The 70,452-nt window shown below is 48.3% G+C and overlaps 1 protein-coding gene and 1 long non-coding RNA gene across 2 annotated transcripts; both read right to left on the reverse strand.

Annotated features, from left to right (window-relative positions):
- Positions 1-354: 354 nt before the first annotated feature.
- On the reverse strand, positions 355-1,586 carry LOC128812882 (uncharacterized). Its single transcript, XR_008438864.1, has 2 exons — positions 1,520-1,586; positions 355-733 (listed from the first exon to the last, which is right to left on the reverse strand). It is a non-coding gene; the product is annotated as an uncharacterized LOC128812882 (long non-coding RNA).
- A 52-nt stretch (positions 1,587-1,638) lies between these two features.
- On the reverse strand, positions 1,639-43,704 carry LOC128812984 (hydrocephalus-inducing protein homolog). The gene is made up of 51 exons (XM_053987712.1): positions 43,648-43,704; positions 39,891-39,910; positions 37,865-38,117; positions 37,093-37,236; positions 35,501-35,755; positions 34,807-35,123; positions 33,099-33,261; positions 32,509-32,607; positions 31,596-31,805; positions 30,318-30,446; positions 29,245-29,422; positions 28,673-28,770; positions 27,798-27,931; positions 26,700-26,836; positions 25,941-26,062; positions 25,671-25,853; positions 25,159-25,305; positions 23,832-24,071; positions 23,371-23,575; positions 22,727-22,894; positions 22,259-22,423; positions 21,061-21,191; positions 20,494-20,622; positions 20,017-20,221; positions 19,415-19,556; positions 19,069-19,141; positions 17,404-17,751; positions 16,768-16,926; positions 16,165-16,352; positions 15,807-15,989; positions 15,448-15,567; positions 14,025-14,184; positions 13,748-13,920; positions 13,393-13,591; positions 12,622-12,721; positions 11,955-12,054; positions 11,352-11,520; positions 10,834-11,072; positions 10,439-10,508; positions 9,608-9,812; positions 9,013-9,245; positions 8,287-8,438; positions 7,177-7,369; positions 6,464-6,572; positions 5,627-5,881; positions 5,139-5,281; positions 4,576-4,797; positions 3,222-3,382; positions 2,609-2,709; positions 1,885-2,065; positions 1,639-1,651 (listed from the first exon to the last, which is right to left on the reverse strand). The coding sequence occupies exons 1-51, from the start codon at positions 43,702-43,704 to the stop codon at positions 1,639-1,641; spliced, it is 8,280 nt and encodes a 2,759-aa protein (XP_053843687.1).
- Positions 43,705-70,452: the final 26,748 nt, after the last annotated feature.

Raw genomic sequence — 70,452 nt, forward strand, 5'->3', positions numbered from 1 at the left:
CAGTGTATTCCTTGGTGTAGCTTAATTAAAATTTCTCTAGCAATTGCTTTATTCATTATCTGCCTCCCTTCCCTGCCCAGCTGTGACCAGAACTACAGCAAAGGGGAAGTGCCTACAGCCGAGGAAAGGCTGTGGTTTGGTATCTGGTTCTGTTTGTTGCTGCTGCCAGTGGTGGTGTTTATTTGCCTTGTTACACATGCTAGTAAAAAACTGCTACTCCGTTCCCCATATCATTGCCTGAAAGCCCCTTAATTTCAGTTATAATAATTTGGAGGGAAGAGGGTCTACATTCTCCATTCCAGAGAGGTCCCACAGATACCTGTCTTTGCAACCAAGACAATCTGACAATTAACAATTTATTGCCAATTGTTTAATTAACAATTAACGAACAATTGATTAACAACTAACAATTAGTTAATTAACTTAGGTAACTAAAAGGTAAGTGAGAGGTCTTCACTGGAGCTTGGAAGGGTAGCTGCAGAGGTCTCCGGTGAAGGGTGGGAGACCATCAGCAGCAGAAGAGACGATGTTGCCGGCTCCTGCCGGATGCTCCAGCTGACACAGATGCTGTCACTCAGGTGGTAGTTTCCCGTGCACCTGCTTCTCGGGTGTCTGGCCTTGCTCTGTCTGCCGTAACACAGACTCTTCAAGTTTACCAAGACTCTTCTCCTCCCGGGCTGTGCCTTTCAAAATCACCCGCACCCTCTTCTGAGTTGGCTTCAGGTTAGGAATCCTAGGAAGAAGGGGACTGGTATTAGCCTGACGAACATTCCCAGCCAGCCGCTTTTCTGTCTCCTTGCAGAGCACACAGTGTTGCATCCTCTCTCTGTGCAAGCAGTGAGCAGCAGATTGAACAACTGCACTCGCTGCATGGAGGCTGCAGAGGTGCAAGGACAGGAACATGACCAGTTAAGTGCCTGGGGACCAACTACAGCACACGAGGTTCCATGTAGAGAAGCAGGCCTTGCTTGTCCCAAAGGAAGCAGAGCTAGGGACTGGCTGGTCCCCAGATCTCTCGTTCCAGATTTTGCAACCCTCCAGGAGCTTAATGTTTCATACAGTGTCTTTTCCCAGTGTCTCCCTACCAAGGCCAGACGATGATCTTTTCGTGCTCATGTGGGTGTTTCTGCTGCCTTCTCTGGGGCTGCCTGGCTCCAGGCCCACCTCCCCATCCCAGTCAGAGGGACTGATGGGAGGGTGTTAGGGGACGAACCAGGCTGTGCTTGGTGATGCCCAGCAATAGGACGAGAGGCAATGGGCAGAACCTGATCAGGAAATTCCACCTGAACCTGAGGAAGAACTTCTTGCCTGTGCAGGTGCCAGCTTGCCCAGAGAGGGTGTGGAGTGTCCCTCACTGGAATCATTCCAGAGCCCTCTGGACACAACCCTGTGCTCTGGGATGACTCCACCTGAGCAGGGAAGTGGGACCAGTTGACCTACTGTGGTCCCTTCCACCCTGTCCCACCCTGTGATTCAGTGATACCCATCAGTAGCATGAGTTGGCAAAGATGTTTCCCACCTGCACAGCACAGTGGCCTTAAAATTCCCCACACACTTTGGGGAGAACTGCGCATGAAAGGTCTGCTCTGGCCAGGAGCAAGGACGCCACAGGAGGGGTTGATGGAGAACAGTGGCACGTCATGGGTGAAATCTGGGAAGATTTCCAGGGAGGAACTGACAGGCTGCAGAGAGACATGCTTTTGCTTTGAGCGGTGTTTCTTCTTGGAAGGATCTGGCTGCTTGGGCTGCTGCTGCTGCTCAGAGGGCTGCTGCTGCTTGGAATCCTGCTGCTGCTGCTCGGAATCCCGCTGCTGCTGCTCCAATTCCTGCAGCAGCTGCAGCCTCAGTTCCTGCATCTCCTTATTCTGCCGCTGCCACTGCCACATCCAGTCCCAGCGCCACTGCCGGTCTCGCCGCTGCTGCCGCAATCTGGCTAACCGCAGCCTCCTGTCAGGCCGCCGCTGCCGCACTTTAGGAACTATCTTAGGAGGATGTTCCAGCTCCCACCAGTAACTACGCAGCAGCTTTCTGCGATGCTTTACAGTTTCATCGGAGAGGAACCGACCTGCAGGGAGGAAGAGGACACCTTTCAAAGACTTATGCTCCAGCAACTCTGCCTCCTGCTGCACGTAGATGGGAGAGCTGGGATGCACTTGGAGCAGCTCTGGCCAAGAACTTTATTCCAGCAGGAAATAGGGCGTCTGGAGCAGAGTCTCTGCCTGCAGCACACACTCCTGTGCCAAAGCTTTTAGACAGTGAGAGTTGCTTTTAGACAGTAACTTTGCATTTGCCCTGGAGTGAGGAACTGCACACAGACAGTGGCTGCAGGGCAGGTCACTAGTTAACACAACTGTTTTTCCCAGTCTCAGACTTCTCAAAGAGATGACCTGATGTCCCCCTTCCCAGTCCTGACCCAGCACGTGGCTCTCCCCAGATCCTGGGTCAGTCCTTTGCAGAGCAGAAGTGGCAGAGCAAGAACAGAAAAGGCTGAAAGGCAGAGAGGGACAAGGAGAAAACTCTGCAGCTGCAGCTGGGAAGATGCTGATGAAAGTGGACGTGTGGACAAGGATGAAAAAGCAATTCATGTTTTGGGGTGAAATGCCCTTACGCATCAGAGTGAATGAGAATGGCTTGTTCACTGGTTCTCTATCTGCGGCATAATCCCAGGAGTACTCCAGGGCTTCCTTCCCTGCGTTGTGAATTTTGAAACTGAAAAGCAAAAAGGAGGAATAAAAAAAAAAGGTCCAATAAATATAAAGCAAATAGTACAGTAACACTGTCTGAGGGACTCCTGGTACCACTTTCTGCTGAGGAGCATCTTCTTCCCCAGGCAACCCTGCCACGCTCAGACTGCTGTCCTGGGTGGCCCAAAACAGTATTTCCAAGTCTGGATGTTTAAGAGGAAAGGGCCAACATGGTGCCCAGGACACCGAAGCTAAGGGGCTTGCTCTGGACTTTAGGCCTTGGTTTGACTGCAAACTTATTCTTGAGCAGATGAGGACAGGTGACACGCAGTGAAAGCAAACCCATGGCTGTTCTCAGCAGAAAGGTATGGCAGCATTGAACCTCTCCTGAGCACCATCTCCTGCTTGGCTTTGCGTGCACATAAATGGGCCTGTGCTGCTTTGGGCTGGGGCAGAGTTCTGGGAAGCAGGCACTGGGCCAGCCCTGGGCAAAGGCAGCTCCTGCTCGCAGGGCCCTGCCTGGCCTCCAGCACTCACGTGGTTGTCCTTGTCTGGGAGGGCTGGGTATCCTTGAACTGAACCACCATCGTCTTCAGCTTCAACTGCTTGTGGGCAGCAACGGCACTGAGGTACACCTCGGCCTCCTGGCTGCTCTCCTCCACCACAGTGTGAGCCGGTTCTGGGTCTATCTCGACCACCTGCAAACAGAGAAGGGAGGAATCACTGAGCAGAGCCCAGAAGGTCTGGCTGAGAAGGGGATCTTCTGGCCTCCAAGATCAGCCTCATAGAGGGACTAGAAAGGACCATTCACTTTTACTTCCCTGGAAAGATGACAAAATTGGGACTGCTCTGCTACAGTACTTGTTTCTACCCAGTGATCAAAGCAGTCACTACCACAGCTGCTAATATCCCCATGGAGACTACAGCTGGTTTCCAGTCCCTGTACTTCAACCTTGTAGAGGGACTGACTCTTTTCCTGGTCCCCTATAAATCCAGCAGGTCTCAAAATTTGGTTTAAGTTCCCCTGCTGGAGCTCTGTAGATGGAGAACCCCAAGACTGAAGAGTTCTAGAAAGCACCTTTTTCTTCTTGTCTTAGGAGAAAGTGCTCTCCAGATGTCTTGTGTGGAGCAACAGCCACACTGCTGGGAGCTGGGGATGGGCATTTTGGGATGTGAAAGATCTCACTTGGAAAGTCTCCAACTGCAGACATTCTGATAGAAAAGAGGATGGTTTAGAGGCCTTAAAATGGTCCAGAAACTCAGAAAGAGCCTTCACCCAAGATGAGTGTGCGTGGCAATAGTGACAATAAAAGCAAGAGTCTCTGGAGATGATCCTTCTCCGGACTCCTCCATACTGTCATACCGTGCCTGGGCTACTCCATGATGAGACAGATATCCCACACAATACAGAGACCACAACCAAATTCTCTGGTATCCGGGCAGACAAAACTTGGAGTTCACCAGCATGTGCAGGAGAAGTGGATTTCTCTCCACTTTAAAAGAAGAGACAGAGTGCAGCAGACTTAACTCCTTGTTGGTGAGAAGGCACCAAATGAGATGAAGAAATTTCTGCCACCATAAAATAGGATAAAATCATAAAACATTGTCCCCCATTCAACATGGGCTGCAACACTTGTGCTTGTGGCACAGACTGATGGTTTGTGTGTGGCTGAAGGTCTCTTGTCAAAAGGCTTCCCCTTCTCGTGTGAGTGTGTCTGGTCACTGTGCATCCACCTCTCCCCTGGAATGCACTGCTGGTGAACCTCACAGCTGTCCAATGTCCAGAGGAAGCAGGAGCTGCTCAGCCAGCAGTGATGGTGTTATGGTGGTTATTTTTTTTTTTTTTTTTTGTAAAAGCTGGGTTGGCTTTTTTTGCCATTTTGCTTCTTACCTTCTCTATTTTAGGGAATTTGTCTCCCGGGTCTTTCCTGGTGGTACTCTTCCATGAGACAGTGCACTTTCGGTCATCCCAGTCAGGAACCTCCCTTTGTGGCAGCTCAAAGTTGATCTTGGTCACCTTACATTTCACAAGGTGCCTCCTGAAGGTGGCTGGGACATCTGATTTCAAAGTCACTGTGATGTCCTTGGCACGGCGAGGACAGAGGTGTCCCACCTAGGGAGAATCAGGGAGTCAAGAGCAAACTGGAAGCACTGCCAAAGGCAGGACTGACAGCACAAGGGACTGATGTGGTGAGCAGCTGTGCCAGGAATCTGCACCTCAGAGTGGATTTATGTGAAGTTTGATAGACAAAAGTATGACCAGAAGGTGCCACCTCCCATAACATGAAGCCTTTTCTGCAAGGCTGGCAGCCTTGGCCCAGCCAAGCCAGTGACTGCCTCTCCTACATGGCACTGGAATGGGCTATCAGTGGTACGTGAGGACTCCCTGCCAGCTCCTGGGAACAGCAGGGCAGGGCTTGAGCAATGGGAAAAGGCAGAGCAGTCCACGCTCACCTTGGGGGAGAACTGGAATGGGGCGTCTGCCTCCCACTCAAAGCGCATGACCTTCCTACGGGTGTGGTTGGTGATGGTGAAGGTCCTGCTGCAGCGCTTCCCGACAAGACAGTCCCCAAACTGGAGGTGATTCATTCTGACAGCTGTTAAGGAGGAGAGCAAGGGATCTCAGCATGCAGGGAGCTCCACCTGCCCCCTTCACGTGAACAGACCCCTGCATGTTCAATACTTCCTCCCAGAGGGAGGAAGGCTTGGAGCAAGGAAGTTCCCCAGGCAGTTCCCCATCCCACCACCTTCAGGAAAACATCCTGACACATCCCTAAGCCTGCGACGTGCAGCACAGCACACACTGCTCTGCATGCATGGCTGCCATGCCCACAGGACACCAAGTCCCGTGGGTGACAGCCCAGGCCTGGCTAGAGGGAGGACACACATGAGCAGACATTTTCCTCTTCCTTGCTCCACCTTGGCAGCTTCTCCTCTCTTACCATCAATGATGTCTTTCTTCAGACTGCTCTCAGCATTCCCCTCCATTGTGTCTTCCTCTAGGCCATCGAGGGTGAATTCATCCTTGTGGCCTTCACCCACCAGCTCTACTAGGGTTTTGTTAGAGCACATGTCCCCCATGAAGAGACAAATCTCCCCTTCCAGACGTCGAGCCCGCGTGGGTTTGAAAATGACATCAAACTCTGTCGATTGCCCGCAATGCAGAAGGAAGAAAGGCTTCTTCGGGGGCTTGCTCTCTGCACAGCAATGGAAATCAGAGTTAAGTGATACAGCTGTACAGAGGAAATAGTTCCATAGGATATATGAGGAATAAGAGGTTGAAACCAGCTGCCTTCTAAGCACAGGTTCTATCCCCAGTGGTTCCAGACCCTCTTCCTATGTTCACAAGACTGCCACCTCCAGACACATCACCACTTAAGCAGCTTAACCGCAGGCTGATGCCCAGCCCTCATTCCATCTGCTTCCAGCCAGCTCCAGCCATATGCAAAGCTGAGCCAAAGAGTGCTTTTGGCTTCTGCTGGCTGTGTGCTCAAGGGCTGTGTCTGTTCAGGCTGGTACCTTCCCACTTGCAGCAAATACTTCAGAGGGTCCACTGAGACAGTCCCCCACAACTCAACCCACCATGTCTAGAAGAACAGAAGACTTCCTACAACTGGCTAGGAGGAAACCCTGCAAGAAAAGCCCCAAGAAAAGCTTGGGGGACAGAGAGCCCGAGGAACGACACTGTGCCTAACATCTGGCTGCTGCTCAGAGAAGCCAAGAGCAGGGCACACGTTTTCCCTCCGTGCATGATCACACTTCATGGTTAATGAACTTACCGTTTCCAACGGAGTCCTCTTCCACATCTTCAGTGTGGAATATCCTGAGTGTGGAGGCCCTGCCTTTCAAGAAGAACACTCCATGCTTATCCTCCAGGTGTAACATAATCTGAGAAAAGGGAACCCAGAGCACAACGATACTGGTGAGTACAGGATGGCACAGGGACTGACACCGCAGTGCTGCTGGTCCCGCATGGGAACCCAGCACCTCTCCCACTACAAACAGCACTTAGCACAAAAGTTAAGTCAAACCAGCCTAGAAAAAAGGGTGTTCAGAGGCATCTGGATAGAACTGACACAGAACCAAACAGGACAGAAAGTAATGAGCAGAAGGTAATGAAACCACATCTAAGTCTACTTAAAATGTAGTGAACTGGGAAATCACACGTGTCCATGAGAACAAAAGGTGACCTGAGATACATATATATATATATGTATGTATGTGTATATATATATATATATATATATATATATATATATATATATATATCTATCTCAAATACTTCCACCATCTTTCTTGTGTTCAACTTAAAGAAGAAAGACTGGATGGAAAATTTCCAAGAACTCCCTTCTTGGAGAACAGATGTCAGTCACTTGCTTAAAAAGAATTTCTGACACCTCTTCCCAGGTCTGCCATGTTTTCTGGGACCCGTCCCCTGTGCCACAAGCACTTGTTCCCAAACCAGGCCATCCCTTGAGCAGGTCCTCCTCACCTTGACAGGTATGCTGCCGTTGTTACGGATGACCAGGGGCAGCGTCTCTGAATCCCCCAGCCGGAGCCTCTTGAAGCGCAGCACGGCGTTTCCCCTCTCGCTGCGAGCACTCGGGCACACGACTGTCAGCTGCGGCTCGTGCCCCCTCCCGCTGATGGTGAAGGTCAGGGTTTGGGGTTTGATTTTCACAGAGCTGCAGGAGAGGCACAGAAACAATTTCAGCTGGCACTAACCCATTTCTCACTGGGCACGCAAAGCAGCAAGGGCCAGAGTGTTTTCCCTGCCTGGTGCCCCTGTACCCCACAACACAGCCCCCCCACCAGCCTCTTCCCAATCCACTCAGGGCCATTTGCAAGAGGAATCTGCTCCAAAGAGCCAGAGCCTTCCACAATAACAGTTAAAAATAATTTCACTTAATTAAATCATGCACTACAGCAGGTAAATGAGGCACCAGATGAGATATGGCAAATCCCCTGGCTGCAGCGAGATGAGACTTATGCAACAAGCAAAAGCACAGCATGAAAGCAAGAAGGCAAAAATACATCATCGTCACCATCAGTAAAGATCATTTCCAAGAACAGTAAAAAAGCAATTGCTTATTAGCAGTTAGACTTTTCTTGTTCCAATTCAGCCACTAAAGGGTTGAAGAAGGGCAAGTCAAAGCCCCAGTACACAGGTCCCAGGGCAGAGGAACTAGGCTCCTCTTTCATACCAGCTCCAATCACTCCACAACAGCTTAATGAATGCCAGGTAATCACAGAGGATCATCTCATTTTACAGAAACAAAGAGGAAATTGTCACTGCTGACTTGCTGGTACAGAAACTGCTTCATCTAAGCTTTTGTCCTTGGAAACCCCCAGCTCAGCTGCAGCACATCTCAGTAACTTCTGGTTGCCCACCTAATATTTGCCTGTCTTTGTAATTCCTCATACAGGCTAAACCATCAGCCTATTTTTTCTTTCCTAAGAGTTACTGCCTCCCAGATCATCTCATGCCAAGTACTCTGCCTAAGGCTACTGAAAGCATTAATGCTAACAAGAGGTCTGTTCCTTCCCAGGGGAGAGGCAGCTATCAGTGAGGCCTCCCCCAATATTTCATAGGGTCAGTTACCCTTTTGGGATGACAAGGGAAGCCGTGAATGTGCAGTTGTAGTTCTGCTCATCTGGCGGGGTGAAGGTCACCGTAGCAATGGCATAAGATGAGCCAGGAACGGACATCTTGACTGGATCCAAATTGAAAATGTTTTTGATAGTGATTTGTTCCTTGGGGGAACCCAGAGAGCAATGTTAGGAGAAAACACCTTTCAACATGACACAGTTTTGTACATAAATGCATTACTGAGAACAGCCCAGGACAGTGTGTCTTCCTGCTTCCCTGGGCAGGCTCTCTCCCTCCCAGGGAATGCTGCACTGTGTGTTTTGAGCGCTGGCAGCTGCCCCAGCCTATATGGGAGATGGGCACTGCATGGAAGACCCTGCAAATAACCTAGAACTGGCCTTCAAGGAGGAGGAAAAGCCAGGGAGCCTGAGGAAATGCTCTGCTTTAGCCCTGGCATGTCAGTTCATAACATCCCCTCTCTGCGTGTGCTTCCAAGAGAGGTTCAGAAGGATTCCATTCTCCCACTGAAGACCCAGAGGTGTGAGCCAAAGCCTTGCCCGAGACATGCAGAATTCCACACAACTGTTTCCCTGGCTCTGCTGCTCTCCCCTGCAGTTTGACCTGCACTGAGCTAGCCTAGTCTGGGCCACAGGAAGCAATCTGGAAGCATCTGGAGACCAAAACAGGCTCTCACACGGCCCTTAGAGGGTAACCACCACCTTGGCCTCCTGTCCTTACCTTTCCAGGCAGGGGTGTGATGGAGAGGACCACGTCACATGGCAGACTGCTCGCACTATAGATACTGAAATGAGCTACAGCCTCTTGCCCAACCAGAACATTGTTGAAGATGAATCTGTTCTCATCTCTGACAAACAGGCCCCTGCCTTTCACCGACTGCATCTTGTGTCTGAGGTCGGTGCTGCTGCAGATCGGGTACTCCTTGAAGATTAACGTGACATCCTCAATGAGTCCTGTGGACACACCGGAGGGATGAGCATGGAGAAGCCTCCCTGATGGGTTTATCTGGACCCTGCTGGCCTCTCAGAAGGCTTGATAAGCCCTTTCTGCCCGGGTGACTGCTAAACCCAGCCTTGGGTGGGGGAGCTGGCTGTGAGGATGGAGCTCAGCCTTAGAGAGCATTGCTTTCTTTTTATCCTTCCATGCATCCCTCTCAGCCTGGGAGGGATGAGTCCAGTGGTGGACTTGAAGAGGGCTGGAACCTCTGAGGATTTTAAGGTGGGACACCAAGGCTAGCGTGCCTCTCTATCCAAGCAGCAAGTGTAGGTGCTGATCAGCAGCAGGTGTGACCAAGGGAACTGTGGGCAGTAGGTACCTGGGACGCAGGACTTGGCAATCAAGGTAAAGGGAATGCCGAGGGGATTGTCCTTGGGGTCTCTGCCCAGGATGTCAATGTAGAGCTGCTCCTCACATGTCCCCTCCTGCTCTGCGAGGCATTCCACTGTGATCTTCTGCTGGCCCCGGGGACGGATGGAGCCGGAGCAGGGGGACACCGTGAACATGCCAAGATTGAGGTGACCCTGCAGAAAAAGTTCCAGGAGAAGCTGATGGCTAATAGCTGTGCCTCGAGCACCCCAGCAAAGAGAATGTCCTGCCTTGGCCTCCAGCTGGGCCCAAGCACCCAGTCCCAGGGCAGGGAAGGATGAATCCATGGCCCAAAGGCAGCCCCAGGCTGAGAGCAACAAGCCAAGAGGAGCTGCAAATCTGTCCCAAGTGGCAGAGAGAAAGGAGTTTGAGTGTAAAGAATGAAGGTGGCAGCTCTGATCCTTCAATCTCCATAGGTAACACAGGAGAGCAGAAATAGCGGTGAGAAATGACGGGAGAGAGGGAGGGGACTGGGAAGAAGAAAAAGCAATGTTGTCTGAGCTCTGTGGACTGGGAGTTCAGTGGGGGATGTTTTTGCTTCTGTGGTGTTCACAGACCTATGCTGGCTCGCAGCTACCAAACACAGGACCTGCTCCCCTCTGTTGACCCCACAACTCCAGGTCAAGAGCCAGAGAACAGGACTGCCAGGGGGACTGAGCAGACACTGGACTCCATCCTGCAGACCACATCCCACCCTATGGTGATGAGCCCCCAGCCTGGGCACAGCAGCATCTTCTCATATCCCCTGCAGCAGCACTGCTGGGGAGCAGGAGTCACTCACCTGTGTCAAGGAGCTTGATTTCTTTGCTGAGTGCTTTGTAGGCAATGGAGCAGATTCCCCTTGCTTTGAACTGAGAGGAGAAAGCAGAGGTATGTGTCATGCTGAGCGCCCCTGCCTTTCTCTGAGGCCAAAGCTGGCCTTCCTCCTCACAGAGGAAAGCCTTTGTGCTCCTGATGGCTCCCAGAGAGCAGCCTGCAGCTCCCATTGCTGGACCGAGCAGCTCTATCACCAGCTTCATACTACACATGCGGATACCGAGGCCTTTTTCTGCCCCCTCTCCCCAAGCCAGGGATGCAAATGGACGATAGCCCAGGTCTCGTGGCTGCCTGCCACATACCAGCCATGGGGGGGTTGTGCCTCCTCAGACAGAAAGGGTGGTGCAGGGCTTCTCGTACCTTTTGCTTTCCAATGCAGATGCCTCCTTGGGTGCTCGGTGGATGCGGAATTTGAAGCCGAGCATGCCTTTGTTCTCCAGCACGACAGTCTGGGTCTCCTTGGTGCCCTTGATCACGGCACCGAAGTCGATGGGTGAGGCAGGCTCAATGCTGTACTTGCTGTACTCAGCTTTTGCTGACACCATCACTGGGATGTTGGTGACAACCTGGCCTCCTTCACCTGAGCTGGCATCTATCACCTGTGTCCACAGGAAGGGTGGTAAAGAAAGCAAAGAGGCCAGCCTCTACCCCAGTCCCCAGCCTCCACCCCAGGCCTCCAGTGTAGCCCTCCCGGTTTAAGCACCTCCTCCAGAATCAGATTCTCAGCTCCACTTAGGAAGCCTCCCAAATGGTTTTGAAAGACTTTGTTTGTGTAAGCAGGAGAGAGGATTCTCCAGTTAAAGGTGTCCGTTAGACACCTGTCCTGTTTACGCTCCCAAAACACCGTGTGATAACACAGCCTGGCCCAGGCAGCTCACCTGGCAGTACAGGATGGGCTTGTTCTTGAGGAGGATTTCACTTGTGGGGTGGAAGAGTATCTCAATATTCACACCAGGCTGGGAGGCAGTCAGCATGCCTGACTGAGGCTCAACAGTGAAGTAGGATGCCATGTTTTGCATCCCGGGACCTGCACCCTTCAGCGTGAAACTGGGGAGAAAGAGAAGGAATGGAGATCTCTGCAGTTAAAAATATAGGTGCCACCAGCACAGCCAGGACTTTGCATAGGACCAGAAAAAAAAGGGAGAATCCAGCTCTGCTCAGGGAATCCTGGATCTTGACAGAGAGTGCAGACAATCACAATGTTACTGCAAGAAACCTTGACATGGAATTTTTTCATTCACTTCTTTACAGAGTCTCAGAAAGATAAAGGAGGTGACCATCCAAGAAAGTCAGTGCAGCTGAGCTGTGAAGAACTGCTGGTTTGGGGCTGGATTCTCTGGTAGAATAATTGAGATTAGAGAGCTCAGGTTTTGTATTTACCATGAGGTTGCCAGCATGGAAACATATTCTAGCCATTGACAGAGGGAGAATGCAGGCCTGGGAACCCAAGGAAATGCTCACTACCAGGCAGCTGGACTCACCTGTACTCAATGTTGTATACCCCTTTGTTCTTTAGACTCAGGACTTTCTTCACATTATCCAGGACATTAATGGTTCCAAATTCCAAGCTTCCATCTGAACCTGCAGAAAAGCCACAGAGCGAGGTCAAACACGGTATTTATGAGCTGCTGCAGAATACAACAGGCCACAAGCTACATGGAGGTCTTGGCACAAAACCCTTTCCAGCAAGTTTCCATTCTTGGAAGTGTTTTCCAGCTACTTGTCTGCCCTTTCTCTTCTCACTCAAAATATCTGCAGGCTTAGTAGCTAAGGAGCTCGGCTCCCATTTCCTCGCTTCCAAGCACAAATCCAATTACTTTATATGCTGTGCTGAGCCTGTGGGCGTTGCCAACTGCCTGTTCACATCACTGTTATTTCAAAGCCCCCAAATCCAATCTGCACATGAAGCTGCACACTTCAAAGTTCAGAGGGGAGAGACTTAAGGCTGTCAGTTCCCTGACAATGCTTTATTTCATGCAGGTTGCAGGGTACGTGCTTTGTGGCATGTATCCATGCCATCCTTGTATCCCATCCCATCCCATCCCATCCCATCCCATCCCATCCCATCCCATCCCAGTGCTTTGGTCGCCCACCTCCCAAGGTAATGCAGTGCACCTGGACTGCTTTGTTTGGGAGGCATCCACTGACCTTTGGGCATGTCAATGCTCAGAGAAACCTCATAGACCTTTGCAGAGATTTTGATGTTTTCAGCCTGAACAATCCCCAGGACATTTTCTGTATCTGAAACCTGAGGCAGCAAGAAACAAACACTGTTCAGATTATTCTTTTGGTAGGCAGCCTGAAAGTCCTTGTCTCTGCTGGCTGCTTCCCCTGTGGCCTCCCTGGCTTCACAAGCGTTGGCGGACTCCCAAGCTTTGCTAACCCGTTCCTCTCATGGGCTGCCCCAGTGGGATTCTCCTGCAGTAAAAAACCCTATCAGCCCAACTCTGCACTCCTACAGCAGGGAATGCTGCTGCTAAAGCATCCTTGGGAGGCACAGGGGTGTAAGAACAAGCACAAGAAGTGTGAGGTGTCTCAGAGCAGGTGGCATTGACAACCCTCTCTAATCACCTAGCCCCCTCTCTGAAATGCAGTCCCTAAACCATGGGGAACAAAATCCCACAGGGAGAGTTTGTTGCACTATGCAAGAGCTTCAGACAAAGTCCAGGAGGAATGTCGAGATCACGCTGCAGTCTGTACAACCAGACAACAACCTTCAACCATTCACAGGGACAAGGTGGTTGTGGTACAGGCTCAGGATGCAGTGTCTGGTTATCTGGGGGGATGTGGATGCACTGCACGTTCTGGCAAACGCTGTGCAGAGGCAGAAGTTGGGGTCACAGCACCCTTGTGTCTGTCAGGTGCAGCTCTTCCTGACCCTGTCCCTAGGAGCACACGGCTGCTCACAGTCCCTCTCACCTCTAGTCGGAGGGTCTTCTTAACGCTGCCAATCTGCCTGGCCTTGAAATGCACTGCCACTTCAAACTCTGAGCGGGGATCAATGGTGCCTTTATCTTGGGACAAGGAGAAGTCCTCAGCAAGGTCATCCAGCCCATTGAGCTGCCAGGCCATGGGCAGCAGGTTGTCGTTTCTCAGGACCAAGGTCCTGCTGTCAGTCCTGCAGAGACAGGAAGGCACTTGGCATCAGCTGCTGGATGCTCACACCAGCCTCGCCACTGAATGCAACTTGGAGCAGCTCCATCCGTGCCCTGGAAACCAGAGTCAAACGTTTTCTCTTTGTCACAAGTTCTGGAGTGCTTGTGGGATGACTGACCTGTGCAGAAGCAGCTTGCCAAAAGACAGCGCCAGGGGGCTGACCTCCAGCTTCACGTGCACCCCATGGCAGCACAGGCTGAAGACCACTGGGTCCGGGTTCTTCCCAATGCTGCAGAAGAGTTTGTCTTCCAGGAAGCCAGGGGAAGTGGGGTATGCCCAAATGGTCAGCTCCTGGACCCAACCCCACAGGAAGAAATCAAAGAGCTCTAGGTGTGAGCAGGAGGAGCAGCCCTTGGGCACTTCCACGGTGCCTGCCCTGCCTGCCCTTCTCCTACCTGCTTCTCCTTTGGTTTCAGTGCCATGCTGGGAGGGTCCAAAAGGAACGTCTCTGCTTTCCCATCATTCTCAAAGGAGAACTGGACCTCTACGTCCATGGGGGAGTTGTTGAGGATGGTTATATTCTCCGAGTTGCCGGGACAGTTCTGGGCCTTGTACCTGTCCAGAAAAGGGGAAAAGGCTGCAGAGCAGACTGTTGCCTTTGCCACACACCGAGGAGAGCACCCTGTGCACCCGAGGAAGTGGTGCTGGAAGACCCTGCTCTAACAAACAAGGGAGGGAAATGGATCCCAGTCAGGGGCATGGGCGTGTGCTCATCCGTGCTTTACTCTGATGCCTTCCCCTGGACTTGGCGCCTCCAGCCCAGAAGTCTGATGATGCTCAGGCCACTTCAAGAGTTTTTAATACAACGTAAATTCAAAGGTGCCTAGAAAAATAACAGTACACCAGGCACATGAGTTCTTTTCCCTTCTTCCTTGGGGTGCCTTCCCTGCAGGGTATAAAGAAAGGCTTTTGGAAAAAGAGTTTAGCTAATCTCTTTCATAAAAGTCATGAAACTGCTTTGGATTTCATGGGTTAGCTCAAAGTCTGAGAAAGAAATATAAAGCATCAATTCCCAAGAGGAATGCAAAAAGATAACAAATGACCCTTCTCTCAGGTGTGGAAATAACTTTGGAGTGCAAGGGTTAAAGAGGCAAACAGAAATCCCAGACCATCCATCAACCTGGCTAAAGATTGTCTGTTTTCTTAAACTATTTCAATTTCATTTCCTTGGGGTGTCAAAGTAGACCTAGCCCTCCAGAACTCCCATGAAGACAAGAACTTAATGTGAATTTTTTTTTTTTTTTTTTTTTTTAAAGCGACAGTAAAAGTAGAAGTACACAATAGCTTCAATGGCAACGTGTTTAGGCAGACTTTATCCAGCAGTGAGGATGCAATGTCATTACAGGAAAATTTAATTCTTGCTGTACGTTCCCCCCCGACACCCACTGGCAGGTCAACCATAAAATCTTATTAATAATTACAGATTAATGAAAGGTTTACAAAACCATCTACAGAATAATTGCTCGATCAGGCTACCTGCAGAGCTCAAGGCACTTCAAAAACCCCCCTAAAGTTCATTTCCTATGGGTTGAAGCTGACATGTGGGGGGACACAACAGTTGTCCCCCAAGTCACCTTTGGACTGGCAGCAGCATGCGGCTCTGGCCACCAAGGCGGCCACCAAGGCACCCACTGGGCAGGCAGAGCAGCTCCGCCAAGGCTCATTTGCCTATATCTGCTTAGGTTCACACATCTGTGGTCCTTCAAACCCATGTGTCTCCCAGGACTCTGCCGGGGACTGCCCTGGGTTGTGCCACCAGGACAGCCTGTCTCTCCAGGTGTGCCCAGAAAAGTACAAGGCCCAGCAGGGAGCACATACCAGTCTCTTGATTTCCCACACAGCAGCGGCCCAAAGTGGAATTGCTTTGTGCTCTCAACATATTCCTTGAAGATGATTTCATCTTCCTTCATGGTCTCCCTCCACTGTGGAAACACCACCCTGGGCAGGAAAGTGGGGAAGGAGGAGCTATGAGATGCTCCAAGCAGGAAATGTAGTCAGAAAGCCATAACCCTTCCTGCAGGCTGAGGTACCATCTGCCTTCCCAGCTCCCAGCACAGTCGGAGGTGCTGGGTGACCTCAGGCAGCACGATCTGCCCAGGCCAGAAGCCCCAAGGGGCAGCCCTGGCTGTGGTTCAGGGGCAGCTGTGGTGTGGGAGGCTGCCAGGGGCCAGCCTTACCGTGGGTTCTGGCTGATGCTGGGGTACAGGCCGGTGCCACAGCAGGGCAGCTCGTACTGGCGCTTTGTCTGCACGAGCTCAAACCTCAGTGTCTGCTCAAACTTCCCTGGCTTTTTGGCGGAGAACTGGACCTTCAGTTCCACCTCACCGTGGGCAGGCACTATCCACCGGTACCGTTTCAGCCTGGCAATTAAAGAGGAGGCTTACAGACGCTGCTGAGGAGCAAACGAAACAAGGAGGGTGCACTCGCCATCCCACGGAGGCACTGGCACGGGGTCGCTGTGGAGCTGGGGATGATGGACCTTGTTTGGCAAGAGGACCAAGAAGGAGAGGCATTGCCTCCTCCCGTGCAGCTCACCTGAGGAATTCTGTGGGGACTGAGGCACTTTCCAGTGTACTTTTGGATCTTGTTGCAGAGGAATCCCGGGGACTTTCTGTTCTCCGTGTGGAGATCTGCTTCTCCTTTGCAGAGCTGTCTCTGCTGGCTGCTTTACCTGTCTTTGGTCGGCCCTCGGCAGAACTGCCCTTCACATCAGGGGCCTTGGCCTAAGGGGAGAGAGAAAAGGGAGGGAGAGGTGAGCCCTGAGACATCCCTATCCTGGAAAGCAAACTGGGGGTTTGTTCACCAACGGAAGAGAGAATAAATAAATAAGTCCACCTGCCCATGGACTTGGTCTTCCTTGTTGGTGTTTGTTTTGCCTAGGACACTCCCCCTCACTCAGACCCTCTCCTCAAAGGAAGTTGATGGTTTTAAGTGATTTTTTTCCCCTCTTGTCTTACAGAACTGCTCTGTCTCCAGCAGAGCTGTCTCTTTTGTCCCATCCCTGACAGAAAGGAGACCTGCAGACACAGGGCCCCATCACATCTTCACTACCTCTCCACCATGATCCTTTTCCATCCAACCTGTCCCCCATGTCCCCATCTAGCCTGGTCCCTGCCCTGGCACCACTGGAGCACCCACCAGACTGTCTTCCACAGCAGCACCTCCCGGTGCCACAATGGCGAAGGGCTCCACGCGCTCTGCAGAGGCCAGCCGCTCCTCTGGGTACTCGACTATGGAGAGCACAGCAGCAGGGGGCAGGGGAGGCCCGTCGGGATGCAGTCCCACATGTTGCAGCACCTAAAACAGAAGAGAAAACCCTGCTTATACTTCTGTCACCTTCATCCTCACAACTCCTTCTTTAAAGGCACTGAGCTTCTGACAAGGGGGTTTTTAATTTACATGAAGTACAAGTGCTTTGTTATGCCCAGTGGGGTGAGCAAGCTCCAGAGCAGAGTCAAGAGCTACAAGCAGGACCGGGAGAGAAACCTCCCAAGTGACTCAGCTGAAGAAAACAATGGCTGTGAGCTGCCCTGTCCTGGGGCCGTTTATGACTTCCAGGCTGGGAAACTCTGAACAGATGGGATACTTGTACACAGAGCACTCCCACTTCCTGCCCATCTGAGGGATGGTGATAACTTCCCCATCCACACAGATGATACAGAGTCATTGTGGAACATCATCAGGGACCTGGACAAGGCTCTGTGCCATTATCACACAATGCTCCAGGGCCCAAGACCACGACAAGCTCAAGATCTGAGCCTTGCAGGGTGTTACCTCGTCTTCCGTTGGCAGCGTCCCATCCCTCAGGATCTCCCTGATCGTGGCCTTCGGATCTGAGACCTGGATGTCCAGGCACGGCACCCCGACATGCTCGTCTCTGACTGCCCCCTCTGCAACTTCGCTTTGCATCTCCAGCTGAGATGACTGAAGACTCCTTTGGTCTCCACTTTTTTGTTCAGGCTTCTCCACCTTCTCCTGAGGCTTATTGGTCTTCTGACCTTTCTTTACAGATGAAGACTGGGAGTTGTTTTCCTTTGGGATCACAGGTAACTGCATGGTACCCTGAACCCTGTCCCAGTAGGAGGAAAGCTCTGCAACGTTCTGCTGTGATGACTCATAGATCTGAAACCTCAGGATCAAATTCTCCATCTCAGATAGGTCCTCTGGGATTTTGGTTTCCCCCTTCTTTGGGGCCTTTGGTTCCCCCTTCTCTGGGATTATGATTTTGCTCATCCTCGGGGCTTTGTATTTCCACTTCTCTGGGATTTTGGTTTCCTTCTTCTCTGGGGGTTTGGTTTCCTCCCTCTCTGGGGATTTGGTTTCCTTCCTCTCTGGGGATTTGGTTTCCTTCCTCTCTGGGATTTTGCTTTCCTTCTCCTCTGGGGCTTTGGTTTTCCCCTTCTCTGGTTTTGGAGGTTGCTTCCCCACAGAGACACCCTTCTTTTCCTTCTTCCGCTTCTCTTCCTCCTTCTGCCTCTCTTCTCCCTCTAAGGCTTTGCCTCCTCCTCAAGCTTTTGAGCCAGCTGCTTCAGTTGCCTTCAGCAAACAAAATAGAAAACATGACTGAGAGTCACCACCAGACACTCGGGCTCACTAGTCCTCGCTGGCCCTGCACTTCATTCCTTGACCCTGAGGCCAGGCAGAACCGTGAGACCATTTCCCTGAATTTTCCTCAACCCACAGAGGTTGGGAACATCCCAAGTGAGGGGATTGGTGGAAGGGGACCTCCAGGACCAGCCAAACCTAAGCCTTGCCATCATAAGGTCTTGACTGTGCAACCTCCCTCTTAAGGCACAGCCAGACACCTCCAGCCCACTGCCAAAGGCTGATCCACCAGCTCTCTGCGCTGATGCCTGAAAATGCCCTTTGTCTCTTTGATTTCCCAGTTTAAAGCAGATCACAAATTGCTAACGTCTGCTTATCCCTCCTACAATTCTTACTCAGCTCATTCAGCCCCCTTCTCCCTGGGCATAGCCTGCTCCTTAATGAGACCAATCCTATCAGTCAGAAAGCAAAGGCTGCAGAAACTCCTCTCCTGCAAGACAGGCTCTTGTCAGCCAGATTTCCTGCTGGAACCTGCTGTGACTGAGGCAAACTAGTGCTGTCTGCCATGGAAGCTATTTGAAGCAGCCCCCTCCGTCTCCTCTCCATGAAACCAACTTCAGCCTGGGCTGAAGGAAGTCCTGATACACAGGCTTGCTTCAAGCAGCCTCCCCTCCCAGCTGCACACTTTGCCTGAGCTGGGCTGCCTTGCTGGAGCAGAGCTTCTCCTGTGCTTGCCTACTGCTGCAGCTGAAGGGGAGCCTGAAGGACGTGAGCTTTTATGGGTGGTGTCCCACCATAAGGAGAACCCTGGCAGATCGGCATTGCAAGGACTTCATCTGTGGCAGGACCAGGATCCAAACCAAGGTTTGGTCTGTGCCCCACACCTGCCCATACCACAGTCCCACTGTTTTGGTGAAGGGAGATGATGAAGAAGGTGCCAATCGACATCATGGACTTAAAGACACTTCTGCAGGCAGTGCCAAGGCAAGCCCAGAGCCCAGGTCCCTGCAGGCAGCATCTAAGCCAGGAGGGCTCACCACTAAAATAGAGAAGAAGGAACTTCTTCTCAACAGAAGAAGGTCCTTCTTCTCTTGGGAGCCAGGGAGCTAAGAGCGGCCATCCCTGTGTTGCTTCTGGCCTTTGCTATCCAACACCTCTGAGCTCAGAGTCCTTGGAGCAGGGAAGCCCTCCAGGGACAATGACCCACGGAAGAGCAGTAACCCATGGAAGGCTTACTCACCTCTTCCTCCGTATGCGCGCCCATTCCAGGAATATTTTATCCACTTCTGCTTTCTTCTCCTCAGGGAGGGCGTCATACTCATCCTCAGTCATTTGCAATAAAAGTTTTCTCTTCCTCTCAATAGCTTTTTCCCACTGCAGTTCTTTATCACAAACCAGAGGAGAAACCATGAGTGACTGCAAACAGACCTGGGTGCTCTGGGTCAGCTGCAAGGATTCACAGCTTTTCCTGACCCAGCCTGTCATACCAGGAGATATTGGGGAGCTCATATCCCTGCTCCAAAATTCAGACAATCCCCCAAACTATGGCCAGGCAGTGAGGTCCTGGGCTTTGCCTGGCTTAAGTGCAACAAGGCTGAGGAGAGTTGTTTGTCACTGAGCTACAGTAGCTTGCACTTGTGCCCAAGCTTTTATGTCAGACATTAAGGTGAGTCTTAAAACCTCCGATCTCCTGCAACTCTGAGAGGAGTGCTGGTTACACTGAGGCAGAAGGTGGAAAGATTAATAAAAACATTTCTTACAAGCTCTGCTGCAAACCCAGATACACAGAGATAAGGTTGAGGGCTTGAGAAAGAAGATTTGAGAGGGATGGAGATATCTCACCTTTCTTCTCTCTTTCAGCTTCCTTCCTCTCTCTTTCAGCTTCAACCCTGGCTTTCCAAACAGCATAATCCTGATGCAGGTTCAATATGAAGATATGACGACGATTTTTGACAGCTTTGAGTACACAGAGAAGAGAAGATTCCAGGCTGCTTGCAAAGAGGCTTTCCAAGCCATCAAAGGCCACTCCCTTGTAGCAGTCTTTACACTGTGAATAAAGGGAAGAGCAAGTCAGCCATTGCACGCGGGGGGCTCGCAGCTGCACCGTAAACCCAGATGTCACCAGCTATCCTTGTTCCAAGAGCAGCTTGGATCTGTCCTTAGGCTCTGCCAACTAAGGTCAGCTGCAACTTGCCCCAGGGCTCCCTGCACACAGTCCAGGATCCTCCAGCAGCACGTACAGACCTCCTCCTCTCCGAGTTGTACGCCAGTGCTGTCTCTCCGGAGCAGGAATGTCTCCTTTTCCCCCACCCCACACACCTTCAGCCTCTCACTGAGGATGTCCACCAGCAGGTCCTCGGGCAGCACACAGCTCAAGCAGTTCAGCTCTTCCCCATGACTGCTGCTGATGTTCAGCTGCTGCGGCGCAGGAGCAGTGGAAACTGTGAACTGCAATGTGAGCCATTGTAAGGAAAAGAAACCACGGTGGAAAGCCCTGAACAACTCCCACTGCTGGGCTTGGAGCTGGGGCTCCTCCCTGGTGGAAACTAGAACAACCCTGCAGTGCAGGCTGCGGGCTCCAGGGGATGGTCCTGGAGGGCCCATGCCTTGGGCAGCAGACAATGCCTTGGGCTTGCAAGCCCCCAGTGCAGCCTCCCAGCACTTTGCTCACTGCCTGCAGCCACACTAGCCAGGACTGCACTTTGCCAGCAAACCATTGAGAGCCAGTGGAGCTGTCTGCCAGAGCACATTCCCAGCCCAAGTCACGGCACTATGGACCCACATACCAGGCCCTGGCTGGCACAGAGCCTCCACTGTAAGCAGCCCCTGCCCATCTCAAAGACAATGCAAAGGTCCCAGACATCAACCAGGGCAGATCATGTTTACCTTGGTGTCCTTTTTGTCGAGTTTGCTGCCTGGCTCCTTCTTCTTTTGTGCTGAAGGGGTCTTGCCTTTGGCATCCTTCTTGTTGATTTTTTCCCCAGAGGCTTCTTTATTCTTGGTCAGAGACTTTTCACCTGCACAGGGGACAGATGGCTCAGAGGGGCTTTGGAAAGCAAGCAGGCACCTTTCACTGCAATGGGCACAACCAGACTTTTCCCCAGTCTGCTGGGCACTGGGAGCACTGTTTCCCAGAAGCAGCTCCTTCCCTTCTTCTCTTACCAGCAGGTAAAGCACACCATCCCATATTTGATTTTAAAGCCAGCGCTGTGTCCCTCCTAACAACTGTGCACGCAGGCGACGCTGCTCGCACAGCAGTTCCCCTGCGGATCGAGCCAAAGATTCGTCCTCCAGGAGCATTGTTGCCATAAACTGCACCCATCCTGCATTCTCATGTGGAGACCTGCAGCCCTGCCCCACTTGCATCACCTGTCTCCACTGAAGCTAAATCCTCCTGTGGGAAAAGCCCAGCTGGGACCCAGACTCTTCTCCCTTCCACCAGCTCCCAACCCAGCCAGGTTCAAAACTGAGCAATGCAAAACTTCCCCCTGCACCGAGCCAGGTCTGGCCTCACCCTGCAGAGCTCAGGGTACCAACTGCCCAGGAAGTTTCGTAGAAGTCTCCAGTCTCACATAGAGAACAGCCCAACATGCAGGAGCTGTGTAACCTGACAGTGGGCATAGGTAAATCTCTGGAGAAAAGAGCTCATCTGGAGCATGTCTCTCATTGGAAATTCCTCTGGGAGGCTGTCCTTCCCTTCCTCTCGTTTGCGAGGTTACACTCATAGTCAGTCCTCTTGTGCTTAATGAGCCACTTCAGAAGGTTTTTTCCTTGTGCATGAGGAGCAAGCTCAATTCAGCTTTGAGGAAATATAAAATATTTGGGAAGGAGACAGGCATGCTTCACCACCCCTAGAAAAACGAACATGTGCCCAGAATGGCAGCAAAGGGGGCTCTAAAAGAACCTCTGACTGAGCCCTTCCAATTGATTTCCTTTTTTTGTTTTGTTAGGCTAGCCAGTGATGCACTTCAGCCATGTTCCCCTAAGAGACCCAAGGACTGAAAAACTGCTGCTCTGAGTAAGCAGAAGTGGACAGTCATGGTGGGTTTCTCAAGCACTGGCTCTGGGTCCTTGCCAGCATTACCTTTGTCTTTGTCTTTTGTCTCCATGGCAGCCTTGGTGCAGAGCTCCCGGGCACAGAGCCCTGCTGGGCTCCCATCGTTGGCCATGGCCTCTTTCACCACGGTGTCAATGGACACGTAAGCAGCATCATAATACTGACACAGGCCTGCTGCTATCTCTGTCTTTCCTGAGAGAGAGAGGGGGACTGCTTGGTGACACTGGCACAGGAGGCACTACAGGGACTACAGGCCCTGGAAAAATCTCCAACAAGATTTCAAAGTTAAAAGGGCAGTGGGACAGCAAGTGTCCCTCCAGGGGAGGCCATGGGGGAGGCAGCTGCAGCGTGGGTACAAGCTCTGAAGTCTAGAGCCAAGAGGATCATCTCCATGTCCTGTTCAGCTGAGGAGTTTGCCTTAAGCACCATGGCCCACCAGGATGCGTTCCTCCTGCTTGCCCCTCTCCCTGCAGCCCTGGGATGCAGCTGACATACCTGTCCGGGGTGGCCCATGGAGGATGACAACAATCCCTCTGTGCTGCTGCGCTTCACGCCTCTCTGAAGACGGGTCAATGCCCAGGTGGCGCATGACAGCCCGAGAGATGGGACTGCCAGTCACTTTCAGCATGGACTCAGGACAGAATGTGAGAGTCCTGCGATGTGCTGCAGTGCAAACCAGGGGGAAAAGTCAGCCTCCTGCCGACATTTGATCCTCACCATCCTCCCCATCTCCTCAGATCCCAGGAAAGGAGACTTGGTGAAAGCAAGATGAGCTTGTTCTTTTGTTGCTAGGAAGGTGCAAATATAAAAGAGCCAGTGATATTAGACCTAGTCCTGCTGGCTGAGGAACTGCTCCAGTCCTAGTCTTTGTGGCTAAGGGACACAAGGGAATATCCTGATTATTTCCCCAGTCTATAGCAGGCAGATAGGAGCTTGCTTTGTCTACACTCAGGGTTGGTAGAGGATGCCACAGCCCTTCAGCCAAGAGTTCCTCCACCAAGCTGGGGAACAGGCAGCTGCTAAAAGCATGGGCTTGCCCTGGAGAGCAAGGTGACAGAGAGTTCAGGGTGTATGGGCTGGAGTCCCAGCTGTGACCACAGTCAAAACAGACACCGCCAAACCCTCACTGTTTTTCTGACCTGGTGCTGCCTTGCCCTTGGCCTTGGCCTCAGCCTCAGCCCTGGCCTTGGCCTCTGCCATGGCCTTCAGCTCTGCCTGTTGAGCCTTCGGCCTCCTCTGTGCTTCATGGTCCTCCAGCACCTCTGGGGGCAGCGTCTCACCCACGGCACGTGGAGGCATAAAAAACCACTTTTGATACTCGGACCCCACTGCCATCCGCAGGATCTGTGTGTGTAGGGAAGAGAAGCCATATGCAAGATTCCTTTTCTTGCCTTTCATCACACAGACTCAACAAACCCATTTTCTGTCTCCTCCCTTCCTCCCAACAACATGAACTCTTTAGTTTAGGTCCTCCCACAGCATGTCAGCAGAGTTGGCTTTGCCCTGGGATTGCCTCCATCTCCCTGGCACAAGCCTGGGAATGCTGCAGTGCTGTGAAGCTTGGGCAGCATGCACGTGGGGACCAGATCTGCCTTCTCACCTTCTCCTCCTCAAGGTACTGCTCATCAAAATCCAGGGAGTAAAACTCAATGGGGAAGTTGCATGGGTTCTTCACCACCACTGTGGCCTCCAGCCCATCACTGTCCACCAGCATCCATCCCATCTTTAGTGCTGGGGGGCTGAACTCCAACCGTGGCTCCAGACCTTCTCCTGAGAGGTGCAGCTTTAAGTGACTGCTGCTCCCACAAATGTTAAGCTCCAGCTCATTCCTGTAAGAGCTCTGAAAAGAGGAAAGTGCAGAAAACACATCCATGAAGTCCCAGGTGACAGGACCCCAAATACCACAATGCTTGCCCCAAGGTCAGGGTGTTATCAGTCCCTCCAAGGTGAATGGAAACCAGATATTTACTTCTGCTAGGGACTACAGCATCTGTAGTAGTCTGGGTCTGAGTAACTGGGATGAATCCTGGTGTGCACTGTAACTGGGTATTTGGTAGCAGATGGATGTACGACGGACTGTCAGGTGTTTTCACCTGGTCACGCAGGAGTGCAACGCTCATGGGAAGGGCCCTCGGGGTTACAGTGTCCAGACACAGTCCTGGCACTGCTGCATCAGGCAAACACCAGCTCCAGGAGAGAGGCAAATGAGCTCTCGCTGGCTAGAAATAAGGCTCATCTTCTCTGCTTAGTGCTCGGCTCTGGTCAAAGCCAGACAGAAGATGGTTACATCTCTTGAGCAATTAAAAGATCCCTGGGACTGTTTGTGGGCACAGAAGCACTTGTGTCCATGCTGGTACACACTGCCAGTTTCCGAGACCCAGCGGTCACAGGTAAACTACTTTTGGGAATGCTCCATCCTTTAAGTTGAATCTCCAGCTGCATGGCAATGTGCAGGCAGGCCAGAGCCCCAGGGACTGCTGGCAGCACACCACTATAGGAGACTGTCCTGCCATGCCCAGGAAGGTGTGTGGTGGCTGTTTTGTCTGTCAGTCCTGCAGCAGGATGAGCCCAGACTGGCCATTCCAGGATTATCCTCTGTGAGTGGGCAGCTGCTCTGCACCGAGTGTTGCAGCTGCAAACACAGCCAGGCAAGGGGGAGGCTGAGGGGAGCTGGACACATCCCCCCCATGTGCTGAGGGGCAGCCTCAGAGCCCTGGTGCTCTCTGTACAAGCTCCCTGCGGGCATTTCAAGCACATCTCATGGGAGTGCTCTGTGTGCTGAACTGAGCCACGCAGAGTACGGGGCTTGCAGAAAGCTCCCTGTGAAGGCAGAGCTCATACCACCTCTGCACCTCTGCACCACACTCTCAGGCCCTCATTTCCAGATAGCCAGACAGGCTTCCTGGGCTGACACCTGCCAATCTCACCTCCGCCTCGGGTGTAAACTGGATTTGCAAGTTCTGCCACTTTCCTGCACCAAGGGTTCCTTTGGAGGGCGATACTTCAAAGGGACAGGGCTCATCCTCCAGCGCCTGCCGCTTCTGACGTACTGTCATGTATTTGAGGTGATTGTTCTGGGCACAGAAACCAATTGTGTGAGGTCTCCTCGTGCTCTGAGACACTGCTACGGTGCTGAGAGCACCCACAGCCAAACCAAGTGTGGCCCCAAAGCCCAGAGCTGGAGGGAAGCCCTGTAGACAGGGCAAGCAGATAGGGAACTACTGTTGTCAGAGGAGGAGGAATGGGTGAAGATGGCAGAAAAGCAAAGCATCAGCTAATGGAACAGGTCCAGGCAAACCAGCCTTGATCCAGACCCTCATAAGCTTCCTCAAACACGCTGTAGACCCAAGTGCTCAGGCAGCCACAGGACCAGAAAGGGCAAGAGTCACAAAGAAAACCCAACCAAGAAGTTACGTGTTCAACATCGCCTGTGCTTTACCTTCGGAACACGCTCGATGGACCATTTGCAGGCTACTCGGAACCAGTTGTAGAGTCGGATGGTCTCGACCTGGCACTGCCCAACAAGGATGTCAGAGAAGTGCAGTCTCTTCTTGGAGAGGTCGAGCGACATTTCAGACACAGTGGCACGGAGGCGGATGTTATACGTGGGGCCTTTTGTCACCTGGAGAAGGACAGAGAATTCAGTGGAGGGTGCAGGTGACATCTGCTGCTGTGCCCAGCCTGCTGCCTGTCCCAAGAGTTGTGGTACCTTTATGGGCAGCAGCACATCCACGTCACCCTGTGGCTGGTGGGCACTTTCAAAGCGCACTTCAAACGCCACGGTGTGGTTGGGGGGCAGGTCCTCCATCTTGTTCAGGTCCACACTGAAACCTTGAACAGATGAACACAAAGCAGCTGAGATAGACACGAAACACAAAATGTGCATAAGCACGTTAAAGCCTTACAGGTGTCCTGGCTGAGAGGTCTGGGGAAAGCCCCACGCCGTGCTGTGACCTGGACAAAAACTTAAGAGTGCTCCTGAACACCCCTCAGACACAGTGAGCACAGTGTGATGGAAGCGCAGCCTTGCCTCAAGGCCTCTTATGGAAGCCTCTTTTGATCCACCTGAGGATCTCACAGGCTGTTTCCTCAATAAAGGCTGAATACAGGAGCTGTGACAGTGTGAACTCCAAACAAAGCACTTCCAAAACACAGCAGACCCCACTGGTTGGCAAAACAAGCCCACAGAGTGCCCAAAGAAACTTGATGCTCGTGGGAGCCAAGGGCAGAAGATGCTGAGAGGTGACCAGGGTGATGAGCCCATCTGGCCCCTGCACAGAAGCATTAGGGCAGTCACAGGCAGACCAGGTCCCTGGGCATGGCTGGCCAGGAGAGTTCTGCCTCTAAAGCTCCCAGCAGGGGCACTGAGAAGAAAAAGCTCAGAAACCTCCCCAGGTTCAGTGGCTTCAGCTAATCTGTCTGAGACACCGCCTTCAAGGCCACAGGAAGTGTCTCCAGCACTGCTTACCTGTGTCCCGCAGGACAGACACATTGACCTGGAAGGACACATAGATCTGCCCAGGGTTGGTGATCTTCAGAGTGTGTGTCTCAGTGTAACCCTTCAGGACAGGGCCCATGTCCAGGACATACTCGAGCAGGTTAACTCTGCAAGGAGGAGTAAGGACAGTCCTTAAACCACAGTCCTTAAGCATGGCTACATGTCCAAGTGGACAGAGGATACAAATGCAGTGACAATTTCTTTATTCACTGCTGTAAAATCTCAGCTCAAGCCCATGAAACCCATGGCCTGACCACCTGGCAATGACTTTGGGAAGTCAGGAGGAGTGCAGGTCCTAGGTTTTATCAGCTACTGATGGTACCAGAAAATACAATTAGTTTAAAATGGACATTGGCCACAGCTCCTCTGCCATGAAAAGCCAGTATAGGTGAGTCCACTGGGCCTCCACTGGTCTCAGTGGAACTGCCTAGCCTGGTGTACAGCCTGAGCGTGAAATTGCTCTGGGGTCTAGGAATAAGGTTTGCCTGCACAGGAAATCTTCATTGCTCTGCAACCAGATCACATGATCTGTTCTGCAGAGCATCTTCTTCCTGAATTGAAGCCTCCCGTGCTTGTGCTGCATCATGATGGTGCAAAGGGAGGGACCAAGTCACCTAGATAAGCCCTGCCACCCCACCAGGATTCAAACCATCTGATTTTGGGTTTCAAAGGGGTTTCTGACATGTGCAGTTCCCTTCTCCTTTTGTTTAGTGTGTTCTGTTAGTTGGAACCAAGACATCAGCTGGGAGTTGTCTCTTTCAGAGCTAGTCAGCAGGAACAGAATTTATGCTGTCTGGAAGGGCTTGAAGGTCTGCACTGGCTCCCCCAGCTCCAGGGACAGAGCCCCACAGCTGTGGGGAGCTGAGCAGTTCAAAGCTCAGCGTGGTGCTGGGGAAGGGAGGACACTCTGCCGCTCCCATGTAGCGTGTCACAGCCGCCGGGACCAGACCCTTTCTGCAGTCCAGGCTATTCCCAGCTCTGCAGACACAAGGAGCTCTCAGGAGAAGGGGGCATGGCTGGGTGCTCCCCACGGGGCACCTGGAGATGGGGCTGGAAGGCCCTACTCACTTGACAAGACGCTGGCACAGCTCCTTCTCAGGGAACCTGCTCTTCAGGGCATGGGATGGGAGCTTTTTCTGCAGCTCCAGAGAAGGCTTCTTTATCAGCATCCTCATCATCTCTATCTGCAGCTGAGTGTTTGACTGAGGAAAGGGAAGACAGTGGTGGGTTAGCAAAGGTCCTTCCCAAGGCCCAGCTTGCACCTGAGAAAGGATCCCACCCTGCTCTCGTTGAGAGGGGGTGTGGGGTCCTCCTGTCTGGCTGCTCAGTGTCTGTGACACCTCCTGCTCTCTTTAGGCAGGACTTCATCTCCAGGGAAGTAACTCCAGCATCTTTGCCTGCCCAGACACTGTTAGCAAAGCTGATCTGGCCAGGCAGACAGACCAGCCAGGAACCTTCCAGAGCTCCAGATACTTGCCTGCCCCCAGCCAGTACCGAGGCAGCTTGGACAAAAACTGTCTGGAAAGGGAACCGGAAGAAGCTGGTGCCTCTTGGAGATGAGCACTGCCAGCACAGCCCCAGGGCACAATCAGGCAGCCGCTGTTTGGGTCTGTAAATCTGGCAGGGCTTGGGTTGGGACCAACAAACTCCCCAGCAATGACATGCATCTCCTTGAAAGCACCATCAACTCCATCCCTGGAGCATGGCTTTCAGGACCTCTCCCTAGGGTAGCCAGGAAGCTGGTGCAGCCCCAGAAGAGACCATGAGCAGAGTGGCAGCCCTAGGGGCAATGCTGGAGTGACACAGCTTGTCACCGACAGGTTGTCGGTGGGCAGGGAGGTCCCAGGTGCCATCAGGGCACCGGGGAGCTGCTGTGGGCTACCAGGGGCTCAGGTGATATGGGGAGGGTGGCATGTGCTAAACGGGGCTGCAGCTGTTCTTACTACAATGCCAGAACGAGGGATGTGGGGCTTCAGGCCCTGAGTCTTCGGATCCCGAGTCTTCGAGGTCTGACTCTTAGTGATCTCATCTTTTTCATTTCCTGAAGGAAGAAAACATCCACAAAGAGAAGTGTGAGCAAAGTGCCAGTCCCATTTAAGCTGGGAAGTCCCCGCCTCCCAACACTGGTTTCTTCCAGAAAGAAATCCCTCAAGCCATCTATGGAAACTGGATGCTGCTGTTCCTCTCTGAATCTCATCCCCTGCAATGTCACACAAATCCAACCCTGCCAGAAGCCCTGCCAGCCTCTCTTACAGCTTTCCCAAGCCTTTCAGTCTAGCCATCATCCTTCAGGACCCTGCCAGATGTGCTGGCAAGCTCTGCAGGATGGTTCCTGGGACAAAGCCCACATGGGATCCTCTGCTCAGGACTCATGAAGCAACCAGAGGGCTTGACTTGGTCTGGGAGTCCTGCAACCCTCCAGGCTCGGTGGAGGTTGGCATGAGCTGCCCTATGGGCATATGGTAGGGAACAAAACCGGAGGGGCCCTTTCTGGGGGCAGACAGGCTGTGCTCACCTTTGATGTTCCAGGGCAGGTTCACCCTGATCATGGGAAAGGACGCTTCTCCTTTCAGGCAGATATTTTCTGGGTCCAGGTCACCCACTTTAAGCTGGTAAGTCCTGCTGAAGGCTCCTGGTAATCCCGGCATGTAAGAGAATTTCAGCACTTGCTTCTCGCCATGTGCAATGGAGCCCTGCAGGGACAGGAGAAGAGGGAGGGAATGCACCAGTGTTTGATGGGGGATGGCTCAGGGGACAGACAGGCTGAGGAGACAGGTTCTCATCTAGAAGAAACCATCAGACCACTTCACCTTTGTGATAAACATATTACAGTGTTGGCTTTCACAATTGTTAAATACCGTGTGTTCTATAATGCTGACTTTTGTAAAAGAAGTTTTACTAAAGTTGAGAGTTCTTTTAATGAGAACGTTGTGTTGTGATACCAGTGTTGGTGAAGAGTTGATGTAGTATTAACATTTAACCAATGAAGGAATGGAAACCTGTTGAATGTGTTGAAAAGTTACAAATGACCATCACTAGGACAACTGCACATGCTCCATCTGCCGAGCAGGACCCGACAGAGCACCCCAGTGTTCTAGCAGTAACACTCTATCCCTGTCCTCTCTGTTTATTCTCTCCGTTTCTCATTTTCTCTCTCTGCTCCCTCTTCTATCCCCCTCTGGTCGGGACCATGCCCTTTCTTTATCAATGAACAGTTTTCAGATACAATACTTGCTGCGTTTGTGCCTTATTTTCGTCCGAGAAATCTATCAAAAAGAATTCTCCTCTACTCCCCTTACAGCGGGACAGGACAGTGACCACCAGCACACTTGTGCCTCCCGCCCGTGTCTGCCTCTGACAGCAGAGCCACCCACCAGGCAAGGCCATGGGGGAGTCGATCAGGAGGGCCCTTGTTTGACCTGCTCTGACCCCAGCAGAAATTGCTTACAGCCCTGTCTCTGTCCGAGCTGGGTTTGGGGTTTTCCCCTCTGACTTTTTTCCCCCTTTCCACCCCACCCCCTCTTTTTTCCCTTTAACTCTCCTGGGCCACCTGGCACAGGGCTGGGGTCAGTCCCTTGTGCTACTTACAGTGGTGGGCTTGACCAGAAACACGCCAGGCAGACGCTGGTCGGCAGTGCTAGGCTTTAGCACCCAGTTGAATTCAGGCTTGCCAGTGTTTGCCAGGGTGACTGTGCGGTGATGAATTTCATTAAACATCTGGAGAGAAGGCACAGGAGCAGGAAGTTACAGACCCAGGCCTGCTGCTGGGAATCTCCTTCCTCTCTCCTGGGCTTGGAAGCAGACACATCATGGGAGCAGGGACAGAGAAATGAGCACTTGGGAACCTGGGGAACCCCCAGGCACAGGGCACCTGCAGAGGACCAGGGAGCTCTGGCAGCACACAGAGGTCTGGTAACAACCATGGGAGGGCCAGCAATAAATGAACCAGGGGACACAGGCCCTCTGCACTCTGAGGGGTCACCAACAGCCAGGAGAAACAGAGACAGCACCGAGGCATTCCAGAAGAAAAGGCATGCAAGTATTGGCAAGCAACATACATGCAACAAGGGACTCACACAGGGCAACACAGGGCCAGCAGCTGGGAATATCTGTGGGCTTTTGTCGCCCTGATTTTCAAGAGTTTTCTAAAGCCTTCTGAGTTTACATTCTTGTAGAGAACTTTCCCACACAACTTTCTGTAAACAACCTATTGTTTTGCATTCTTTCATAGAGGCGGAGAAATTTGATGTACAGGTAGGTTGTCCAGTGTCCTTGGAGAGGTGGCACGTTCACCCTCCAATCCACTGGCACCTTTTGAGAACTATAAAAGATTGGAGTCAGAGAAAATAAATTAGTCTCTTCATCGTGACCAAAGCTGTGGTGCGTCGTTTTTCCTTGTGTCATCTGGTGACAGGCTTTCAGCTGGACAAGAGTGAACTGGGGATTATTCTGGGACAGTCTCTCCAAATCTAGTGACTGGAAGCCCAACTTCTTCCCTTGACTGTTGTGTGGATTAAGCAAGAGCTTTAGACAAGAGCATTTCCTTGGAGGTCAGGCTTTAGGCATGGATGAGCAGAGGGACGTCTCAGGGACACACCCCTCAGAGCACCCCCACTGGGACCCTGCCTGCCCCAGGAGGCAGTCTTAGGTACCCTGAAAAAGAGGCACTCCCAGCATTTTGGAGAGGCTTGGAGATGGCCATTTTAAACCAGCTTGGATGCCAGATGTGTCCCTCAAAGGTTGTACTTCCAAGCCCCAGAGCCAACAAAGGGGCTGGGAAGGGAAGGGAGCCCTGGACCAAGGTGGGCAGGAACCTGCTGGCCGTGGTCCCAAGGAAGGAGCTGTGCCAGGGGACGTGTGTGGTACCTGAGAGCCACAGTCGATCTCCCGGGAGCTCAGGGAGTAGCTGACACGTGAGGCCTCTCCGGTCACCACCACCTCGTAGGTGGGGCCTCCCTCCACGTGGCACAGCGCCGTGACATTGCAGATGGTGTTGAGGTGGCCAAAGAAGGTGAAGGAGACCTGCTGGCTCTCTCCCGGCTGCAGCACACCTGACACTGGCACGATACTGAAAGCCTGGAGGACAGGAGAGATTGAGGTGTTGAGCACGGAAATGGATGCAGAAGAGCATCTTGGAGCAAAGTGTAGCTGTACCTGGAGGGGCCTATTCCCCAAACACAGCCAGAATCACCCTGATCTCATCCCGCATCCATGCCACTGACCAGTGGAGGGACCATGGGGAAAATCTTCTCCCATACTCACAGATCAACACATTAATTAATACATTACATTACAGTGAACTGGGATGTCTCCTGGCAGTAGAAATTCTCTCTGATGCACAACTTGCCTTTAAAAAGCATTTCTTAACTGCTTTTAGAAAGCAGTTAAAAAATAGGAGGAGACTCAGAACGAGAGCTCTTGGAGCTGAGCGAAGGCCCAGCTCATCTGACTCCTGAGGCTCTTCCCCTCTCTCTCTGATTTAAATGCTGCTTTCTCAAGGTGCTACAGCAAAAGCTCCTGCAAACATTTCCTATGGACCACCTGATGAGTTCCAGGGGGAGCAATGCCCTCCGCAGGTGCTGCACAGCGTCCTTGGGCAGCCCTACAACATGTCCTGCACTGCCTCTCCAGCAACCAGTGGCTCCAGCAGCACTTTGTGATGGGCCTGGAGGGACGTGAGGCCCCTCTGTGGCCAATGCTGAGGGCCACCAGTGGGACTGGGAGCTACAGCCCTGCTTGCCACACTGACAATGGGCAAGTGAGACAGATTCCCTCTTACCTTCTCCACTTCGAGGGGAGTGTGTGGCATGTCCACGGAGTGCCTGAATCCCACCAACTCTCGTGGGAAGCGAGGGGGTTCAGGCAGTTGTATTTGCACCTGAAAAACAAGCCATTTTCTATGCTGGGAGGAAGAGACAGCCACTTTGCAAAGTCTCAGGTTATAAGACAGCTTCAGGGCCACCAGTGCAATACCAGCTCTCGGGTGAAAGCAGACACCTGGAAACAGGTAGTCTGGCTGGGCTGGGAAGAGGGTACATGGAGATCAGGACTCATCACAGCTTGCTCTGGCAAGGAAGCCGGAGGTCTTACCATGATGCTGCAGCTAAAAGCCTCATCTTACATTGTGAAGGAAACAAGGCAAAAATCCCACACTCAACACAGGCCCGTAGGATCTGAGCGAGCTTCTCCAAGGAAAACTCTCCTGTTTCTCCCTCCCACTCACCCCATGTCCAGCCACTGGCCCTGCTGCCCAGCCCACTGTCAGGGCACAGGACAGCAGGGCAGCAAAAAGGGAGGTCAGCACGAGCATGGCTTCTTGGTGGCAGGCTGGGGAGGCAACACAAGCAGTAGGTGTACAAGAAAATCTACCTCTGTTCCTAAAGATTGGTTAAAATCCTGCAATTCTTTCAGGGCTCTGGCTGCCTCCTCCCTTCCAATCTTGAACTGTCTCCATTGAGATGACAGGCAACCCAAATAGGTTCTCTTCCCCTTTGGTGGTTGGGGTTTGAATTTAGGTGGGTAAGGCTCATATCTGGAAAACAACATAACTATGAACAGGGACCTGCAGAGGGAGGGAGGGACACCTGCACGAGCAGCTCCTGCTCAGGATGCAGCCCCTGGGTGGGTGCTGGCACGTTGACCTGACAAACGGTTCGATCCAGCCCTTCCCAATCCAGGCTGGAGCAGGTCTGTTCTAAGGGCAGCCCAGGGATGACACTGAGGGAGCAGCAGTGCAGCAGCTGCAACTGATTGCATTGAGCAACTAGAGAGGACAGGGATTAACACCTTGTGGGGATGCAAAAAGCACAGTGAGAGAGGAAAAGACAGAGAAGGCAAGAAAAAAGGTGAGATTTGAGGCACCAAGGGGCAGACCCAGCCAGTGACGAGCCAGCACAACCCCCCCAGTGCCCAATGCCAGAAACTCTGCAGCTCCACCAGGTATTTATCAGGAATGTTTCCCTGACACTGCTGGGGGGTTGGCTGACATTTTCCAACACTCCCAGGGGACTCAGGTCACATTCCCCATTTTAAATTGAAGCAGGTGCTCAGGGTAACTCTGCTTGTGTTTCTAATGCCACGTGAGGGACACAGTCAAGCCGTGCCTGCCTGTCACCCTGCTGAGCTGCAAGTGCTCCCCACACAGTCAAACCTGACCTGGATGCTCCGTTCCCAGACAGGCATTCAGGGCCTGTAATGACCTGCTCCCCAAAGAATCACTGTCTTTTGCTATGTAGCCTGTTATCTAAGGCTGGGCTTCATTTCTGGATGAGGGGCTCTCTCATCATAGCCCCCGAGAGATCCCTAATCATCTAGCCCACTGTCTTTAGTTGAATGAATGGTTTGAGGCAACTTCCCAGGACCACGATGCCCAGACAATGACATTTTTCACTCTAAAGCAGAAACTCTCTGGGAGGCAGGGATAGGAGATGATGTGATGAGCAAGTCCTGCTGCCAAGCAGTTCAGAACCCATAAGGGACATGTTGCAGTGGGGAAAAGTCAAAATGAGTAACAAGTGTCACAAAAAAAGGGAGTGAAGAATCCAAGGTGTCCACTGAACACTGACCCCTGGGAATGAAATTGTCCTGGCACTAAAGGAGTTGTCTCAGCAAAGAAGGAAAGGGAAGGTAACAAGATGTTCAGCATCAGCCCAGGCACTAAGTGGCTCTTTCTCTGGTCTTGGGACTTTCTGGGCATCCTGCAGCACAGTGCAAGGAAGGAAGGCAAGGAGCAGAGAGCAGCTCCTGCAGAGAGGACCCATCCCAAAGCAGAGGGGCCAGAAGGGCCTCCAGCAGCACTGTGGGAGCTGGGACTAGGAGCCCTTCATCAAGGTGGACACTGCCTCAGGCCACAGAGGTCAGAGAAAGCAGCTTTCACCCCAGCTTTCCTTCCCAGGGGAAACCCCTATGGGGGCTAGGCAGCACCAAACTGCTGGAAAACCTATTCCCTGAGCATCCAGCCTGACCACGGCTGGTCAGCGTTATTTGTCAGATCCTAGGCCAACAGCTTTGTTCTTTGCCAAGTACAATCAGGACACCAGCAAGAAGAGCTTCAGGGAGAGGACAAAGGTGCACATACCTCAACTTGTTCACCTGGCTGTCCGAATGGAATGACCAGTGGTACTCGACGGGAAGTGGGCTGCGGTTGGTGATCTTCAGAGAACGCACTTCTTCAGTGCCAGCCACGATGCAGCCAATCTCCAGGGTGCCGGGCTGGATTCGGAGACTTGGGAAGTGGACTTCTCCCCGAAGGGTGATACGCTCCACAAAAGGATGGCCCCTGACCATGTCTATCTTCAGAACCTTCTCTATTTTCCAGCTCTTAAAATCCAGTTTATAAGCTGGGTCAAACGCGATGTAGAGATGACAGGTCTCCCCTACACCCACTGTCACAGGCTGCAAGGACACAAACAGTAATTAATCACCTGTGGCATGATGTCCCAAGGTCTCGACAGCATGAAACAGCAAATGCTCAAAGTGTGACCCCAGCATGGGCTTCTCAGTTCATAGTTCATTTCTTATCAGCAGGGGTCTGACTGCAGGCACCACAGTCTAGTCCAGGATTCCCTCAGGCCCACGTTTCTGTGCTCAGCCCCAATACAAGGGGGTGGCTGCTGGAGAGCTGGCATGCTTTCCAGGAGACACCTTTACTGCATGGCTTGCCCAGACCCAGTTGCCTGCTCCCTTCTCCCTGTGCCTTAAAGCCAGGATGGATCTTCTCAATTCACATAAGATTTTGATTCCTTCAGCAGCTCTGCTGATGCAGCTCAGGCCAGCCCACTGCTGATACTGCAGAATAAACTTCTTGACTCAAGGAGCTCCCAACAGAAAGGCACCACCACATCCCTCCTCTTCAGACCCCACTGCAGGAGTCCAGGGCTGCTCACCTGGCCGTCAGGGAGGGGCTTCTGGTCCTCATCACAGACCAGGAATGGCTGCTCCAAGTCCAGCATAAGGTCCAGTGGCAGCAGGCAGGTGTTTTTTAAAGCCAAAGGCTGGTACTGCAGCGTCAGGACATCACTGGGTTTCTATGGAAACAGGAGAGAAGGAAAAACAGCCTCAGCCAGCCACAGACCTCCTTCTGCTTCTGCTGCATCTCACATTTTTCAGCCCCAGAAGTGCATACATTTCTGTTTACCCTTTCTATTTGTTTCTACCCTTCCAGGAGGTTTTTCTTTATAGCAGATGCTTCTCATCTTTAGAAACCACAGCATCCTCTGGAGGACAGGGAAACACTCCCACGTACAGATGAGGGAACAGGCCCCTGAGAGGAGGTGGCTGCTTGAACAAAGATCTAAAGCAGAAAGTGAATCCAGACCATTTGCCTCCAGATTTGTCTCTCTATTGGGCAGAACAGCACTAGATGATCTTCACACGCACAGAGTCATTTCTCACAACCTTATTGGCTCTAGCAGCCTCAAAAAGCAGTTTGCCTGCAGCATGTGTCCTGCAGCCCTGCTACAGGGACAAGGTGTCTGTGGTCTCAAAGCTATGATCAGCCCAGGCTCTTCTTTCCTGTCTATGCATTGTGCTGGGCTTCCTGCATGGTTTAGAGAAACCAGAGACTTTGGGGAACTACTTCTGGATGTACTGATATCAAACAGGTGCTGTGCCGTAGTATGCAATAAATCAGTTTGTGTGTGTGGCATCGAGCAGAACCCAGGCAGAATCAGGGAGAGCTGAAAAGCTTCTAAATTACATCTGAACTGCCTGTTCCAGGGATTCTGTACTTCAGTGGAAGCCTGGCAACCAGAGGAGACACCTGAAACTACAGAAACCAAATCATGAACCATCTTCTCTTTTTCAGACAACTTGCAGGAGACAGAAAGATGATGCTGGAGTTGGGATCCAGAGACTAAAGGGCATCTGCTCTGCCTCAGTGTTATCAGCACTGCAGCTGCAGGATGTCTGGGGGTCCTTACAAGCAGCTGAGGCTTAGGAAACTGCACAGAGCTGTACCATATAGCTATACCACAAAGCATCCATGCCAACAGCAGAGAAGCCAAAGAGACACAGGAGATGATGGGTTTTTCCTTGTCAGCCTGAGGAATTCACAGGAATGTCCATTTTTCCCAGCTTCCCTACAGCATCAGTGTACAGACATCACCGGGCCTTGGAGGATCCTCAGAGCCTCCCTTTACAGTGAGCAGAGAAACTGGCATTTCTCTGGAAGTGCCACCATCTCCTTGGCAGTGCAGCTGTAACTGCAATTTTACTTTGGGGACGTTAAATACCAGTCTCATCTCTAAAAGCATCTTCACTCACTTTACAGAGTGCCTCAGGAAGGGTAAAGAGGGGCTTTAACACAAGCACACAGCCCCCTCAGCCATGCTCTTAAATGCCAGGATGCAATCCAGAGACTTACCTTCTCCACCCGGAAAGAGAATTGACTGGCTGATGCTTCTATAGAGGGGTGAATGAACTTGCAGGTAATGATTATTTCTATTATCTTCTCTTTGTGGCTGGTTATCCCAATGGCAGCTTCACAGAACACATAATCCTGCACCTCCTGCATGCAAGAGTCACTTGGCAGCAGTGGGTGGTGGCAGGGCACCCTGCAAATGCCCTGAATTGGCTCAGCACCCACCACCCACCACGGGCCCTATTCCTGCCACAGTTACAGTCACTGCCCCTTTTTCTTCCTGTGATGCAGCTTATTTATTCTGTGCTCAATTGCCTGTAACACTGCACCCCAATAACCACAAAAGGCACTTGTGAGAAACTCCCTCCCTTCACATGGCTTTTGTTTTACTCCGTGCTTACCCCAGATAAAGCACTTGGCACTTGTTTCATTCACTTTCTTTTTGGGCTCCTAGTCTAAGTGTAACTTATTTCTCTACCCTTCTTTGCTGACTCAGCATGCAATACTGCTTGCCCCAAAAGAGCAGTATTTCCTTCCACCCCTACTTTGGGATCAGCACTGGGTTTTGGTAGCTGTGGAATCACAGTAAAGTCTTAGCTGGTCTGGTGGTGGCCAGCAGGGAAAGCAACTGGTGCTGCCACAGAAACGTGTGGTCTTAAACCAGTTTTGTGAAGGCCCCTCCTCATTTCCCCAGCCAAATGTCAAGGGATGTGGGACAAGCCCAGGGGAGGGGATCTGATGGTTCCCCAGGCTCAGCCCGTGGTGGGGACCTCACCTGCGAGATGTGGGAGAAGCCTCGCAGCACCATGTCCACAGACTCGCCTGGCTGCAGTGTCCCCGTCGGTAGCTCCACCTCAAACACGGGGGCGGCACGTTTGGGGCTCTGGGAAGCATCTTTGGGGCTGCTGAGGGCTGAGACACTCTGGTCCTTCCCCTTAGGTGGGCTGTAGCATTTTGCTTTCCACGAGAGCCAATGCACACGGTTGCCTCTATTTGTTAGCTCGAACCGACGAATACAGGGAAGGTGGCTAGAATAGAAGGCAGGATGGAAAATAGTATGGGAATCGCTATTTCCCTGGTCATCAGATTGCTCCCAGTGAGCAACCTGAGGTGTTAGTAGCTTGGAGACTGTCTTCATTTCCAGCTCTTAATGTGGACCAGAAATGGTGTCTGATGAGCTGCCCTTCTGATGTCATTATTGCAAAGAGAAATATGCTTATAATGGTAATGTAGCATTTTCCAGGCAAGGCTAACAGGACGTGGTGTTTTCCTCCAAAATGTTTGTTCTGGGGTGATTCATGCTGTTGCTGTATTTTGTATTAATCTGTGCCTGAAACTGTGACTGAATCTCTGAGACCCTGCACTTGGGGACCTTGTGTGTGGGGCTATGATTGCAGGCATGTCTAAAAGCTGGCTCAGAGGCAGTTTCTGGATGACCCCAGCAAGCTGGCAAAAATTGTCTGCCTGCTCCAGGAGAGGAAACCAGGGCAGCAGGGCCTCTCTCGTTCGTAGCAGCCTTGGTTTTGCAGCACTGGTAGTCATTTGTAGAAACTTCATTTTGCAATTAGAAACTGTTTGGAAGCGAACTTTGCAAACTCTGCTGGCAACTCTGCCTCTGGAACTGCTCTGTGGGCTCCTGCCTTCAGGTGAGGGTTGTCACCCTCCTGTCTCTTTGTTCCCAGGGCCCCTGATTGCCTGGAAGGTGCCATTTGGAGGGGAAGGGGAAGGGGAAGGGGAAGGATGTGATGCCATCTTCCCTTGGTCCCTCAGCCACACGGAGGGACCGCCTCATCTGGGCACCATTTTGGGAACCTTTTGCTCCGGGGCAGCCTGTGAGATCATTACTTCATCAAGTGAGGACATCAATGTATTAGAACTAAAGACAATTCAGTGGCAATTTAGCAACTGGTTTCCCTGTCAGTGGCTTTTGAGAGTGTCTAACAACTCTCAACTGGCCATCACATGTTTCTAAAGGAACCTCTGCCTTCAAGGAAGGAGTCAGGGCTTTAAGCACTGAACAAGATCTTGCCTGACAGACTACAGCAAAACTGCTCCATGTTGAGACAGGAGGAGAGGTGGGAGTGGAGAGATCTCCTACCTGAATTGGGTCCCCAAGTTGAGCTCTGGGGTTAATGGCTTGTCTGTGACAAATGTGGTGCCAGTGCCCAAAACCTCCACCACACAGGAGGTCCAAAGGCTGTTCCCAATGAACAGCTGGACATTGCTAGCAAAAAGCTGAGTGTCATTCGGGGCTGCTGTGACAGTCACAGGAACCTTGCCCCTAGCAGGGATCACTCCTTCTCTGGGCTCAACGGCAAAGCAGTGGGGTGTGGGATCCTGTAAGACAAGCATAATATGCATTTAGGATGGAAACCATCCACCCTGGTGTCTTGTGGGATAGGAGAAAAGAAAGACCAAAGAGGGGAGGACAAAAATCCTAAAGGCTTAATTTCCCTAAAGTTAAGCTACAGTACAGGGCAACAGCAGAGCTCATACAACCTGCATTTTCCCCTCCTTTAACGGACTCACCCAATTAACCCACTTTTGCCCAACCCAAGTGTGATAAGTTAGAGAAGACTCTTTGTTCATCAAGACAGAAAGAAGAAGCCTTGTGTAGATAACAGAGAATCAAAGGAGAAGCCTTGTGTAGATAACAGAAGCCTGCCAGACAGAAACTAGTTAGTATGTTGATTACTTAAGCTAGGTGTGTAATTAGAACTTGGGTGCATATGGAAAAGACCATTGCAGGGCCGTGGACTTTCGCCGGGGAAGAAGAGAGGAGCTTCCCTCGGGCGACCAACAGAGAGTAGAAGACGACCCCCTAGCAACAGAAGGCGCAAGCGCAGAGTACACCCAGAGATATCGCGGCCCCGGGAAAAAAAAAAAAAAAAAAAAAAAAAAAAAAAAAGTATAAAAAGACTGTGGGAAGGGGGAAACGGTGTGTGGGCCGTTTTTGCGGAGCGGGGACTCCCCGGCTGCACCCAGCGCTGTTTGCTTGCCATCGCTTGCTGTAATCAATAAATTTCTGATTGACTCTTGAAAGGCTGAGCAAATTATTCGCCTCTATTTATAACAATCTGGTGCCGTGACTCGGATAAGGGCTATCCGTTGGAAGCTCCTCACGGGGAGGCGCCCTCGCTGCCTTGGCAGCGAGCCCCGTTCAGGAGACCCCCTCCTGGGACCCTTACCGACGAACCCAAACTCGGTGGCAAGCAAAGAATAGCCGGCAACCCCTTAATCTTTGTGCACGAAGTCCCGGGCGAAGACACAGGACTGTGTAAGTACCTTTCAGTGGTCCTTCGGGGCTACTGAGGTTGCCCCGTTCAGAGGGAGCGGGGCCCTCTCGGTCGGGGTTGGGATCCCGGAGTGTGATGAGTGAGACATCTCTGTGAGACGACGTGAGTGTGGACCTCATAGTAGTGCGTTTCCCACACCCGGCGACGGGCTGGGCCACGAATTGAGGGAAGCGTAGAGGTGTGTGTGAAAGAAGGCACTCCGGAAGATGGGACAGAGGAAAAGCAAGCCCTCTGCTCCCATGGGTGGGGGAAACCCTGTAAAGCTTCCTCAAATTCCTCCAGATAGTCCATAAGGACTAATGATTAAAAATTAGGATGCCTTCCCCTCCGGGAAAGGACGAGGTAGGATACAGACCTACCCGATTCCACCCCTCCACCCTACATACCTCCTCCCCCTCCACCCCTACCTCCACATTCACCACAACGTCCCTCTGCCCTGGTTCGGAGGCGGATGAGGTGAGAATGAGGTGAATGTTGAGCTCCAGGGGAATAACCAGCGGGTAACTAGAAGCCAGACTAGGAAAAGGCGGGAGGACCTCCCCAGCTGACAGCGCGGCTCGGGGAGGGAGAAATCGCGATTTCAGTGTGTTGTGTGTTGTGTCCCAATTGCAGTGTGGTGTGCCCCAGTTTCGGTGTGGTGTGTCTGTTACATCCGGACGTGCGTGCTTGGGTGTGTGTGTCTGTGCGTGTGTGTGTGTGTGTGAAGCGCGCTGCGGCTTTACTAAGATACAGAGACGCGGGGCGGCGGTGCCGAAGAGCGCATGCGCGGGGCAGTTCAGCTACACTACCTGATAGAGCGGGTGGTGCGCATGCGTGGCACGGGCTGTCCCTGGCGAGCTGGGGGAGCGCGGCGCGGGGCTTAAGTCGGGGCTTGCAAAGGTGCTTTAGGCGCGGCCCAGCTGATAGCGCAGCGGGCGCGCGGGCACAAGCCGCGGTTTGAGGAGCCGCTTTGAACGCCGCTAGCTGATAGCGCAGCTAGTGGGAGCGTGGTACAAGCTAGGAGTTACAAGCACCGCTTACAAGCATCGCTAGTTGGTAAAGAGCTTGCAAAAGTAGCCAGCGAGCCCGGCTGGGCTAAGAGTTAAGTGTTTGTTATACAATAGCACTGCCCTTCAGTGTTAAAAGCTGTCACTGGGAGATCCTTTGCATTACAGGGCAGATAAAGGGGGGGTGAATGTGTGTGAATGAGAGGCGGGCTGGTTACCCCAGACCTGCTAAGCGAGAGCGGCAGTCTCCCATGCTGCGTTTCCGTCTTTTTCGCGAGAAAAGCGGCCAGTAAAGAGACGAAGCGAGTGATAAAAAGAGTGCGAGAACCCCCCCCGAGTCTGGGTCTCAGAGAAAGAGTGGGACCCCTTGGTGAGGGGGGGGAATAAAAGGTAATTAATTAGAAAAAAAAAATTAATTAAAAGGTAAAAAGAAGGTTTTCTTGGCATAATCTATTGGGGAAAAATAAAAGGTAAAATGTGTAGGAGGGGCCCCTAAAAATTCTGCTGGATTGAGGGATAAGAATGCCCAAGAACATCCAGGGTTGATTAAACCTGCTGGATTGAGGGATTAATATTCCAAGAGCATCCAGGGTTGATTAAACCTGCTGGATTGAGGGATTAATGTTCCAAGAGCATCCAGGGTTGCTTCAAACCTGCTGGATTGAGGGATTAATGTTCCAAGAGCATCCAGGGTTGATTCAAACCTGCTGGGTTGAGGGATTAATGTTCCAAGAGCATCCAGGGTTGATTCAAACCTGCTGGGTTGAGGGATTAACATTCCGAGAGCACCCAGAATTAAGTTTTGCTGGGTTGAGATATTAATATTCAAGACCACCCAGAATTGAATAAAAATTTTGCCAGTTTGAAGATAAATCTGAGAGGATCTGGAGTTAGGAACAACACAGCTAGATTGAGGGGTATCCAAGAACACTGAGACTGGCCAGGGAAACCTAAAAGTGTAATAAGTGTGTTGAAAAATAAAAGGTACCTTGTTGTTGTAATTGTTTTGTTGTGCGTGAGAGTAAGTGAAAAATAAAGTTAAGTGAATGTGGACAAATAAAAGTATATGTATGCATCCTGCCCTGTTAGGAAGCCTCACTGTACTCCCCTAGTGTGACCCACAGACGCAGGTTACGATCCAATAGACAAAAGGACTACAGCTGACCATTGGAGAGTAACAAGCCAACCCAGAAACCTGAAGGTCACCTTGAAGAAAAACTGATGGACTCAGTGTGGGTAATCCAGATAGACCAAGAAGGGGAACAGAAAGGATACACTTACCCCTTGGCTGATAATTATGGAGTAGTGTGTAAAGAAATACATTGTGATTGTTATCCTTTTGTGTGCTTTGTTTGTAAAACTTGCCAAGAACGGTGGTGAGTCCATTGCCGCAAAGGAAAGCCACCTACTGGGATTTGCTCCAGCTGCTACAAGCTAGAGCGAGGATTAACAAGAATCGTATTAGAGTTAGGGGAATTGGAGAATAAGTGGGTAAGGTTCAAATCAGAAGAGTGGTGGGAGGTTTACAGAAAAGGGGTTAACCCTGAGAATTTTTGTTTCCACCTGAATGAACCTGCCCCCTTGTTGCCCATATTGTAAACCGGTGTTGTCAGAAAGAGCTGAAAGAAATCCTGTGTGACTCATCCCCGGTCAAGGATAAGAACTGGGAGCAGTATAAGGCTAGAAGGGGAAAAGGGAATAGATGTGCTGGAGAGTACCGCTGCTGCCGAGAAGATGGTAATCCCCGCGGCTCGAAGCACCCGAGTCGGCGGGCGAGGCAGAGGGGAAAGAACCAGGCTCTTCCCAATCCCAAGTGGAATAATGCAAAGATACTCCAAATATTACCGACTGGGTATTGATAATCTCCCCAAAAGTACCGACTCAACCACCCCAGGTAGACAAAAAGGGCAGCAAGCTAAAAGGGAAATGGTAGGAAATTATGAGTTAAGTACAAAACCAGGACTCCATCCTCCTTGGCAAGTTATCGTTATTGTAATTCTGATTATGTTATTACCAGGAAGATATTCTCAATTTTCACATCAACCCTTTAAGTAGATATTAACCCAAGTAGATAGGAAGGAAATTCAAACTCAAATATTGTCCAGATCTCCTAGTTTTACATTGTCATTACATTGGCCCCCATCGATATGTCCAGCATCAAATCCAAGAAAGGGATATTGCAATTACCCCAAAAAAAAAAAAAAATACTTCTGTGGGTATTGGGGCTGTGAAACAAAAGCATCAGATTGGTCAGTAGAAGGAGATCAATGGCTTACTGTTTCTTGGGGACCCCACGGCTGTAAAGCTCCACAGAAGGACTGGTCGGGCGGCATACTCAATCAAGGGAATTGTCAATTTGTGTATCTGAATGTAACTAAACCATCAGATCCAAGATAGACAGTATGGGGTTTTCAGTACATAGAACCCAGTAAGAAGGAGCCTATCCCACCAGATACCCGGCCAGTAGGCCCTAACCTGGCAATAGCCAAAGATAGAGTGCCAGGTTATGTTGAAATAATCAGTAATCAAAGTAACTCAGGAATAAAAAAAATTCAACTATTGATAACCAGGCAATAATACCCACTAGCGAGGATTCTTGATTTAACACCCTTTAGAAGCTAGTAGAAAGAGCGTACCTAACCCCCAGATTACAGAACATTGTTAGCTTTGTTTTGATGTTAAACCCCCATTTTATAACACTGTTAAAATAACTAAAAAAAAGTTTGATGAACAAAATAAAGAAAAAGAAAAGGGGGGATTGTGATAAGTTAGAGAAGACTCTTTGTTCATCAAGACAGAAAGGAGAAGCCTTGTGTAGATAACAGAGAATCGAAGGAGAAGCCTTGTGTAGATAACAGAAAACCGCCAGACAGAAACTAGTTAGTATGTTGATTACTTAAGCTGGTGCATATGGAAAAGACCATTACAGGGCCGTGGACTTTCACCAAGGAAGAAGAGAGGAGCCTTTGTCAAACGACCACCAGAGAGTAGAAGACGACCCCCTAGCAACAGAGGGCGCAAGCGCAGAGTACACCCAGAGATACCGCGGCCCCAGAGAAAGAGAGTATAAAAAGACTGTGGGAAGGGGGAAACGGTGTGTGGGCCATAGGCGGAGCGGGGACTCCCCGGCTGCACCCAGCGCTGTTTGCTTGCCATTGCTTGCTGTAATCAATAAATTTCTGATTGACTCTTGAAAAGCTGAGCAAATTATTCGCCTCTATTTATAACAGGTTCTTAGTCTTTGCTTTGGGAAGGACTCACTTGCTTCCTCAGGGTTTCTTTGGGCCTTTTGATTGCACTGGATTTCTTTGCAGCAAAAAGAAAAAAAAAAAAACAAAAAAAACAAACAAACAGAAAAACAAACAAAAAAAGAAACCCTCTTGGCCACACTCTGTGCACTGTCTCTTAAAGAAACTGCAACTTGCCCAGGTTCTGAGTGCATTTGCTTTACTCTTTACAGCCTGAAAATCAAGAGCACCCCAAAACACTCTCTTTGCAAAGCTATTCCAGCTCTGAATTGGCCTCATTGATAAACATTTCCCCACTTGTTGTGTACCAATTACCTCCTGGATGCTCAGCTGGAAGAACCCAATAAAAGGCAGCTTGGCAAGATGGTTCTCAGCATCTCTGCTGGTGTTTGCCTGGAGACAACCAAAACTAGCTGCTGTGGTTCTCCTGCCTTGAGGCTGTTCCAAACCCTGTGCTTTAATAAGGAGGATTGGTTAAACATTTTCCTAAAAACAACATGTTTGATTTTCACATCAATTCATGTCTGAAAGCTGCCCACCTTCCTTTATGTTCCATGGGTAAAACAAGACTAAATAGTCATCAAAATTTGTTTTTCAAAATATTGTTTCCATTGAGTTGGTATTTCATATCTTAAAATTTCATTGGGAGGGATAAAAGAAAATAATTTCCATTTAAATTCAATATTAATGACATTATTAAGCATAATAGATGACAGTGGTTTACCTGAGAGCTGGACTGGGATATCAGTTATCTTTTTGCCAGGGTGAATACTGTGATTTAAGAGCTCTGATGAATGTGGGACATAAGCAATAGTACTGGAATAATAATAGGGAAATTCCAGGGAAGAAAGAAAAATAATTTTGTGAGAATCTCAGGGGAAAACCTCAACAATGTTCATAACAACTCTCAGTAGAAACTCCTGTGCTGATTCAGTTTGTTGTTGCTATAATTCCAAAGTTTTAAGTTATGTGATGCAATCCGATAAAGTCCCATTCGCTCAGTGAGGATTTCAAACATGGTTAATTGGGGAAAATGAGAGAAGAGTGCTGGTGTGGGAGAGTTGCCACTTTAGCTGCATTTTTTTGCCCATCCTCTGAGCACTGAAGCCACGAAGAGGTGATCTAAAGCCAGAAATAATGCAGCTGTGACAGAGGCCACTTTCTTGGTCACAAAATGTTCTTTGCAGAGTTTCAGTCCTTGTGTGATTCAAACCTCCCCTGACCTGTGCACTGCAAAATTATATATATATACACCATACATTTTGTTGATTTAAAGTCTAGCTTGCCAGGAACTGCGATCCAGTATTTTCATTGTAATTGTTGTATTTTTCTAAACTTCCTCATGTTGTTGAAAATTAAGTGAAACTGGAATAAACGGCTTTGTCAACTGCACAATCCTTAAGTAAGTTTAATGCTCACCACTGCCATTGGTATTCAATATCACTAGATATTTTGCCTTGCATAATCACTGATGGACATTGATTTTGTCTTTGCTCTTCACAGCACAGCAAAATGAATGTGAAAGTCAGAGTTAAATGAGTCCCAGTGCTGGAGGACTGGAGGTCCTCCAGTCTGCTGAGGGTACGTTTCAGATGCTGAAGAACTGGCAACCAGCTGGGACCTGCAGTGTCTTGTATTGGAACCATTAGTGGATATGAATAGTCCTCACAGGGGGGATTTAGGTTACCTTTGAATCAACCTTAGAGGTTACACTCCTGAAGCAGACAATGAGGTTAATGTATGATACTTTATGAACTGAGCAGTTCTCTTCTTTAAATTAAATTAAAAACTTTAGTTCTTTTCATTTCCTCTCTGAAAATTATGCCAAGTCACTTGTAAAGTATCAGCAATGAGAAGTTAAATTACTATAAAGTTTAGGGTCAGAAAAATATTATATAGTTAATAGTCTGTTTTTATACTCGTAACGAAGGGGTTGACAAAGCAATCTTGCTCCTCTATTTTTTCTTCTCAGTCTAGAGCAGGTTTTCAGGCTTCATTTAGGTCATAATCACATCCTACTGCACAATATCCAAGGCCGGTGAGGCCGGTGTTGGGCCCGTGAATATGGCATCCAAATACATCAGGAGAAACAAGATCTAACTGGGGGCAGCAGCTGGTTAACAGCTTTGGAGGCATGTTTTACAAAGGTATAAGGGACAAACTTCTGCTTTGCTTCTCTAGAGGTGGATGGATTGGTGTTATATCAGCTGCAGGGGCTGCCTGAGCACAAATGAAGCCAGAGAGCAGCAATCCTTGTAGGAGTCTCCACAGCTGCTTTGTGCAGAGCACGTGTTGGGAGGAGTGGTGACAACCCAGCCAGTGAGCCTCTGGCATGGACTGAGTTTAAGGTGCCTCTGTCTCCCCTGCCCAGGGCTGCTTTGGGGATCCCCCAGCTCATGAGGGAACAGAAATCAATTCACTCTTTGCTTTCTAGCCATGAGTTTGTGGTTGCTCCAGTTACCTGCCTGTGTCAGCTCACACAACAGTTATGAGATGTTAATTAATATTCAGGGGTAGGTACAGAGGGGTGCAAGTATGCAAAGCAGCTATTCTGACCCATGCTATTTCTGCCCCAGCTGTTCTGCACAGATGCTCTAGGGAATGGTGAAAAGGGTGGGCAGGGTCCTTAAGACTGATTCTCAATATTGCCATCTAAGACAGGCCAAAAATTATAAATCAGTTCTCCAAAGACTGTGAGATTTAGGAAAGAAAGGCAGAATGGTTTGACATTTTGAGACTCCTCTCTGCTTTGTCAGCACATATAAATACGTGGTAGTTTCAACCCAAACAATTGATCTTTAGGGTATACAAAAGAGGATACAAAAATGCATGTCAGAGACAGCCAAGCTTTCTGACTTCACAGTGCAGAACCTGCACTGGGAAGAAAAGTTACTTCAACCTGTGTGCTGATTTGGGCTGATTCTCTTTCCAGGGGCTGGTGTGGGGCTGTTTGGATCTGTGCTGAACACAGGGTTGATAATAGGGAGCTGTTTCTGTCGTTGCTGAGCAGGGCTCACACAGAGCCGAGGCCTTTCCTGCTTTTTGTGGGGCCATGCTGGGGAGGGGGCTGGGGCTGCCTGGCAGGCTTGGAAGGGACACAGCCAGGACAGGTGACCCCAAGTGACCCAAGGGATGTTGCAGACCATGTGGTATCATGCTCAGGATATGCAGTGAGGGGAAGAAGGAGGAAGGGGAGATGTTTGGAGAGAAGGTGTTTGCCATCCAGTTAACATTCCATGGGATGTGGCCCTGCTCTCCTGGAGGTGCTGAACACCTGCCTGCCCAGGGGAAGCAGGAATTCATTCCATGTTTTGCTGTGCTTGTGTGCATGGCTTTTGCTTTCCCTGTTAACTGTCTGTATCTCAACCCAGGGGTTTTCCAGCTTCTACTCTCATTACTCCCTCCCTGATCCTGCTGGTAGGGAGTGAGTGAGAGGCTTTGAGGGGCTGGAGGCTGGCTGGGGTTAAACCACAACAACCTAGGAGGAAAACAACAGAAATGAAAAAAAAAAAAAAAAAAGCAGGGAAGAAAGGGTTTTGGTACTGCAGCTCTTGCAGCAGGTTGTCTCTGATTCTGTTTTTTCTGGCTTCGTGGTGCTCAGGTATTTTCTTTGCTACTATCAAAGGACCTTTCCTTATACAAAAGCAGTGGCTCAGGATGGAGCAGGGACTCTTGCAAGGACTTTTATCCAGCACAGGAGGCAGCCTTAGTTCTGAGAGGGAAACCTCTTTTGCAGAAAAACTTCAATTATGTGAAAGAGAGAAAAAAAGACATAGGAGAAAAATAGAAAGGGGGAAGGAAAAAGTGGAAAGAAAGAAAGGGGGAAAGGAAGAAAGGAAGAAAAGGGAAGAAAGGAAGGAAGAAAGAAAGAAAAAATGATATTAAGAAAGAGAAAGAAAGGAAGAAAGGAAGAGAGAGAGAGAGAAAGAGAAGGAAAGAAAGACAGAAAGAGAAGAGAAAAGAAAGATAGAAAAGATAGAAAAGAAAGAAAGAAATAAAAGAAAGAAAGAAAGAAAGAAAGAAAGAAAGAAAGAAAGAGAGAGAGAAAGAAAGAAAGAAAGAAAGAAAGAAAGAAAGAAAGAAAGAAAGAAAGAAAGAAAGAAAGAAAGAAAGAAAGAAAGAAAGAAAGAAAGAAAGAAAGAAAGAAAGAAAGAAAGAGAGAAAAAGAAAGAAAGAAAGAGAGAGAAAGAAAGAAAGAAAGAGAGAGAAAGAAAGAAAGAAAGAAAGAAAGAAAGAAAGAAAGAAAGAAAGAAAGAAAGAAAGAAAGAAAGAAAGAAAGAAAGAAAGAAAGAAAGAAAGAAAGAAAGAAAGAAAGAAAGAAAGAAAGAAAGAAAGAAAGAAAGAAAAGAAAGAAAGAATAAATATATGGGATAGAACCTCTGCTTTCAAACTTCAGTTGTTGGTCCTGACAACTCTGACTTTGGCAGAAACTAATATGAGGTGACAGAATATTTCAGTCACTGATTTCTGCCTGCTGCAGGGGAGGGGGACCTTAGCATAGCATCATACCCAGCTTCCAAAGTTCCACTGAATCTCTCTCTCTCTCTTTTATTTTTTAGTATTCAAACTTCTCTACAAATAAATGATTGGAAAGTTAGTGATATGTGCAAAGAACATTTTTTCAATTAGCGATGCCCATTAGCTGAATGAGCATGAAGGGCTGATATTTTTCCCCCTGAAGTAGCAGGTACACATGTGGAATTTGGGCTATAAATCATTACTTAATAATTCACTAGAGAATAAAGAGGACATAAAAGATAATTTGAGATTTTTACCACTTGCCTTCACCTTAATTATGAATGAAAGATATTTGGCATTGTCTGCAGAACTGTTAAATTTTGTTTTATTGAGATGGGTCTGGAAAAGGAAGATACAGCAAAGTCATTTTATGAAAGAATATAGCTTCTGGCAGAGTGGATCTTGTACATCATTGCAGGAGAGGTATCCAATAGTTATGATTTTAAAATCTAAATGCAATGTGCTGGACCAAGAATGGTGAATAGGTTTGTTTTGCTGTTTCAGTAATGACCTGTTGCCTGGCTCACAGAAACACATATGCCAGCCAATTTCACTGGAACAAAATTAATATTATATCTCTGTGCTGTAATAATAGTTAACTTTGGCAGAACAGAAACAGTTGGATATTCTTTCCCATTCTAAGATGTGCTGGAGATACCTGGAGATAGAGGGTACACCTATCATTTAAATTCACATGGATTGGAATGCTGTGCTGTAACATAAGCCAGCACAGTATGAAACACAGCTTTTTCCTTGCCTAGGCTTTGTTAACTTTAAACCAAGGGACAGACTTTCAGTCCTGCTCTGTTCCCTTTGCTGCTGTTTAGCACCCAGGTAAGAATTCCCCCTGCACAGATGAGGCATCCACGTTGCCTGTGCACTACACTTTCCCTGCTGCTGGTCACATCCTGGCCCAGCTCAGGAGACACAGGACACACACCAAGGGGCCCAGCAAGCTTCTTGTTCCTCACCAGGCACTGGTGATGGAATGCCTCATTGCCTGAAGGAATTACAGCAACCTCCACGCTGCCTTCTCTCGTAAAACCCAAACCAAGCCTACCTACTCCAAGGATCAGGGACTACAATGGAATGCAGGTGCCATGAGCTGCCAGGGGTGGAGTAATATCTCCACGTGTGCTGCTAATATAACTTAATGTGAGTGTGAACTTTCAGTCTTCCATTCATCACTATTTGTTATCCAGGAAGGACAGGAAAAAAAACCTTTTGAGTGATCTGCAGTCATGTCATCACTTCCTAAAGAGTAGCTGTGAGGTACAGGAAAACCCTCACCACTTTCTGCCCTAGGTCTGTGTTCAGCAGCACATTGCCTGCTTTCCTGTAGTTTGTGAGACTCAGAGCCTGTTCCCTCAGCTCTGCACCTCTGTGGTCGTGCTCCTCCAGTCACACAGTCAATGACAAAAAAACCCCAAACTTCTAAAAAGTGCCAATCTTTCCAGGTGCTGCCTACTTCAGTAAAAGGACAGAACTTTGAACAGAGAATGGCAGAGAGTGGCAGATGGTAAGATCTGGAATGTTGTACTATCTTTCACTCTTGCCTCATCAGAAACAGCCCACTGAACTCAGATTTAGCTGCAGCTTTCCCCTGAACTTTGGATTAGACCCAAACAGACTGAATTAGAGTGTATCAGTCTGGAACAAAGACAAGCCAGGCCATCATCTGAGAAGACTAAGAAGAGCCTTTCTGCTGGCTGGAGATGAAGAATTTTCTTCTGATGATTTTGACAGCACAGAGGCAAGGTGATGCCCAGCATGAACCAGTGCCAATTGCTGCTCTACCTGCAACACCCCAAATGGGTGAATTGTGACACTATGCACAGGTTCTTCGAAACACATTATTTCTGTCAGGCTCTGATTCATTTAGATTTTCCTGATGGTTTTCAGTTTATTTATTTACAACTGGAGTTCGTTGAAGTGGCACTGGCAGAGCTGAATAAGACAGAAATCCAAAAAACATGAGTGGCCTGTTGTCGTGGTTTGACATGGAAGTGAATTTTTTCCAGGAAGTTGGGTCAAACCAATCAGTGGTCAGGTTTGGATATTGGCACCTGGAGTGACCACTGAAAGTATAGACACGCCTCTGAGAACACAGGGGGTTAAAAGCAAGAACTCCCAGGAGAACTCTCTCTTTTGGTTCCGGTCGTCAGAGAGTGCAGACTCCCCCCCTGCCCAGCCATGGGCTGGGTGGGGGAGGGGAAGCCACGCAGCCTTGTCCAGGTAGGCCGAGGGGCTGAGGGTCTGGAACCGAGCCAGCTCCTGTGGACAGAAGGGTGGAGAGAAGCGAAGATGCCTTTGCCCCCCCCCCCCCAAGAGGGAAAGAGACAGAGAGCCTGGCGGCACCTAGAAATTTGCCGGCAGAGGAGAAGGAGAAGGCGGGGGGGGGGATGGCCAGCGTGGGAGGCGGAACACCGGACCGAGATATCAGCCGTCCAGGGAGTCTGAACTTTTAACCCTTTCCAGGAAATGAGGGCTTTGTAAAAGTATTACTCCTCCTTGATTTGTAGTGGAAGAGAGATAGTCCGGAACCTGAGATGTTAGAAGAAGAAATATTTAGGTGGGAGGAGATGATGAAGTAGCTTTTGGCTGGACTTTTCTTGTTAGCCATGGACTGAACCAAACTCTCCTGCAATGGAGACTGCATTTTAGGGGGATGCAGTGGTGACCCAGGGAGACCTGTTTCAGCTTTGAACAGCACAAGAACGGCGAGAAACGAGGAAAGCTGAAGAGGGAATGGTGATACCCTCTGTCTTCGGGAAGAAGATGAGTCCTGTTTTTGGACCCCTCGGCCCCAGGGGAAAATGGGGGGGACTGTAGTCCCAGGATGAGAAACTGAACTGTTGTATCTTTGGGTCTGTGGCAAAGCATCCTCAAAGGAGCCCTATGGGCAGTCTGTCCATGCACGGTGGTGAGAGCACTGTGACATGGAATGGAGAGTGTCACACTGGCAAATTTTTTTCTTCCGGGCAGTGGCCATATGTGACAGGGAAACACAAGGTGGCAGCTGTGTTTCCTGGGGGGTCTGTGGTGCAAGAGAGACTTCTCTCTCCCTTGATAGTTTGAGTATGGATTACCTGAAGGGTAGTAATTTGATCAGGAATCCCAGGTGATGTTTCATGCTGGGTATTTTTGGAAATTAAGAAGAGGAAGAGGAGTGTTTTAAAGGGTCTTCATCCTGGATTTAGTTTATGTGTTTTCTGTATTAGTAGTAGTTTAATAAAGTTTTTTTCCTTTGCTATTAAGCTTGGGCCTGCTCTGCTCTGTTCCTGATAACATCTCACAGCATTTATTTAGGGAAGGTGCATTTTCATGGGGAGGGCTGGCATTGCGCCAGTGTCAAACCATGACACCTGTCAAAGACATGTTGGCAGCTGCTCTCAGAGTATCCCTTGATGATTCCCCAGAAATGTCAAGGAAGAGTAGTGGCAGGATTGAGCCATGGCAGTTCTGCTTGTCAGGGCAGATAGTGTGCTTTGGCGTGATGGAAATGATAGACAATGTCCTGATCACACTGCTGAGATCTCCAAAAAGGTAGTGAACAATCCCTAGGTTTTGCCATTAATTGAAGAATTAAATTCCTGTATTGTTGACTGCATCTACCATCCAAAACACAAGTAAATATTTAATTCTTGGGGGATAACGTTATAAGCCCTACTTTCATTATGAGACGTAGAAATACTTAAAAAATTCAGAGACAATTCTCTCCTAAGGCAGACAAAAATCAGAGTGACAAATAACAGACTCTAAAGCTCCAGCTCGGTTTTCATTGCAGCTACAGACATAATAGTAATGTATTTCAGAATCTGTGAGCTTGCAAGTATATATTATAACAGTTGGGAAGTAGGAATTGCAGAATTCCACAAGAAACTCATCTCCCAAAGGGCTCCCAATACCTATTGAGAATAATAGGTCTCAATTTATGCAAGGTGCTTAAGCATTCCCACTAATTGTAAGCATGCAAGTAGTCCCACTGCTTTCTGCTGGTGATTACCATTAAGCACATGCTTAAGTATCTTGCAAAATTAAGGTTTCAAGAGAGTTCTGTTGAGTTAGAAAAGCTCAGTTATGATCTCAGACTTTAGTTGGATTTGGGAAAGAACATTAGATCTATAATCATTTTGAAGATTTTTTTTTCCCTCATTGCAAGTGAAATACCAAAGTGATTAAAATCTCTCTTTTTGAAAGAGATCTAGGTATACACAGGCTTTTGGAGATGTAGATTGAATAGATGATCTTGCTTCTTCCACTTGATACCCCTGGCTCCCACAAGATATTGCTGGTTCGTACCAGCTCTGCACTTGGGTTTTCCCTGTGGCACTTGGTTTTCACTGAGGCAGAGAAAGATTTCAGGTCTTGTCATTTTTTCCTTCTGAGATTAAAACGAATGCTGCGCTTACAGGGGCTGTTTTGTTTTAACATCTTTGTAGTTGTCACCTTTTGGCACTGATTTTCACAAAATAAAGGCTGAGAGGCCCTGGGCGTTTGCACATCTTTGGAGAACATGGCTTGACAGCATTGTGTGTGTGTGTGTGTGTGTGTGTGTGCACATCTACACCAGGCTGTAAATAATAACTTCATAATAAAAATTAGTGTAAAAGTGTCAGTGGATTTGAGGGTTCAGGCTGAATACCTGGCCAGCTAAGTCTAACACCTTACAGCTCTTAAGTCTCTTCTTTTGTGACTATTTGTCATAATGACTTAAAGAACCAACAGAACTCCTGAGCATTACCCAGATATGACTTCTGCTTTAATTTGCCTCATGGAAAAACTTACCAGGAGGTTTTAACAGCAACTCTCAAGAAGCAGCACCTTGATTTCTGTGAGGTATAACATTGTGAAGCAATCAATTCCCACGTGTCTGAGCACTAGGGGAATCTGGTCATGAATCCGTGCTGAGTTATGCCAGAGTGATCATGCTGGAGTGGCACCTGGCTGTGGTTTTGGAATAGGGAAAACTGGCAGTGGAATACAAAAGGTGGAGAGAACACAGGCAAAGGTACAGAGCAGTGGTAAAGCAGCAGAAGTGTAGACTCAGATTTGGGGGTTAAAGAAGGAAGGGGAAACAGAAATTGCTGTACTAGGCTAGATCCAGACATCTAAGTTAAAGAATCAGTGCCACTGAAAAAGTGGAACAAAATCAGTTGGGCCAATTAGGAAGAATTAAAATCTTGCAAATGCCATACATGTTCTGGAAGATGCTAGTCTTTATCTATGTTAATAAAGAATGTATTGAACTCCTGACAGATGACAAGGAGGGGAGTGTGAGAAAGTGCTTGAAAAGTGACAATACACTTGAAAGTGTGATGTCATTCTTTAAAAAAATAGCAATTTTCTCTCTTTATATTCAGTCTATATTGGGTCAACAGCATTTTGAAACCTGACCTGTGACCAAAAGTGAACAGGGGTGTGAACATCTTTTTTATCTGCTGCTACCCTTGCCTTAACACAGTCAGGGCCTCTCTGTCTCATCCTGAAATGCCTTTTCATGGCACATGTCTAAATGACACAATTCTGAGACAACATGCTTAATTTAATATCTTTGCATCTTGGGTCTTTACTGGTAACACTCTCCAGCAATACACTTCTCTGGAGTCTTTTAATTCCTTACTGTGTCCTCAAAGCCTGAATTTCTTCCTAGTTCCAAAAATTTATCTCTGAAACTTTATAATCTCCTGAGAGATCTACAAGAATTGAACATGTACTACCCGTGTTGTAACCCCTGTGGTATAAGAGACTGAATTGGCTGTGCTACAGCTCCTTCTAGCAGAGACAAAGGAAAAAATAGAGACTCCCTGGCTATATCCTCATTGGCAGTGGACCAGAAGCCTTGGTAGTGTACTCACTGCAGTGGGAAATTCTCATGAAGGGAGCACTCATCCATCATCACTGAGGTTTTTTGAACTGGAAAGGGGCTTATAAATGCCATGGATTTCTTTCTGCTCTCAGTAATCTATCAGAATATGCTTCTCTTAGCCACCTCGCACATACGCCAGAAAATCCCCAAATAATCCAGCCTGGCTTCTCCTGTGATGCTGGTTTTCATCATCTTCAAAAAGTCTGTACTGCAACTGGTAGAAGGAAACAGGTCCAGGAAGCATGTCAGCTTTTCTGTTCCAACAGAAGCCAGCTGGGAGCAGATCTAGAATGTTCCTCCCTCCCAGGTATTTTATTGCCAAAACAGACATCTCCTTGCCTAGTGAGCCATGGCTCCTTTCTTTATTGTGCTGCTTTGCTGGCCAGGACTCAATTCAGATTATGCCTTTGATTTATGAATAGCATTCCCATCACAAGTGCCACATTCCCAGTCCTCTGCCTTGTGCTGGGTGTCTTTGGGAAGCTTGGCCTCATCTTAGGGAAGATATTGCATCTGCAGTGCAAGTAGTTATGCTCACCTCTCCCTTCTTGCACCATTTTGTTTTCACCCCAAATAGGATCCACATGATCTTGTCATCCTGTTTCCTGACAGACTATGAAAAGGTGATGTCATCAGCAATAAATGGGCAAATCTACACCAGTGTGTGTGCTACCTCTTTGTTTATGCTGTGCTCATGCCACAGCCTTTTCTGTACAAACCAAAAGAAGGACCTTCAGGTAGCCCCTAACTGCACATGGGCAATAAAATTTTTCCTTTTGGACTCGTGCCTTGTTTCACGAATTTTCTCTTGAAGTAGCAATTCAGAGCATAAACTTTAAGACCCAACAGAGAACTCACCTTCTCAGTAAGGCTCAAGGTTCCTGTTCTGTGTAGATGGAAAGATGTCTGAACAGGACCAGTTCAGTTTATTCTAACAACGATGCCCATCCCTTCTTTATAACCTCTTCTTTAGTTTAGATTCCATTCTTACCTCTCTTCAGGATGGTCAAGAATTTCCCTCCTGACACACACAACACACCCCCACTCCTTTAATTGGAAAATGGGCAGAAATAATTTAAATATCTAATGAATTATACATATTACCTTTTTTATTCCATTTGTACCTTATGCATTTGAAATTTTCCACATATAAGAGAGGTTATAGAAGGTACAAAAAGCTGTTTGTGCTGCTTCATGTGATACAATGACTTCACTATCATCTCATATTTTTTACAAAAAGCTTTCTATCCTACTCCTTGGTAGGGATGTCTGCTCTCACTGCAGCTCAGTGTAGTAAAGCAGTTTCTCATCCAGCTCACTACTGCTCTCCTCTTTCCTCCAGAGGCTGCAATCCCTTGGCACTGATGACATCACTGCATGTGCGCTTGCTCACTTGCTCAGTTTTGTTAAAATTATCTAGGCTAATTAACCATGCCTAATAACAAAGGGGTTTTAACCTGGCTCATTCCCACACAAGTGAGTTAGTAGGGAAACTGCTTTTGTATTTAAATTATCCAATAGGAATGGTGTCATTTTCCAAGAGAGAGTGAAAAATTTAAGTGATAGATGAGATGATCAGCAGCAGGAGATGATGACTGGGGTAAGCTCTAGCTGAGACAGACACATCTGGACATGGCCTGAACTGCCGCAGTGTTCAGTTTCCTGGGGCAGAATTCTTTTGTTGTGATTTTGATCTTCCTTTTGTAGAAACCCATGAAAGGTAATTTTAAAGGCCCTTCCCAGTAAGTTTAATGTAGACACAGAGAATCAGAAAAATATGTGTTGGTAGAGATCTCTGGAGGTTATGTGTTCCAACCTCCTGCTTAGAGCAGAGCTACATGTCAGGAGAGCTGCAGGTTTTCCTGGCCAAGCCTTGAAACCTCCGCAAAGATGTCTCCATTGTCTCTGGATTACTTGTTCCAGTGCTGCAGTACCTTCAAAGATAAGAAATTTCTCCTAATCCCCAGCAGGAGCCCCATGAGCTGTAGTTTGTAGCTGTTAACTCTTGTTTTACCATCTGGCACCACTGAGGTTTGCTTCCATTGTCTTGCAATTTCCTTCAAAGCACTTTTAGGCTGCTATTAGGTTGTCCTTCAGCATCCTCTTCACCAAATTCAGCAAGCCGGAGTTTCTCCTTAGAGGCCACATAATTCTGGTAATTTTTCAGGTGTTTCTCCCCAGTTTCTCATTCCCTTCTTGCCCTGGGCAGCCTTCCAAGGTGTGTCCTTCCCCAGGTGCAGTCTGTTCCAGGTGAGGCCTTACCAGTGCCAAGCAGCAGGGAATGATGGCATGCCTCGTTCTGCTGGTCATGCTGCTGCTCCCACACCCTGAACACAGAGTGTCCCCTCTGCCAGGAGACCCCTCTGCTGGGTGGCACCCAACCTGGCACTGCCACCCTGGGCCCTTCAGCAGGGCTCTTCCCCAGCCAGGTGGTTCCCAGCCTCTGAACAAGGAGGTGCAACATCAGATGGTTCCCGAGGTACAGGATTCTGCACTCCTGGAGTTTCACTGAGGTTCCTGTTGGCTTCATTGTCAGTGTTCTCTGGGTCACTGTGAAGTGGCAGGTTGGGGTTTGAATCTACCCAGCTCCTCCAATTTAGCATCATCTGTAACTGGTTGCTAATTAACCTTTGAGCCCAGCAGTCCAGCCAGTTTTCAATCAACCCGATGTTGATTAGTCCAGTCCATACCAGAACACAAACAACACTAAATTAATCCTTTGGAATAACAGAACATGGCAGCACAGTCCAATATTCTGTTTGCAGTGAATCCCAGCTGTTAAGTGTACCTTCCTTGCATCCAAGCTCGTGCTTAATAATTAGTACGTGTATGATTCCTATTTGCTAGTGTTACTTGAACAATAAAGACAAATCAGTGTCATTTTCTCTCTTCCTCATTACTCCTAAAAACACAAATTCTAAGTTTGCTTTTCTATCCAGGATTTCTCCTTTCGGTGAAAATCTGCCCTTACTCAGGGAAGTGGTTTTTCTTTGTCACAGTGCTCTTGACTGAACTTCCCAAAGAGAAGGCTCTCCTGGGGGGAATAACTTTGGCTGGATTGGCAGCAGAGAGGAAGTTTTAACTGCACCAAGTCTCAAAAGCATTTCACCAAGTTGTGCAATGTTGGGTTCCAGTTCTGGGAGCAGAGACATTCAGGCCCAGTTTAGTGAGTTGCAACGTGTGTCCAGCTGAAGGGAAACAGCCCCTGTGTCCACAGCATTTGTAAATCCTGCCTTTGGAACACTGGCTTTAATTTCCAGTGCTGGGAGGCTGCTCAGACTGGAGAGGTTTGGAGGATGAGCAACAGAAGCTGTAAGGGGATTAATAAGGGGAGATTATGAGTACTAAATATGCACTTCTTGGTCAAAGAATGACTGAGGGGGATATACTAATTATCTCCCAGAGCTGCAAACTTCAAAGAAGGAAAGCCATTGTTTCACACTGTCACAAGGTATAGAACTAGGATTAATGAGGTGAGATGTAACAAAGGAACACGTAAGCTCAATATCTTCCAAATCAGAGATTAGTCAAAGGAACCCTTTGCCAAAGAATTAAAACAGTGGTATCTTAACTCTTCCATCAGAAGAGGGCAAGATTAGAGGCAACAAAATTAATTACTTTTCCCAGAATTGAAACTTTTCTCTACATTCAAGAACCATGTATGCAAGTCGGGCCTAGAATTTAGGGAGGAATAGGAAAGTTTATTTTATTTTTAAAATTTTCAATTTCTCTCTTTGATAAGAGGCTACGATAACGAAGTGCTCAATTCTAAGAGACTGTTTCTATCACTAAAGCACTTAAAGTATATATGAAATGCCTATATAATAAATGCAACAATTTCATTCCTGGTCTTCGTAAAATGCCATTGAGACAATTGATTTCAAATTAGGTTTGGCTAATTGTGTGTGTAAGACAGATATAAAATCACAAAAAAAAGGAAAAGGGAAAAATAAGTTTGCCTGTATTACTCTGTTACACATTCAATTCTTTCACAATATTCCAGTCTCCTGTGACTGATATTTCTGGAATATGTGGGGCATCAAGTAGGGCCCAGCCATAAATCTCTGTAAAAATCAAGTTAGGAAGGATGTGACACAGACACGTTGTTCCTTACAAAAGAGAAACGTGAATTGCACTACTCCAGTCTGGACATAATGACAGCACGAATATGAATCCTGACATATGCATGTGAGAGCACACATTTTAGTCTGGTCACATCCCTGAAGTTGTAATAAGATACCCTGATAATGTGTCAAATGTCAGGCTCAAAGCCCTGCTCCTCATTGAGCAGTACAGCTCCGTGTCTGACCAGGCAGACAAGTGCCACCAATGGAGGTGGCAATGTGAGAAGCATTCCTGAGCAGGAGGATGGCAGCCTTACCAAAATGAAATCCGTGAAAGTTAAAGGACATCCCTAACTGAGGCTCCCACGGTCATTTTCTTTCCCAGAAAATGCTGAAGTGAAAGTTGCTGGCGCAGGCAACCACGTTACTGATCTTTGTCCCAGCAGTGGCTGCTCAGAGCAAAGTGCCTGGAGCTGAGAGAGAGCAGCAGGTTCCATGGAGGGCCGAAAGCGAGTCTGAGGCCCCTGAGGTCCATATGGCAAGAAACAAAGCGATCCTTGTGTTCATCAAGGTAAGTGATGCAAAACTGGCCCTACTTCCTGAGGCTGCAGTTGTCCCCTGTGCAGTGATAACTGTGCCTGAGGTGGAGAACAAACCTGTGTTCTGCAGGAGTCCCTCAGACCCTGGGTGTCTGAGGCATCAGCACTGTAAAATGATGCAAGTAAAAGATATATTATACATGAAAAGGGCTGGAGTAAGGCTGAAAGGACAAGTGAAAGGAAAGGAGAATAACAACTTTCAAATGTTTAATTTCATAACCTCATCTTTCCTTAAATAAATTTTGTTTAAATGCTATATGAGTATGTATATAAAATAGTAAAATATTTATTATAATGCACTGCTGGTATATAAATCAGTGATACACTTTTACAACAGTGACAACAAGTTATCCTTATAGACACTGAGTGTTTATGCACACACACATCACTTTTGATGTACAAACTCAGAGCAGACCTGATTTTAAGAGGGGTAATGAAAAAGCCATAACTTAGCTGGTTGGAGCTACAGACACCAGGAGTATGGAATGATTTAGCAGGATGCTGGAAAGTAATCTGCTACTTGCAAAAATATTGAACTTATATTTAATACACTGGAGCTCTTGGGACTTCAGACTACCAGAAACATTCCCTGCTAGTGAGTCAGGGCTTGTTAATAGTCCATACAAATGCAAGCTGGTCAGAGAGACCAGACTTCCCCACGGTAAAAGTGTGAGGGGATACAAGGGGTTCCTCCTCTCAGGCACCAGCTTGAGCTGAGATTTTATTTAGTTATTCTACCAGGATTAAATCATTTTAAGGATCAGGATGTCTGAGACTGTGCCATGGGAAACCTGGGGCCAAGCTGGTGATGAAACCTGGTGTGAGTGTGGGGGCAGCAGCTGCCAAGGGCTGGGTCCCAGCTCAGTGGGACTGCCAGAGGGACCCCTGTGTGATGGATGAGTAATGCGATGGCTGACTCTCACAATTAAAAGGCAAATATTACGTACATGTTAAGAGAAGTTTTATAGATTTATAGTTATGTTTCACCCCCTTGCATTGTTATCAGGGAGTGGCCCGGGTTCGGGACATTTGGGAGGGTTGGCTCGTTACTGTGGCAGCACCTGACCTCCAGTCAGGATGTCAGGAAGTGATCTCCACCACTGGCCAGTGAAGAAGGAGTCGATGGACAGAGCTTTGGGAGGGGCTGAAGAGTTAAAAGGCAAAACCTCCACTGTGTGGATGAGCACATGGTGGGAAAAATCCTCTGCTCCCAGCGCCGTAATATTTTCTCTATTCAGTCTTCTGTTGTATTTTTGATAAGGTTTTAATAAACCTTTTGCATTTCTGGAAGTGAGTATCATTTCCCACACCTGGATGGTCACAGTGGGAAGTTTTCTTAACAGCTGGACCATCCCCTGGCAGAAGGAGGTGAGCACTGCTTGCACAGGGCAGTTCTGGTTTGATAGTCTGCTTCCTCTTCATCAGAGAAGGCACAAACCGTGCCTAGGGTAAAGTAACAGCCTAGCAGAGACCTAACGAGCACTGATGAGGAAGTCCAGCTCCAGGTGCAAACCCAGACAGGGCCCACACTTGCCTTCCCGTGAAGACAATGTCTCAGTGCTGTGATCTCCAAAGGGACTTGCTGCTCTGTAGAGCCCTCAGCGAACAGGATCCTTACAGAGCTGGAATTAGGCTGTGCTCTGTCACCATCCAGACACCAGCACGGCCAATAACACATGTCACAGTGGAACTGGCTGCACGAAACGTTTTCATACAGCTGAAGTAAAACATTAAGCTGCTTATGGCCAGAGCAGCTGAGCAATTCACCTGAATAAGAGCAAAATCTCATTAGATGGAGACAGCTCTGAAGAGAGGGAGCATGGCCCGTGTCCCCTGAGCTCAGAGGGCTCAAATGCCAGGTTTGATCAGTCTTGCTCTGCACTGAGACACTGATTGCTGCAGCTGCCTGAGGAGCCAGCATTGGCTTTGCCTTGGCTGATGCTGCCTGCTGAGGAGGAAGAGCACAGCACCGTGCCACGTAAATACACTCCAGCAAAGCAGAGGTGTCATTAAATCCCTTGGATGATGTGCACATTATCCCTCCTGAATTTGGCCCTGAATAGTACAGCTTATTATATACTTTTCTGTCAGAAATTTGAGGGGGAAAGAGGACTTCTGGTTTTGGGGGTTTTTTTGGGTTTTGGGATTTTTTGTTGTTGTTGTTTGGGAGTTTTTTTTTTTTTTGCGGTTTTTTTTGTTTGTTTGTTTGTTTGTTTGTTTTCTGTTTTTTGGGGTTTTTTTTTTTGTTTTGGGGGTTTGTTTGTTTGATTGTTTTGGTGGTGCTGTTTGTTTGAGAGGCGTGATACCAACATTTAAACCTGGAGATGTTTGTTTAATATCTGATAGTTAATTTGTATCCTCACTGCTTTGGTGTTTTCCAACATGCAAACCAGAAACTGGAATTAGCTGCATTTCAAAGGTTATATTCATGTAGAGCTTAGGAAATTCTTCGGGAGCTTCTGAAAGAAAAAGATGTGTATAAAGTGAGAATTGATATGTGAAACATCAAAATGAATTCTATTTTTACAGCTAAGCCCTAAACCCTGACAAATAAGGGCTTATAACTGAACCACTGACAGCTCCTTTACTATTGCAACAGGTGATGAAATAGTGAACGGAATGTGAAATTTATCATAAGACATAAAACATGTAGGAATAAGATAACCTGCACAACTGTGTTTTTTAAAAATTTGCACTCTGCTAAATGATTTAGGGTTTCTTTTGGTGTCCCCCCCATTTACCAGCTCTGTCTTTCTAATATGAGTCTTAGTAGAAAAAAGGAAAATTTTCATTCCTAGTGTGCTTGAAGCACAAATGGGAGATCACTGTAAGGAAATGCCACCCTCTCTTTCGATTTTAAGTGCAGTGAAAGGAATAAACATCAAATAAGGGTCTCCTTTCTTTTTTCAGTGTGGGAGCTAAAGGAGGGCAGATTTTGGCAGAGGTAAAGGCTTGAGCTGTCAAAGATTTCTGTCTTCCCAGAATTCCTCTCCCATTTCCCAAGGTTAAACGCATTGCCTCGAGGCAGCTGCTTAGAATGATAAAAGGGGCACTACAGGACAGCGGTGCTCTTTGTAATGTTAATAAACCCTGATTTTGATATCAGATGCAACCCTGGGAAAACCTGCCAGGTTTAGGCATAGAAATCTAACACTATTTAGCACAAGTTCGTGTAAAGAAGTATTAGTGTGGGAATGGTGATGGTCTAGTTTGAGTGACATATGAAAGCAACAAATGCACTCTCTTCTCTGCCTTGTCAAACCTTCCCCTTGTTTACCGACAACAAAAGGAATCGTCCGAGTGCTAATTAAACTGTGTTGTAGTGAGATGCACTGCCAAGTGTCTGCCACAAATTCAGCTTTTGAGCTGCGCTGCCAGGGAGCCAGAGCTCCCCGGAAAATGGATGGGGTGTGGCTCCTGCCTGGGAACTCCTTGGGATGGGAAACCTCTGCCCAGAGCCACGGAACACAGAATATTCTGAGCTGGAAGGGACTTACAGGGATCATGGATCCAGCCCCCGTCCCTGCCCAGACCCCCTGTCCATCCCTGGTGTCCAAACACTCCTGGAGCTCTGGCAGCCTCGGGGCTGTGCCCATTCCCTGGGGAGCCTGGGCAGTGCCAGCACCCTCTGGGGAAGCAGAACCTTCTCCTGATCTCCAGCTCAACCCTGCCCTTTCACAGCTCCAGCCGCTCCCTCGGGCTCCCCGTGTGGCCCCTCCAGACCCTTCCCCATCCTCGTGGCCCAGAGCATGGAAATAACTTATTGCAATAAATGCAGCCACAGTCGTGTTGATTAGATAGTCTGGAGTTTTACCCAGGAAGCAAAGTGTGAGAAACGACGGCTCACTTCTTAAAATTTTATTAAAATGTAACAAAAACTACAATAAAAGGACTAAGTAAGGAAAAATTACAGCACTGGGAGCCCCCGTGACTATCAACCACGTGCTCATCTTCAAAATGGATGCTCCACCTTTTATACCTCTAGCCTCTCCTAAAGTCCTGTCAGTGACTCCTGCTGTCCAGGGGTGGAGATCACTTTCTTACACCTTGATTTTGAGGTCAGATTTACCACAGCAACAAGCCAACCCTCCCCAAGGCCATCCCTGATAACAATGCAAGGGGGAGGACATATTACAGTAACATAACTACACATCTACAAAATTTCTCTTAACATACATATAATGTTCACCCCTTAATTGTGAGAGCCAACCATCTCATTACCCATCTATGACAATAGGAACTTTATTAAACACTTTTCTCTCTAGAGTTCTGCTTAAAAATGACAGATGTCTAAATTGTGTTGGCCATTAAGTCAGGCTGTCAGATATCTTAGCCAGATATTTCTGAATCAGTAATAAATATGTAAGCTAAAACCTCAGGGGAGTGATTCAGAATAAAGTAAAATGAGGCCTATTTATGATAAAGGCAGCTGTAAATGAACAATGTATTTTGGTCATGTGGACTTTGGCAAAATGGAGTTCCAGCTTATCCTCACAAAGCAGGTCTGCCTCTTTGAATCCATGAGAAAACCCCCACTGCCTTGAAAGAGGTTTGGATTTCACCCACAAGGCTCTGCTGAAATCTGAACAAAAGCAAAAAATATTCTGACAGTTCACAGTCAGTAAAGCTGTGTATTGTCCTCCTTCAAATTCACCAGCAAGACCCATTCTCATAATGGGAACAGTTCCCCCAAAATGCAAAACTCATCTGTTAAAGGAATCTGAAACTGTCAGTAGTGCACACTGTTAGCTGAAGCAAGCACACTGTCTGACATCCAGCAGTGAAGAGGATTCCCAGTCCTCCCTGGGGTATCTGGGACACTGCTACTCTCCCCAAGGGACAAGAGCTCCTGGGCTCCAGTGCCCAGCTGGGGCACACACCTGGCACCAGGTTCACTGCAGACAACAGAACACAGAGAGTCAGCAGGGCTTTGGGAGGAAAAACATGGAGCCTGGCTTTTTAGCAAAAATGTCTTCCTCAACTCTGCCTAATTCTTCATTGTTTCACGGGGAAGGTACCTGCATTATATGTTCAAATGTATACCACATAAAAATCTGTGTGTTTTTAAATTATCGTTTGCTTAGGAAATTCTTCATATATCAAGATTTTTTACCCCACATTTCTAAGGAAAAAGGAAGCAATAGGAAGAGAATTGGGGAAGACACATTTATATGCTTTCTGAACTGTCTTCATATAATACTGAATTATTTATCTCTATTCTTCTCATGAAACTTCAAAATGAAAGAAAACAATGGGGAAGGTTTAGATATTCTAAAAGCATTTTTGAAACATATTGTTAAAGCAATACTTCAAATTTAATCTGATTTTTTTTTATTCTTTTGATGACAGTAGCAAAAATCGAATGAGCAAGGGAAAGCCATTACCTAGTGATTTGAGGTTAGATTTATAAACCAGGTTACTTTCCTTTTAACCACAGAAGTCACTAAGGCTTCATTTAATTAATAGTTTCATTGGGTACATGTGGCAGTCCATTAAGACAGTGAGTATTGGCTCCAGGTAGATATTAAGATGTAGCCAAAGATTACTTTATAATAATCAGCAGCCTGCCATCGTAAATAAATACTAGGTTAGGGTTTTGGATGTGGTTCCCAGCACAATCAGCAAAGGATAGTGGCTTAACATGGGATCATGCCTTGTACCATATGTTCTGTTTTGGTGTTTTTTTCATTAAATCCATCAGGTAGAGCTCACAGTGTTCCAGAACTTGGCCTGATGTTTGTCATCCTGGAAATAGGCAGGCATTATTTTGAAATTACCCTTTTGCTCTGGAAAATTCTAATTGCTAAGTGTAAGTCTTTACTTACTACCACTTCAGTGGGGGTTATTTGCTTCATCAGTGGGGAGTTTTTGCTTGCTTTTCTGTCAAAATCTTTTTTTTTTTAATCAAAACAGAGCTTCAAATGCTCCTCCCAAGTGATTTGCTGCTACTCTCCCCCTGTGCCAGCAGTACAGTGGCAGTGTGTGAACCTGGGCAGCTTCCAAGAGAGGATGGGGTAACAGTAGTCACAAACAAACACAGCAGAATAAGAACTCCTCCTTTATTCTGGAAAAGCTGGAACTTTGCTCCATCTGAAGTTTTACTCTCATCTCCAGCTATTTCCTCCTGTGGAAGCAGCAGGACACTCTGGTTGCAGCTGCTGTGCTGTTCATACTTCACATGGAGCAGCACTTTAAAACATGATCAGTACAGCAGTGCTACCTCTCCTTGGCAATATCCACAGGTGAACTGCTCTTTAACAACTCCTTTAATGCCTCAACAACATCAAAGCTCTTTTCTCAGCACCTGGAACTGTTCTTTGAGTGCCAGTGTGCACTACTGACATGTCTCTGTTGAATGCTGTTGTGAATATACACATACACACTGTGGCATATATTCTTTTTTACCTGAGTTATTCCTTATCTTTTGGGGGTTGAAAAAGTTTATTATTGAAAGAGCTGGGTTTGTTGTTTTGTTTTGTTTTGTTTTTTTCCCCAGGCAATCTGATAATTATGACCATCTAGAGTCTGAGGAGTGCCAGTGGGAGATAACTAAACAGAACAATGCCCACCCACAACTTTTTCCAGCAATGCACTGATCCAGCAGTGCAGCTCCATTCACTCCCCCCAGATAGGAGTGAGATGCTCGTGACAGTACTGAAAGAAAAGCCAGACATCCTTCAGATCTGACAGCTGCAGAAGAGCCTGCAGACCTCAGAACAGAAGGAACACCAAATTCGAGATTAGGAAGAACAGCTACATTTTGTTACAGAAGCTTGTGAGAAATCCCCACCTGTGAAAATGCAGGGCTCCATTGCACAGGTGCTATGACTGTGATTATGATTTTCCTCTCCCCTGTTTTGCTTCCCTGCTGCTCTGTCTGTGTGCAGCTCTGTCCAGCAAGGGGCTCATTCTCACCCTGTGCTTGCAGGGCTGGCAGTTTATTGCAGGGAGAATTCAGGTCAGCGTGTAAGACATGGGAACAATCAAGTCTGAGCTTGAGCCTCAGGGTAATGTCCTATTTCTCCAAGCAAAATCTCTTTTCTTATGAATTAATGGTTTGTCTGGTCACCATCGATCTTTCTTCAGCTGATCTTTTCTTCATTGATCTTTTCTCTGCAAGAGAAATGCCAGTCAGCTAATGCACTGATCTCAGAGCTGAGCATAAATAGAGTCAGCACCTCAGAGTGCTCCTCAGAGGCTCTTTGGAGTCTGCTCCCTCAGCACTTGTCCACGTCTTTTTCATGCAGAATAGTCCTTGAGAAGCCACTGCTTTCAGGGAAATGATATTAAAATGATCAGATGTTGGGTGAAAACTCACGTGGTTCTGGTGTTTGGAAAGGAGAGGGAGGGAGTGCCTGCCCCGTGTTCTCCCCCGTGCCTCCAGGGTGCTGCTGTTTCAGCAAGGGCTTGGAGCTCCCTCCCTGCACCAAAATGTTTTACAGGTATTGTGGGGAGAAGCCCCAAGGTGTTACAAGTGAAAGGGAATAAATCCATTGAGCTAAGATGACTCATTGACATACCATAAAGCCCTTTTGAGTATTTAAATAGGAATAAAGCACAGCATTAAATATTTATTCACATATGCATTTCCTCTCAAAATAACTAAGCTACTTTGCATATGCTCTACCTCTTTTACTTTCTAGAGAGACAATAATAAATCAGATGTTTTTAAAACCATCTCCACATGTCATATTGTTGTGTTTCTTGGAATAAAATGCTCTAGTAGATGTATGGAGAGCTACCATAGGTATCTCACTGGTAAAAGTAACAGTCATTTAGTACAGCTGAACTCTATTTGACCATCAGAGGAAGAAAAGAGGTATAAAGCACCATTATAGCAGGTCTCATTTTTTTTCTTCTATTCCAACCCTAGTACTTTAGTGCAGAGATAGCTCTATCAATCATTTAAAACCACTGACCATACCTTGCACCAGCTATCAGCCATAGTTCATACTGAGCTTTCTGTGTGCTCCAAATGGCTTTACATTTTATGTGCAAAGCTGGGTCGAAAATTTATAGTTGCTTTCCTTTTGACACCTGGATTTCCCACCTGGAAAATAAACTCCTTTAACTACTTTAAATCTTCATTAATTTCTTGCTGCCTGGATCTCCAAGGGCTCGGTTGTGACTGCTCCTGCCTGCCCATGCCATGAAGCAATAATCCTATTCCAGTGTGTGTGAGTCTGGCTGATTCATGGGCTCCAGACACAAAGCAATAAGCAGACACTGTATCCTCATTTAAACCCAGGTTCTCAAAAACAGTTAGGAATCCAACAACTCAATTTCAAAGGAATTTGATGCCCAAATGTGTTTGAGAGTCTGATCTCTGGTCCCTGCCCCAAGACAGAGAACCAGGGACAAGAGAAAAGTGCAGGTGAGTTTGTGTACACCTGCTCCAGCCAGCAGCATTCTGATTTCTCATTAGTAAAGGCTGGAAGAAACTATTTTTTTCCTAATACTCCACAACTTGTTTTCTAGTGTCCTTCAGAAAATCTTTCATTGGGTTGTTTAGTTTTAGGCTCAGAACAGAGCATTTTTGCCTTTCAGTACCTGTCTGTCTGTCTATAATGTTGTAAATGCTATTCTGTGCACCCTAAACCTCACACAGCTAGATATAGTTATGTGGCTGTCTTGAAAATTATTCTGTTTAGAGGCAACTGTGTTTTTAAAGAGGACTCATTGTCACCCAATCTGTCTCAAAGCTACAGGCAGCAGCACAAGAATATCTTCACAGACATCCCCATGGAGGGGGAATATGTGCAAACATAAAGTATTGAGTCAATCAGAACAGGTGAGTTACAGAAAAGGTTTCAGTCTTAATAATAAACTGCACAGGTCTCTGAAGGGAGATTCTTTCTTGCCATTTCTGCTTGGGACTCATCGATTGCATTGGGCCATTCTCAGCACACCCAGAGGAAGAAATAGGGAAGATATTATTTTATTGTGTGGGTGGTGAGGCCCTGGCACGAGCTGCCCAGGGAAGCTGTGGCTGCTCCATCCCTGGAAACATTCAAGGCCAGGTAGGATGGGGCTCTGAGCAGCCTGATCTGGCTGCAGATGTCTCTTTTCATTGCAGGGGGGTTGGTATGAGTGACCTTTAAAAGTCCCTTCTGACCTCAAGGCTTTCTGTGAAGTGAAGGAATTTGGCTCCCGAATGGCACAACCCTTTTCAGCTCTCCAGGCCGGCAGTTTGCACACTCTGCACCTGGGAAACCCTCTCAGATTTGCAGAGGAACTGTGCAAAGGTGAGAGATGTGATCAGAGTTTCTATGATTTATTCCCACAAAAAGTGTTGGAGCTCTTTTTTGCCACAGAACTTCTCTTGGGAGGTGGCCTGAGCACCTCCCTGGAAGCACCATAAATCCCCTGCAGGCATTACAGAAAACAAAGCCAAGTAATTACAGAGATGCTGAGTGATCTTGTACCATGTGCTGTGGGATTGAAAATGGTGCTTCCAGAAGTACCTCCTCCACATGCCAAGCATTATTTCGTGTTGGTTTAATCAGAGGGCCACCTTATTATGTTCAGCTGGAAGTCAACCCAGATCTAATGCACTGAGCCGCTGCTTCTAATGCAGTTTACCTACCATAAAAGTTAAAAATAAACTACAGCTTATTCCACTTACTGAAAAGTCAGTTCAACATGTCATGGGGCTTATTAGCACACTGAGAATGTTCTTCATGCTTTAATACTAGGGCAGGACTCTGATGTAAAAATGAAATGAAACTATTTAAATTGACTTGGATACTTATTAGGGAGAGGGTTTCATTTAATTCCCTTTTCTGTTTTTCTCTCCTTTATAGAAGCAGCCATCTGGGCTTGATAGGAGGTAGGCCAACGACAAGTCTATTCTGTGAAAAACACTATAATTTTTAAAGCACTACTACCAAATGAGACTCAATAGACAAAGTGTGTAAGTGAAAAGTGATTTGCCTTGTGGAAAAAAAAGTACATTCTATCTGTATGCTATAGGGATCTTATGCTACTAATTGGAAAACTCAAATTTGTAGACATTTGCAAGTTGAACAGGTGACAATAACTGGTGATAACCAAGGACTAATTATCTCAACTGGGAATTAACCATCAGGTGTTCTGAGCTAAATAAAAGGGGAGGGAAAACTTAGAATAGCAATGTGTCCTATTTATGTTGAAAGAATTAGCAGGATTTTATGTGGGATTAAAAAAAAGTTAAATGAAACAAATACTCTCTAGGCTAGTACTGTGTGGGACTGCTGAGGTTCCATTTCTTAAAGAACTTAGACTGGGGGGGAGTGGAGGAAATAATAATGTAGAATGGTATGATTTGCTTGCAGGGAAAAAAAAAACAAACCCTCTTTGTTCTCTTTTGAATTCTGCTAAAATGAAAAAAGAGGTAGGTTAGCAGTTCTTGGAATTAAAACGGTTTGATTGAAATTGTTATCTATTATTCCAGTGGGAAATGCACACCCTGGTGTAAGTCTGTGGGCAGGAAAGGCTCAGCTGCTGCTGGTTTCCAGGCAAAGCCAGGGCAGAGAGCTCAGGACAGGGCAGCCCCAGCTGGGCATGGGCAGATCCTCCCCAGGCTGCAGAATTCCTGGCTGCTGCAGCACCCAGAGTGCACACTGCTAATTCCACCCTGCTCCAATTCCCTGTACCTTAATGCTCATTGCAAAAGTTAAAGTCTATCAAGAAGGGCTGAAAGAAGTTAGGGCCCTGGAGGGTACCAGCAAAATGACAGAACAGCAAGTGAGCTACAGCAAACAGTGCCCTTCTCCTTTCCTACCACTCACACAGGCTTTTTTAT

The sequence above is a fragment of the Vidua macroura genome, chromosome 11 (genome assembly GCF_024509145.1).
Source record: "Vidua macroura isolate BioBank_ID:100142 chromosome 11, ASM2450914v1, whole genome shotgun sequence".
In the NCBI taxonomy this organism is placed as follows: Eukaryota; Metazoa; Chordata; class Aves; order Passeriformes; family Viduidae; genus Vidua; species Vidua macroura.

What these genes read in the sequence shown, in the direction of transcription:
- LOC128812984 (XM_053987712.1), bottom strand. Translation starts at nt 43,704, where the DNA reads ATGCCGCCCGACCAGTCCTTCTGTGGAGCTTTACAGCCGTGGGGTCCC. An exon ending in CCATGGGCCACCCCGGACAG is followed by an intron (nt 22,424 to 22,726) that starts GTATGTCAGCTG and finishes TCTCTCTCTCAG; the next exon opens with GAAAGACAGAGATAGCAGCA. An exon ending in AGAGGACTCCGTTGGAAACG is followed by an intron (nt 5,882 to 6,463) that starts GTAAGTTCATTA and finishes ATTGCTGTGCAG; the next exon opens with AGAGCAAGCCCCCGAAGAAG.